The following is a 64,141-nucleotide window of genomic DNA, read 5'->3' on the forward strand; positions in this document are numbered from 1 at the left end:
AAATTCAACAACGGTTGAAAACCGCCAAAAGTCGACAAAAGAGCTACGCTGACATTAAAAGAAAAGATATAGAATTTGAAATTGGAGAGATGGTCATGCTTAAAGTTGCACCTTGGAAAGGCGTTGTTCGATTTGGTAAACGAGAGAAATTAAATCCAAGGTATATTGGACCATTCAAGATTATTGATCGTGTCGGACCAGTAGCTTACCGACTTGAGTTACCTCAACAACTCGCGGCTGTACATAACACTTTCCACGTCTCGAATTTGAAGAAATGTTTTGCTAAAGAAGATCTCACTATTCCGTTAGATGAAATCCAAATCAAAGAAAAACTTCAATTCATCGAAGAACCCGTCAAAATAATGGATCATGAGGTTAAAAGACTTAAGCAAAACAAGATACCAATTGTTAAGGTTCGATGGAATGCTCGTAGAGGACCCGAGTTCACCTGGGAGCGTGAAGATCATATGAAGAAGAAATACCCGCATCTATTTCCAGAAGATTCGTCAACACCTTCAACAGCTTAAAATTTCGGGACGAAATTTATTTAACGGGTAGGTACTGTAGTGACCCGAACTTTTCCATGTTTATATATATTAATTGAGATTGATATTTACATGATTAAATGTTTCCAACATGTTAAGCAATCAAACTTGTTAAGACTTGATTAATTGAAATATGTTTCGTATAGACAATTGACCACCCAAGTTGACCGGTGATTCACGAACGTTAAAACTTGTAAAAACTATATGATGACATATATATGGATATATATATAGTTAACATGATACTATGATAAGTAAACATATCATTAAGTATATTAACAATGAACTACATATGTAAAAACAAGACTACTAACTTAATGATTTTTAAACGAGACATATATGTAACGATTATCGTTGTAAAGACATTTAATGTATATATATCATAATAAGAGATATTCATACATGATAATATCATGATAATATAATAATTTAAAATCTCATTTGATATTATAAACATTGGGTTAACAACATTTAACAAGATCGTTAACCTAAAGGTTTCAAAACAACACTTACATGTAACGACTAACGATGACTTAACGACTCAGTTAAAATGTATATACATGTAGTGTTTTAATATGTATTTATACACTTTTGAAAGACTTCAATACACTTATCAAAATACTTCTACTTAACAAAAATGCTTACAATTACATCCTCGTTCAGTTTCATCAACAATTCTACTCGTATGCACCCGTATTCGTACTCGTACAATACACAGCTTTTAGATGTATGTACTATTGGTATATACACTCCAATGATCAGCTCTTAGCAGCCCATGTGAGTTAACTAACACATGTGGGAACCATCATTTGGCAACTAGCATGAAACATCTCATAAAATTACAAAAATATGAGTAATCATTCATGACTTATTTACATGAAAACAAAATTACATATCCTTTATATCTAATCCATACACCAACGACCAAAAACACCTACAAACACTTTCATTCTTCAATTTTCTTCATCTAATTGATCTCTCTCAAGTTCTATCTTCAAGTTCTAAGTGTTCTTCATAAATTCTACAAGTTCTAGTTACATAAAATCAAGAATACTTTCAAGTTTGCTAGCTCACTTCCAATCTTGTAAGGTGATCATCCAACCTCAAGAAATCTTTGTTTATTACAGTAGGTTATCATTCTAATACAAGGTAATAATCATATTCAAACTTTAGTTCAACTTCTATAACTATAACAATCTTATTTCAAGTGATGATCTTACTTGAACTTGTTTTCGTGTCATGATTCTGCTTCAAGAACTTCGAGCCATCCAAGGATCCGTTGAAGCTAGATCCATTTTTCGCTTTTCCAGTAGGTTTATCCAAGGAACTTAAGGTAGTAATAATGTTCATAACATCATTCAATTCATACATATAAAGCTATCTTATTCGAAGGTTTAAACTTGTAATCACTAGAACATAGTTTAGTTAATTCTAAACTTGTTCGCAAACAAAAGTTAATCCTTCAAAATTGACTTTTAAAATCAACTAAACACATGTTCTATATCTATATGATATGCTAACTTAATGATTTAAAACCTGGAAACACGAAAAACACCGTAAAACTGGATTTACGCCGTCGTAGTAACACCGCGGGCTGTTTTGGGTTAGTTAATTAAAAACTATGATAAACTTTGATTTAAAAGTTTTTATTTTGAGAAAATGATTTTTATTATGAACATGAAACTATATCCAAAAATTATGGTTAAACTCAAAGTGGAAGTATGTTTTCTAAAATGGTCATCTAGACGTCGTTCTTTCGACTGAAATGACTACCTTTATAAAAATGACTTGTAACTTATTTTTCCGACTATAAACCTATACTTTTTCTGTTTAGATTCATAAAATAGAGTTCAATATGAAACCATAGCAATTTGATTCACTCAAAATGGATTTAAAATGAAGAAGTTATGGGTAAAACAAGATTGGATAATTTTTCTCATTTTAGCTACGTGAAAATTGGTAACAAATCTATTCCAACCATAACTTAATCAACTTGTATTGTATATTATGTAATCTTGAGATACCATAGACACGTATACAATGTTTCGACCTATCATTTCGACACATCTATATATATTTCGGAACAACCATAGACACTCTATATGTGAATGTTGGAGTTAGCTATACAGGGTTAAGGTTGATTCCAAAATATATATAGTTTGAGTTGTGATCAATACTGAGATACGTATACACTGGATCATGGATTGATTCAAGATAATATTTATCAATTTATTTTTGTACATCTAACTGTGGACAACTAGTTGTAGGTTACTAACGAGGACAGCTGACTTAATAAACTTAAAACATCAAAATATATTAAAAGTGTTGTAAATATATTTTGAACATACTTTGATATATATGTATATATTGTTATAGGTTCGTGAATCAACCAGTGGCCAAGTCTTACTTCCCGACGAAGTAAAAATCTGTGAAAGTGAGTTATAGTCCCACTTTTAAAATCTAATATTTTTGGGATGAGAATACATGCAGGTTTTATAAATGATTTACAAAATAGACACAAGTACGTGAAACTACATTCTATGGTTGAATTATCGAAATCGAATATGCCCCTTTTTATTAAATCTGGTAATCTAAGGATTAGGGAACAGACACCCTAATTGACGCGAATCCTAAAGATAGATCTATTGGGCCTAACAAACCCCATCCAAAGTACCGGATGCTTTAGTACTTCGAAATTTATATCATATCCGAAGGGTGTCCCGGAATGATGGGGATATTCTTATATATGCATCTTGTTAATGTTGGTTACCAGGTGTTCACCATATGAATGATTTTTATCTCTATGTATGGGATGTGTATTGAAATATGAAATCTTGTGGTCTATTATTATGATTTGATATATATAGGTTAAACCTATAACTCACCAACATTTTTGTTGACGTTTTAAGTATGTTTATTCTCAGGTGATTATTAAGAGCTTCCGCTGTCGCATACTTAAATAAGGACGAGATTTGGAGTCCATGCTTGTATGATATTGTGTAAAAACTGCATTCAAGAAACTTATTTTGTTGTAACATATTTGTATTGTAAACCATTATGTAATGGTCGTGTGTAAACAGGATATTTTAGATTATCATTATTTGATAATCTACGTAAAGCTTTTTAAACCTTTATTGATGAAATAAAGGTTATGGTTTGTTTTAAAATGAATGCAGTTTTTGAAAAACGTCTCATATAGAGGTCAAAACCTCGCAACGAAATCAATTAATATGGAACGTTTTTAATCAATAAGAACGGGACATTTCATGTTAAACCCGGTATCTACCTTTAGGATTCGTGTCAATTAGGCGTGCACTAATTCTCAAAATTAGTGATGTTCCCTAATTCTTAGGTTACCAAGCAATAATAATCTGGAGAAAAATATTCATATCAATTGTGGCAATTATCACGTCCACATAATTTAATGGTGGCAATTATCACGTCCACATAATTCATTCGAGGAATGTTTTGCTTGTGTCTATCTCATCAAACATTTATAAAAGCATTTCATGTATTCGCAGTTCAAAATGTATTTTAAAAGCATTTAATAAAGCAGTTGTAAAAGTAGCGCATGTATTCTCAGTCCCAAAAAATGTAAAGAGTAAAAGGGAATCAGATGAACTCACCATAATGTATTTTGTAGTAAAAATACATATGACATCATTTGTCAAGTGTAGGGTTGGCCTCGGATTCACGAACCTATATCAATTGTATATCTTATTAAAACATATAATGGAAATCACATAATTTCCTTTATTACTTATATTTGATTTATGTGTTTGTAGTTTACATAAATTTTATACTAAATTTTATAAAAAATATACTTCATTTATATTTATTATATCTTAACTTATATATTATATAAATTACTTTAAAATAATTATTATTTACTCATTTAGTTATTTTAAAATATCTATATATATATATATTAAAATATATATATACATACATATATGTTTAGTGTTATATCTAAAAGCAATAGTTTGTTATATGTAAGTATAATGTTAATGATTTTGATATATATAGTTATGTGAAATATTAATATAATTATAGTATATGTAATAAGTATATTTTATGTACTAAATATTTATTTGTTTAAAATGATAATCCTGATAATAATAATTTACTAATAATAATAATAATAGCTTTATTAATAATGATTTTGTTAACGATGATACTTATGTTTAATAATAATAATAATATTACTAATAGTTACAAAATTGATACTAATAATAATAACTTGTATTATTTTCATAATAATAATACTAATAATAATCCTAGTCATAATTATAATCATAATAATAATAAATGATTTTGTAATAATACTTGTATTTGTAATAATAAGTGTTCTAAAAATAACCATAATAATAATAATAACAATACTAATAATAATATCAATTTTAAAAAAAATGAAAACTACCTTCAAAAAGGGTTTCTAAAAAGAAAAGCCTTAGATGAGGTTCGAACTCAAGACCTCTTGCTTAGAAACCACACCCCTAATCACTGCTCCATTGTTTCTTTCCTAATTTATTTGATACTTAATTTCTATTAATTATATTTCAGCCCGTTTAGCACTTGCATTTCAGCCCAATAATGCAAAAAGGAGTTTGGCCCAACAGATCACGAAATCTGGATCTCAGCCCATCAGAAACGTAAACTGATCTCGGCCCAATCATACCATGTAATTAATCTCGGCCCAACAATAACTCCATAAACCCAAATTATTTAAAAAGCCTAGTTATAGTTAATAAGCCTAACAAAAAAAATTTAATTTCGGCTGTATTGTTCTCCCACTAACTCGACAGGAAAAGAACAAAGGTGCATTAGTTAGTATATATATTATTATTCCTCATGACATCATTTATCATTTCTTTTAAATGTACCATCATCAAACTTCGTTATTTTTAACAGAAAAAGAAATAAAAAACAGGAGCAGTTGTGACCGAAGACAGGAGCTGCAGTCCATCGAATAGAAAACAAAATCCACCCGTAACAGTAGCTGTAGCAGATGTAGGAGCTATCGGTTCGAACAGGAACTGTTACAGCTGCTGTAACAGCTCGTAACTAAACATGTTATGGTTCCAGCTGGTTCACGAACAAAATAGCAGGAAGTTGTAGCAGTTTTATGATCAACACGGTGGTGTTTGATCAGCGAAAAAACAAACAGAAGTAGCAGCTGTTAATTTATGGTGGTAGTTGGTTTTGAAAATAATAGGAAATAGATTATAGATGCAGCAGTAGAAACATGGGTTTTGTGGTGGTGATTTTGGTAGTTTCATGAAAAAGAAAAACAAGGAGGGGGAGGAGAAATAGACAGAGAGAGAGGTGATGGTTGTGCTCGGTGGTGGTGTTTCAACAAAGATTGACAGGTTTTTATTAGGGTTGGTGTCATCTAGAGTCAAAACCGAAACTTGAGTTTACAGGTGGGGGTCATGATGGAGATAATTGAGGTGGTGGAAGGGTATTAAACGAAACAGAAAACAAAGTAGTGATTATGTTCGTGGGTGATGACGGTGGCCGGTTGTGGTGGTTGCTAGATGTGATGGTGACCGGGTTATGATGATTCTCCGGTGGTGGCGAATGATGATGAGGTGATCAAGGTGAAATGGGTGGCGTTAATGTGGTGGTGGAGGATGTAGGTGATGGTTTAGGATAGTAGTGTGTGGCGACCGAAAGGTGTTATAGGGTGGTGATTAGGGTATTAAGGTAGTGGCGGCAGTGGTTTGATGGTTGAGATGGGTGACGATGGTGGTTGCTTGTTGGTCATGATGATGGTTGCCATATGAACACTCATGATTGATGTATGGTTAGTGAAATTTGTCAAAGGAAATTTTAGTAGTGTGTCAATATATTCTTGCATATCAAATATATAATATTAATTGTGTACCTCTTTTGAATTACTAAAATTAAAACGTGGTTACAGCTAAAAAGTGTAGACATCAGACTGCCGACACCTTCATTTGGTATATTTCGTAGTCCGTTGATATTCAGTGGCGGATAAAAGTCTTCGGAAAAATCCCAAAATTTTAGATTAACTATATTTATTTATTTTGGTCATTATGGTATAAAATTCGATCATTAATTATTAAATAAATTTTACATTAATTATTCACTCTCAATCCCAAGTAAAATATAATTTTTTTTTAAAATTTAACAAATAACTTTTAATTGTATTATTAATAAGTTTATAATTTATAAAACTCATTTTTGGATCACCGTTTATTTTAAAATCACATAAGTTCCTTTTTAACTCGCTTACTATCAACCGAATGAAAATTGAGCGTTACCTTTGCTTACTAAATAACTTCGAAATTACAAAATATATATTTAATATACTTTTTATGTATATATAGATTTATTTTAATAATAAATTTTATTATCTCCTAAATCATTTTATAATTTAAATCATATATTATATCAAACTATATTTCAAATTATTATATATATGTATATATTTAAATATATATGTATTTATTTATTTATAAGTAATAGTTCGTGAATCGTCGGAAATGGTCAAAGGTCAATTGAATTCATGTAACCAGTTTCAAACATTTAGAGACTCAACATTACAGAATTTGCTTATCGTGTCGAAACCGTATAAGATTAAGTTTAAATTTAGTCGGAAATTTCCGGGTCGTCACATATACCACATAATATTTACATGTTATAATATTTAATTTCCGACCAAAAATGATAAGTAATGGTTTTGAAAAACAAGTTCGGTCAAAGTCTAGACTCACTAATGCATCATAACAAATACCGGTCAGACACACTAATGCAATTTCTGGTTCGCTAAGACCTCTACTCTGATGCCAACTGAAACGACTCGTCCATATTACTATAAATGCGGTACGCTATTCATTGGTCCCATAGCGAGGTATTTGACCTCTATATGATACATTTTAGAAAATATTGCATTCGTTTCATAAAAAGACACACCCTTATTATACATAATGCATATTTTAAACAAGTGAGTGATTATTTAAGAAATAATTCCCATAATACATCGGTTTCCAAATACTACACACGTGACATAACAGTCGAATATAATACATGACAAAGGTTTTATTGAATGCAACACTTCATTTAAACAAAAGCATGAGACTCCATGCACAGCTTGCTCAGATAATGCAATAGCGGAAGACTTTCTTAAGGACCTGAGAATAAACATGCTTAAACAGTCAACACAAAAGTTGGTGAGATACATAGGTTTAAAGCTAGCATTGATATAAATATAGACCACAAGATTTCATAGTTATAAATATTTCAATAAAGATATTCTATAAGTTGTTGAGCGCTTCAGTAACCATACTTAACCATAAATGTAGCATATTCCCTTTATTATGAAATCTCCCTACACTGTACCAAGTGTAGTAAAAACGAAGTACTATGCAACCGTTTACGATACTAGAGCGACTAGCCCGGTTGGGGTTATCAAACCCGATAGATCTATCAATAGGATTCGCGCTTACATGTTCTTACAACATGTAAATATTAGTTACCAAGCTATTAGGGAAGATATGCAATGTGGTACAACTCAACGTAGAATATATTTTAAGTACTTGCGTCCATGGCGTAAAACATAAAATGCATGTATTCTCATCCCAAAATATTTTTAGAGTTTAAAAAATGAGACTATGTACTCACGGTAGTAAAAGTATATTAATAATAAGTTTTCAGCTTATTAAAAATATGACCGTCGTCCTTGGATTCACGAACCTATAACAATAATAATGATTCAGATAATAATACGACATGTGAATAAAATAAAACAAGTTCATAGAATACTTATATATTAATTTTTAACATTTTTATGTTAGTAGTCCTTTGTTAGTAGTCCAAAATAGTCCGAAATGTCCAACAGTCCAATAATCGATATATATATATATATATATATATATATATATATATATATATATATATATATATATATATATATATATATAATCTTAGAATTACCCCACGACGTATTGTATACGTATTGTCTTTGCATCAACCCAGAGACGTATGGTATACGTATTGTCTTAGAATTTATCAAAACGTATTGTATACTTATTGTCTTAGGATTTATCAAAACGTATTGTATACTTATTGTCATGGAACGTACCAAGATTATATATATATATATATATATATATATATATATATATATATATATATATATATATATATATATATATATATACAATCTCGGAATTAACTAAGATTATAATATTTTGTTATACTAATAATAACATGTCCAAATATATATAGGAAAAGTTAGCAAGGATATGGTTAATATAGTTTTTACAATATAAATTTCGTCCATACAACGTTAATTTTAGCAGATTTTGTTTTGCTCGCCAAATATTCATTACAACTCCGTTTAAAGTGAATAAAATTGCTATGGTTTCATAATGAACTGTAGTATTTAGAACTAAACTGAAAAAGTAGTGGTTTATAGTCGAAGTTACAGGTTACAAGTCATATTTGAAAGAGGTAGTCATTTTCGTCGAAAAACGACATTTTGATGACCATTTTGAAAAACATACTTCCACTTTGAGTTTAACCGTGATTTTTGGATATAGTTTCATGTTCATAAGAAATATCATTTTCTCAGAAGAACAACTTTTAAATCAAAGTTTATCATAGTTTTTAATTATCCAACCCAAAACAGCCCCAGGTTTTACTACGACGGCGTATGTCCGGTTTTACGGTGTTCTTCGTGTTTACAGGTTTAAAATCATTAAGTTAGCATATCATATAGATATAGAACATGTGTTTAGTGGATTTTAAAAGTTATGTTAGAAGGATTAACTTTGTTTGCGAACAAGTTTAGAATTAACTAAACTATGTTCTAGTGATTACAAGTTTAAATCTTCGAATAAGATAGTTATATATATATATATATGAATCGAATGATGTTATGAACATCATTACTACCTCAAGTATAGTAGGTAAACCTACTGAAAATGATGAAAAAATAACTTGAGCTTCAAAGGATCTTTGATGGCTTGGAAGTTCTTGAAGCAGAATCATGACACGAAAACAAGTTCAAGTAAGATTACTACTTGATTTAAGGTAGTTATGTTTATAGGAATTAAACCAAAGCTTGGATATGATTATTACCTTGATTAAGAATGAAAAGTTACTGAGATTAGATGGAAGTTCTTGATCTTTGATGAGTTGTTGGATTGGATTAAAAAGATTGGAAGTAATCTTGCAACTTCTTGATTCTAGGTTGTTTTTATGATGATTAAAGCTTGTAATTGAAGCTAAATTGTAACATCCCGCCTTTTTCCGTTAAATTTATTTTTAACACTGTCTTTTTTTTTTTTAAATAATACCTTTCGTTATTTAAATTCGTAGTTTCCATTGACTAACGTTCATAATAATTCCGTCATTTAATTATAACATCTCTCGTTAACTTGCGTTTTAAAAATATTCGATCGGTTAAATCCCGCACCCGCTTCTAAACTCGAGGGACTAAAATTGACACGGGGCAAACTAGTTGACTAGGTCAACTAGTCCACCCCAATCACCACCATTCAATCACCTCCATCTCTCTCTCTTTCTCTCTAGCAAGAACACACACACAAACACCCAATTCAATCATTCATCATCTAAATTCGATCTAGGAGGCTTACAACAAAACAAATTACATATTTGGAATCCTCTCTTCATCCTCTACAATTTGATACCAACTTCATCTCGTTTGGGTAACTTTCTAAAAACTCTAGATTTCTATAAATTCGTGTTTTTGACTTGAAATTGTGTTAGTTAGTGTCTATGGCTCGTGTCTAGCATGAATATATGTTTTGTTTGCTCGATTGTTGATTTGAGTAACTAGTTTGAACTTTTGAAGTGGGTTAGCTTAATCTTTGCTTTTTGGATGATTAAAAGTTGTTTAATTGTTAAAGTTCATGTTTTAATTGTGTTACTAGTATCACTAGCTTCGTTTTGATGCGTAGGTTGATTAAGAAAACTTCAAAAACATGAATATTGATTTTTGTGGATTTTGGTTAGGGTTTGATAGACTTAAAACGAGCTTTTGATGCTTTGAATGTCGTGAAATGTTATTTGTGAGTGTTTAGTTGTAATGTATGTTTCATTACCTTCAAAACGGCATATCATACATGTAAATTGGTTGCCCGAATCATGAAATGCGTTTTACAAACTTGAAACTTTGATTATGAACGTTTAATGCGGTTTTGGGTTGTTGTAAGTGTTGAATTTCTTGATGAAATGTGTCTAGGTGTTTTCCTCGTCAAATTTCCTTTCCGATGATATAAGATACATGTTCAAATTGTTTGCGGATCATAAGATGTGGTTATTTGGTTTTAGCTCGTGCATACTTTGAAAAACAGAAAAGTGTCTGCCCAGATGGTGGCGCGGCGCGCCCCATCCCCGCGCGGCGCGCGGATTGGCCTGGCCAGAATTCTGCTCACTTTGTCACTTTTCACGCGAAATGTTTGACTAGCTATCGACCTCCGATTCACATGAAACTTGTTCTAATATGCTTATATATGAATAACTAGCATAGAAAAATAGTTCAGGACCCGACCCGAACGCGTTGACTTTTTCGTTGACTTTGACCAAGTTTGACTTTTAGTCAAACTTAACCAAACTTTTATACAATCATCCTAACATGTTTTTATACTTGTTTCTTGTATGAAACTTGACAACGTGATTCACATGCTATACTTAATCAAGTCGTAACGAGCCATAGGACTAATTGAACACATTTCACCCGACCTTGTGTCGTAACCGGTTAATTGACACAACTTACTTGTTTAGGTCAAGGCTAAGCAACTTTCATGCATACGTTACTTGTGAAGTACTTTTATACTCGTGCACTCGAGGTGAGATCATAGTCCCACCTTTTCAACAACTTTTTATACTTTTAAATTGTGGGCTGAGAAACATATACTTTGTTACATTTTGTACTACTTACTTTTATACTTTGAACACAAGTACAAGGAAAACAAACATTCCACAGCGAGTTAGAACAAAAATCCTCAATTCGATTATCATTAGTTACACTTACAGGGTGTAAGCGAGAACTTATATTGTGTGGCCATACGGGTTTGACAAACCCTCATTACGGACGGTTCGCTACCGTCTACGGATGAAATATATTTTCGAGAAACAGTGTATGTTCTAACACTATTGTGATGGGGTTCTATGGAAGGAAACGTTAAGTCTTGATAATTGGGTGCTCGCGAACAATACTTTTGGAATGCAAACGATTTTGATAATCAACTATGGGAATACTAAATCTTGTGGTTCAAAAACAACGTTTTCAAATACATCTATGATTTCACCAACGTTTTTGCGTTGACAGTTTTCTATATGTTTCTCAGGTTCATAATTGGCTACTTGATACATGCTTCCGCACTCTTTGATTACTTGATTGGAGTCAACCATGCATGCATACGCTAGGGATAGCACTTTTGGATTCAAACTTTGTCTACTTACTTACGCTATTTATAGCAACTGTGGTTTCAAACTAATTATGTCGCAAGTTATTTCATTCATACTTTATAACTTTGTAAACTTAAACTTATTGTCGATCCGTTTGTTAAACTAAACTTTGTACCTTTCAAATGAACGCGACATAATTTTGGTCAACGAGTCTCATATAGGGACTACGACCACGCAACGGGACCTAAGTTAACGACGCCGTCGATAACGGTTTGGGTCGGGTCGTTACAAGTGGTATCAGAGCGTTGGTTGTAGGGAACTAGGACGTGCATTAGTGTGTCTAACAGAGTCGTTAGGACGCATTAGTGAGTCTAGACTACAACCGGATAGTTAGCCATTGCATTCTGACATACATTTGCTATAGATAGCACTTACTTGACTACTTGTGCATTATACTTGAATCATTCTTAGGCAAACTTTTTAATGGTACCCAACCTTCATCATACGAACTCGTATTCCGCCACTTTTTGGTAACACACGTAAATTCATGATTCATACACGTATGGATGACGACGACTTCATCAGTCACACTCGTACGGGAACTCTGTCTCCCGAATTGTTATTTGCCACCGTTTCCAACTTACTCTCGGTTTCCCACTGGTGTTTCTTACTATCTACTTTTTGGTGTTACTACCATCACTACTCTAGGTGAGTATCGTCATCAACATTTATCACTACGGTTGCGTGCTACTCGTTATCATGACTCGTTACTCTTTTCATACCTGAATACCTTATTGTCTGACTCGAACCACATTGCCGTGAACAATCATTTATACACTTCCCTCGGGGAACGCTTCTTTATAGTTGCACTAATTCTTTCGATTCAATACGAGTCACGTTAGAGACGTTGTTACACTTTGTTTATTTTAAACTTCACGATTACACGAACTTGAATCCATAGAGTGATGTGGGAATGGAGGTATGAGTTAGCGTAATATAACGACACTCGATCAACGTGGTTATATTACGGTAAGACATACCAAAGTTCTAGTGACGCGTGATGGTGGTTAGACTCGATCAACCTAAACACCACCATGAGCCATGTACATGACTTCATCTTTTCATGTTTGGACATCCGAAAACTCCGAGAATATTGATAACAACCATACCGAGGACACACCTTCAATTATTGTCAAATTATATTTATGCTTCCGAATGAATTACCGATTCCATTCGGCTTCAACCGTATGTCACACGGGTATACTAGCTCGTCCTCGCGCAGTCTTATTGACTAACTACAATTTACTCGTTATGCTCACATCGGGGCGGGAACTTCTTTTGCATCACCCTCGTACTTCCGGTTCAGGAGGTCCTTATTCTAAATTCTCAATGGAGAGCGACTCTTCACGTCATACAAGTATTCGCCGCGAGGGTGGATAGTCCTAACAATCGTTTTCAAAACCCGATAAGAACTTGCCCCGACGAACGTTTTGGAAACCGATAAATCTTCCGCGACGCGAATTTTCTTGAGAAACTTGTCCTAGCTAACGTTTTCAATTCCTAGCAAACTTGTTCAATATGCCTTAGGGAAATGTACCCCGTTTCGGATCGAGATCCTCGTTTCACTTCTAGATTTTGGAGTACCTTACAAAAAGCCTCGGGACCACGTTTAGACATGAGTACCGCGTACCATCCGCAACCCGACGGACCGAACAAACATACGATTTAAACCTTGGAATCCATAATACGAGTTGTATTACTAACTTCAAATTTACTTGAGAAAAGTATTTTCCTTTAACCGAATCCTCGTACTACAATGATTTTCACTCGAGTTTTAACGTCACTCCTTTTGAAACCACATGTGACCGGAAACGTCATTCTCCTTTGTCGAACCAAGTAAACGATGATCAATTCACCGGGGCCGAGGTTATTCATGAGCAACCGAGAAAATTTATTCATATTCAGGTAAAACCCTACGCGACTCGTAATCACCAAGAGCTACGCCGATGTTAGACGTAAACATTTCAAATTCTACGTGGGAAACCGCGTCACGTTAAGAGTCGCACCTTGAGAAGGTGCAATCCGTTTCGGGAAAATGTAGGAAGCTAAATCCGCGATATTTTGATCCTTTAAATTCTTGGGGTGTTTTGGACCCGTCGCTAGCCGTTTAGACTTTTCCGACTCATTTTGGGTCTCCGTTTATCCTACATTCGATGTATCAACTCAAAGACGTGTTTTGCGAAACGAGAACTTGTTATCTCCTTTGATGAACTCACTATCGACGATAACCCTCACTTCCTAGGAGGACCGGTTGAAACCATAAATCGTGAAGCCAAACCTTAAAACAACATATGATCCCGACCGTCAAAATTCGTTGAAATACCCTAGGACGTACTTCTCCCTCATTCGTAGAATTGGCAACACAAGATCTCGAGGAAGATTCAACAACTACTACTTCCAACTAAATTTCGGGACGAAATTTCTTTTAAGGTGTAGGTAATGTAACATCCCGCCTTTTTCCGTTAAATTTATTTTTAACACTGTCTTTTTTTTTTTAAAATAATACCTTTCGTTATTTAAATTCGTAGTTTCCGTTGACTAACGTTCATAATAATTCCGTCATTTAATTATAACATCTCTCGTTAACTTGCGTTTTAAAAATATTCGATCGGTTAAATCCCGCACCCGCTTCTAAACTCGAGGGACTAAAATTGACACGGGGCAAACTAGTTGACTAGGTCAACTAGTCCACCCCAATCACCACCATTCAATCACCTCCATCTCTCTCTCTTTCTCTCTAGCAAGAACACACACACAAACACCCAATTCAATCATTCATCATCTAAATTCGATCTAGGAGGCTTACAACAAAACAAATTACATATTTGGAATCCTCTCTTCATCCTCTACAATTTGATACCAACTTCATCTCGTTTGGGTAACTTTCTAAAAACTCTAGATTTCTATAAATTCGTGTTTTTGACTTGAAATTGTGTTAGTTAGTGTCTATGGCTCGTGTCTAGCATGAATATATGTTTTGTTTGCTCGATTGTTGATTTGAGTAACTAGTTTGAACTTTTGAAGTGGGTTAGCTTAATCTTTGATTTTTGGATGATTAAAAGTTGTTTAATTGTTAAAGTTCATGTTTTAATTGTGTTACTAGTATCACTAGCTTCGTTTTGATGCGTAGGTTGATTAAGAAAACTTCAAAAACATGAATATTGATTTTTGTGGATTTTGGTTAGGGTTTGATAGACTTAAAACGAGCTTTTGATGCTTTGAATGTCGTGAAATGTTATTTGTGAGTGTTTAGTTGTAATGTATGTTTCATTACCTTCAAAACGGCATATCATACATGTAAATTGGTTGCCCGAATCATGAAATGCGTTTTACAAACTTGAAACTTTGATTATGAACGTTTAATGCGGTTTTGGGTTGTTGTAAGTGTTGAATTTCTTGATGAAATGTGTCTAGGTGTTTTCCTCGTCAAATTTCCTTTCCGATGATATAAGATACATGTTCAAATTGTTTGCGGATCATAAGATGTGGTTATTTGGTTTTAGCTCGTGCATACTTTGAAAAACAGAAAAGTGTCTGCCCAGATGGTGGCGCGGCGCGCCCCATCCCCGCGCGGCGCGCGGATTGGCCTGGCCAGAATTCTGCTCACTTTGTCACTTTTCACGCGAAATGTTTGACTAGCTATCGACCTCCGATTCACATGAAACTTGTTCTAATATGCTTATATATGAATAACTAGCATAGAAAAATAGTTCGGGACCTGACCCGAACGCGTTGACTTTTTCGTTGACTTTGACCAAGTTTGACTAACCAAACTTTTATACAATCATCCTAACATGTTTTTATACTTGTTTCTTGTATGAAACTTGACAACGTGATTCACATGCTATACTTAATCGAGTCGTAACGAGCCATAGGACTAATTGAACACATTTCACCCGACCTTGTGTCGTAACCGGTTAATTGACACAACTTACTTGTTTAGGTCAAGGCTAAGCAACTTTCATGCATACGTTACTTGTGAAGTACTTTTATACTCGTGCACTCGAGGTGAGATCATAGTCCCACCTTTTCAACAACTTTTTATACTTTTAAATTGTGGGCTGAGAAACATATACTTTGTTACATTTTGTACTACTTACTTTTATACTTTGAACACAAGTACAAGGAAAACAAACATTCCACAGCGAGTTAGAACAAAAATCCTCAATTCGATTATCATTAGTTACACTTGCAGGGTGTAAGCGAGAACTTATATTGTGTGGCCATACGGGTTTGACAAACCCTCATTACGGACGGTTCGCTACCGTCTACGGATGAAATATATTTTCGAGAAACAGTGTATGTTCTAACACTATTGTGATGGGGTTCTATGGAAGGAAACGTTAAGTCTTGATAATTGGGTGCTCGCGAACAATACTTTTGGAATGCAAACGATTTTGATAATCAACTATGGGAATACTAAATCTTGTGGTTCAAAAACAACGTTTTCAAATACATATATGATTTCACCAACGTTTTTGCGTTGACAGTTTTCTATATGTTTCTCAGGTTCATAATTGGCTACTTGATACATGCTTCCGCACTCTTTGATTACTTGATTGGAGTCAACCATGCATGCATACGCTAGGGATAGCACTTTTGGATTCAAACTTTGTCTACTTACTTACGCTATTTATAGCAACTGTGGTTTCAAACTAATTATGTCGCAAGTTATTTCATTCATACTTTATAACTTTGTAAACTTAAACTTATTGTCGATCCGTTTGTTAAACTAAACTTTGTACCTTTCAAATGAACGCGACATAATTTTGGTCAACGAGTCTCATATAGGGACTACGACCACGCAACGGGACCTAAGTTAACGACGCCGTCGATAACGGTTTGGGTCGGGTCGTTACATAAATGATGGGGAAAATACTTGGAGATGATCAAGTATGAAGTTAGGAGTATTTTGAGAGAGAATTGAGAGTGTAAGTATGAGAAAATGGAATGAAGAAATGGTGTGTATGCATAAAAATGTTTTTAGTTTATAAAGAAAGAAAAGATTCCTAATTTTGTTTTCTTGCTAAATAATTCATGCTACTTGACAAATGGTTGGTTCCACATATTCCTTAATCATTTAAGGCTACTAAGGAGCAGATTTTTATTGGTATATACCAATAGTAAATATATCTAGAAGCTGGGTATGATACGAGTGCAAATACCGAGCGAATACGAGTAGAATTCTTGATGAAAACAAATGGGAATACAATTGTGATTATTTTTGTTAAGTAAGAGTGTTTTGATATATGTATTGAAGTCCTTCAAATGTGTATTAATACATCTTAATACACTATATATATATATATATATATATATATATATATATATATATATATATATATATATATATATATATATATATATATATATATATATACATTTTAACTGAGTCGTTAAATCATCGTTAGTCGTTACATGTAAGTGTTGTTTCGAAACCTTTAAGTTAACGACCTTGTTAAATGTAATTAATCCCATTGTTATTATATCTAATGGGATGTTAAATTGTTATATTATCATGATAACATAGTGTGTTAATATATCTTAATACGATATATAAATATTAAGACGTTATTACAAAGATAATCGTTACGTATATATATCGTTTCGAAATCCTTAAGTTAGTAGTCTCATTTTATGTATATAGTTCATTGTTAATATACTTAATGAGATACTTAATTATCATTTCATCATGTTAAATATATATATATATAAGTTCATATATATATTATCATGTTATTTACAAGTTATAACGTTCGTGAATCATCAGACAAGTTGGGTGGTCACACGTTTACATAAAATTCGTTTCAGTTAATCCAGTCTTAAAGAGTTTGATTGCTTAATATGCTGGAAACATTTAATCATGTAAATATTAATATTGTTCAATATATAATCATGAAAAAATCCGGGTCATGACATGTAATGTTGAGTCTCAAAAATTTTGAACTGTTTCATATATTCAATTGACCTTCGACCAGTCTTGACGATTCACGAACCATTATTTGTAAATAAATGTGTATACATATAAAAATAAATATAAATATATGTATAGAGTATATTAAATATAATTATTTAATGATTGCAATACTCTTTTGATGTTCCGATTGATATTAAGCAAGTTAAATTCAAACTTAATTAATTTTAAAATAAACGGTGATACGGAAATGTGTTCTATAAATTTTAGGCTTATTAAATATGTATTTAGGAACTACTTGTTAAGTTTTAATACTTTTATATTTTACCCAGAATTGAGAGGGACAATTGATGTAATTTTCACTTAACAAATTAAGGATCGAATTTTATACCATAATGACCAAAATAAATAAATATAGTTAATTTAAAATTTTGAAATTTTTCTGAATACTTTTACCCACCACTGATTAACAACAAACTACGATATTATATCCCTAATAATATGTCGATAGAATCAAACAAATGTTAATCACAAGTATTTTTTCTTTATTAAAGTTAATATTATTATATGTATATATATTTATATTTCAACTTGATTAGAAAGTTTACTGTTGTTTTTCTTTGGATTCTTTGCAACTTGTTTATTAAGTGTACGTGCATTCTAGATTATATATATACATCATCATTTATTAACTATCATAAACACTTGATAACTTACTACAGAAACCCGATCATTATTACTCAAACCAAGAACCTACATCACCACTTAAAATTGTTGCTTGCTTCTACTATTTTCTGCTTTTCATATTCGACTACAACAAAAACACTAATCATTAGAACACCACCATCAACACCTTAAGCCATAGCTACCATCTATCTTGTTCCTCTATTAGTTTTCTCATAAATCACCATAACAACCGTAATCCACCATCGTTTACCATCTACTGCCCATGTGTTTTGGATTCTGTCATGAATAAACGAACACCACCTTACCATCCACCACCGCCCGTTAACTACTGTTACTATGCTATATTCTGCTTTTGTCTCAACGTTAACCCCATCAAAACCCATTTACTGTTACCTGTTGTTCATTATTTTTATTTCTATTACAACCGTCGCCCAACCACCGTCATTTTCTTCTACACCACTACCCTAACCGTTACCATCACGTAGAACACCACAAATCACCACCAACTTGCACCCCCTCACCATCGTTTTTCTCTCTCTCTCTCCTCCTTCCTTCTTTTCTTCTTCGTGAACTTATCACCGCTACCTTTACTACATTTTCTTCTTTCGATTGCTACACCCAATTATTTGTTTCTCTTCGTTGTTCACATCACCAACATCATCTTGCAACCTCCACTACTACTCTCCTATTCCTGTTACAATAATGAAGTGATGAGAATGAAGAGTTTAAGATATAGATGATGATTCATTGATTTTGAGGATGAAGTCGATACACACAATTCTTGTTTTATCTTTATTCTTTTGTTGGCCGACAAGCAGGGAACAACCCACTAGATTTCTATTAACATAAAAACCTTATCACTTCACTTCTCTATCGGATATATATCGAATGCAATACAACTGTTTCTATATTGAGCCGTAAAAACTGGGCTGGGATTCCTTTTGTGTTTGGGGCCGAAATCTAGATCTTTATTGGGCCACTATGTTTAGTTCTCTAAGTAGGCCGAATTCCTTTTTAGTTTAGGTGTCGGGCTGAATGTTGATCATGTGGACTGGTACCATATTGGATAACAACTTGGGCCATATTCATTTCTTGCTTTTCTGTAAAACTAAAACGTTGACAAGAAGTGATACTTGGTACATAAAATTATGATGGTGATGATATATCATGATATGATATAGAAGATGATAATTATGATCACGTTAATGATGGTGTTAGGGATGATGAGGTTGATATAATTTTATGATGAAACCGTAAATTTTTATATAGAAGACGATAATTATAATTAAATTATGATGATGATTTTGGTGACATAATACACGAGTAACTGATGATGAGGATCCATTAATAAATGGTAACGGTTTATGATGAAAATAATGAACGTGATCGATTGAATTTTGGTGAAGAAGAAGAAGTTGAAACAGACTAAAACGGGTTAAAAGAATTTAAGAGTTAGTTAAATCATAAAGATACAAGGCGGAGTAATGGTTAAGGATGTTATCGGGTTAGCGGGACGTCGCGGGTTCAAACCCGAACTTGGGCAATTTTTTTAGGACTACTCCTTTGAGGTAGTTTACTTATTACTCATTTTTATTATTATTATTATTATTATTATTATTATTATTATTATTATTATTATTATTATTATTATTATCATCATCATTTTTAATGTAAGTGGTATTATTATTGAAACTAATTTTTTTATAAAAATTACCATTTTTATTATTATAACTATCATTATTATTATTATTATTATTATTATTATTATTATTATTATTATTATTATCATTATTTTTATCATTATTATTTTTATTATCATTTTTATTATTTCTAACACTAATATTATTATTTTTATCATTATTAATAGTATTATTAATATATCAAATAAAGATTTTCTATATAAAAATATATTATTTACATAAAACATATCTATATTAATATGTTTGTAATAAATATTAATTATCTATTTAATGTATATAAAAATAAATATAGTTAATTTAATTATTAATGAAACATACAAGTTACTAAAATAACAATTAATAATAATACCTAAATTTGTTCGATTACCATTATATATGTTAATATACATATAAATGATATAGGTTCGTGAATCTAAGGCCAACCTTGCATTGTTCAGTTTCGTCATATGTATTTTTGCTACAAAATACAGTATAGTGAGTTCATTTGCTCCCTTTTACTCTTTACATTTTTGGGACTGAGAATACATGAACTGTTTTTATACAGTTTTATTAAATGCTTTTGAAATATATTTTGAACTGAGAATACATGAAATGCTTTTATAAATGTTTGACGAGATAGACACAAGCAAAACATTCCTCGAATGAATTATTATGCAGACAGAAGTTCTGTGGATTATTATTGAATTAGTTGGACGTTATAATTGCCACTAATTGTTGTGAATATTACCCCTGATTATTATTGATTGGTAACCTAAGAATTAGAATCGGGTATGGCCCTAATTCACGCGAATCCTAAAGGTAGCTACCGGGTTTAACACCCCCACCCAGAATGTTCGCTAGACGGAAGAGCTAGTGGGCGTGATGTTTAGTACTTCGAAGTTTATATATTATACAAACGAGATGTTCTGTTTTGAGGATATTATTGATGCGCATTATATGTTAAGGTCGGTTACCATGTTGAGCAATGAAATCGAAATGAATATTATGTATCGACAGAATGATTTTTATTCACAGGTTATGTGTATTAGTTTTGTGGACGAGATATGTGCACGATTATTTAAAAATCGCGAGGCAACCTACGGAGGAGAAAATGATACGAACCTACTCTGCTAAGCATTATGAAAAATGGTTTTGTACACGAGATAGGTGTACTGTATTTAAATCTTGTGGTCTATCAAAATGATGAATTTTATTGCTTATGATAAACCTATGAACTCACCAACCTTTTGGTTGACACTTGAAAGCATTTTTATTCTCAGGTATGAAAAAAATCTTCCGCTGTGCATTTGCTCATTTAGAGATATTACTTGGAGTCATTCATGACATATTTCAAAAGACGTTGCATTCGAGTCGTTGAGTTCATCAAGATTATTATTAAGTCAATTATAGTTGGATATATTATGAAATGGTATGCATGCCGTCAACTTTCGATGTAAAGAAAGTTTGTCTTTTAAAAATGAATGCAATGTTTGTAAAATGTATCATATAGAGGTCAAGTACCTCGCGATGTAACCAAATGTAATGTATTCGTCCAGATGAATTAGGACGGGCTGTTATATGTTTTAGGTTTTACTTTGATTACATAGATTGTGTAGCTCTCTTAGTGATTTAAGAAGTGAGTCAATTTGTGCTTCAACACCTTAGGTGATCTAGACAACTAGATTGAGGATTTCAAGTGATTGTGTTCTTAGTCTATGTTAGTTTTCAATTGACCTTTAGTCAACATAGTGGTGTTTGATTATTTTAAGTGATTTTGATAGTTGAAGGGTTTTAAGTGATTTCAACCCAAACATAATCTCAATAACCGCTCATGCCTAACTTGATCTTAGAATACAATGCTTACTTGAGCTTGCAAAGTGTAATTTGATTAAGGTTTGATAGTGATGCTAAACAACTAATAGTTTAACAACTAATGTGATGTCAATTTGGATAAAACGGGGCAATTCAAACATAGAGAGGATTAGGTAAGTGAACACTACTTTGTTAATTGGTTTAGATATCAATATTTAGTTACTTGTTACTTGTTGCTAGTTATAATTGCTAAGTTTAGGTTTGTTTTATTTGTGCAAGTTTAGTTGATAATTAAAATCAATCAAAAACCCTCCAATCAAACAAACCCTAGAACAATTAATAGTTTCAATTATTCAACTTACACCGCACTCATGGGACGAACTTGAAACGAATACTTGCATTAAAGTACTATAATAACCGGGTCTTAAGTGCTCGATAGTTGTGTGTGCTTATTTGTAGTGTTTGAATCTTGTATAAAATTTGAGGGTAATTGATGTATTATGCAACACGCATTAGTCCCGCGACTATTTGGGTCATTTGGATGGCTATAAACGATATCGTGTTTAATTGTAAATTTATATGTCGGTCAACTCTAGCTCCGAACATCAAGCTCAAAGTCTTCCTTTGGGTATCGAATCTCAAGTTTGTGCATGGACTTCAATCTTATGTATAGGAGTTTGATCCCTTATTACTTTGTCAATAGGCTTTTGTGTTTATGTAAGCCTCTTATGTAATGTTTGTATGACGGAACTTGTTCCGTCATTGTACTTTTGTGATTATATATTCTCTTTTTTTCGCCAAATGAATTTGAAAAAATAGAAAATAGTGAAATTACCATTAATTCACTTTAAGCTTTGGTGTGTTGTTAAAAATGTTGTAATCTACAGCGAACTTCACCCAAATTTATTTTTCTACTATGATATATTTAATATTTGTGAAAAACTTATTTTTACCATTTCCGTTCAAAGGACGGATTCATAAAACTAGTAGTTGTATAAATATTGTACAAGTATATGGAAGAAAAAACTTTAACGATTAATGATTAATATTAATATTAATATTAATATTAATACTTATATCTAATAGACAAAAATGATGAATAGTAACTAGGGGTAATTTCGTTCTTTCACTTTTTTTTTTCTTCCACCTTTTTTTTCAAAAAAAGCACTTATATCTAATTGACAAAAATGATAAATAGTAACTAGGGGTAATTTCGTTCTTTCACCTTTTTTTTTTCTTCCACCTTCTTTTTTTCAAAAAAAGCGCCCCCCCCCCCCCCCCCCCCCCCCCCCACCCCCAACACACCCACACACCACTTTGTTCATAATTAAAATTGACCCCCAAACCAGGAGGTAAAGTGTCACATAACCATTTTCATAAAAAAAATCTTAAATAAACTCCACCCAAATATTCAACGGGTCATATCTTCTCGCTCGCAACGAGTTAAATTTTTCCGACACCATCGTTAAACTCGAAATAAATTTAGGAACACAATGTCACTAACTATACGCAAAACGAACGCTTTTTAAAAAACGCTAAATATTTGAGGTACTTTTCATAAACGTTGATTTTGCGTTAAATTTTTAAAAGTCGACAATTCCATAGCGAAACGCGGAGATGCGCATATATTGTTAATTTAAAATAAAATTTAAATATTTCACGGATTATACATTTTAGTTCGATTCGAGTTGCACTTCAACGGCGTTAGCCACGAAATAATTTTACAAACTAATCGTAATAAAATATAATGAAAACCGAACCCCGGCGCGAAGCGAGGGTTCAAAAACCAGTTATCTACCAAAATCAAAATAAAAGTAATAGGAGCCTAATTAAAAAAGGTGTCAGTAGAACGCTACAAGAGTAGAGGTTACTGTTGTCGAGTGTGGGTTTTGAGGGTTTTGATTTTGTGAAGAAAATATAAGAAGAAGAAGAAGAGATGCGCATATATTGTTAATTTAAAATAAAATTTAAATATTTCACGGATTATACATTTTAGTTCGATTCGAGTTGCACTTCAACGGCGTTAGCCACGAAATAATTTTACAAACTAAACGTAATAAAATATAATGAAAACCGAACCCCGGCGCGAAGCGAGGGTTCAAAAACCAGTTATCTACCAAAATCAAAATAAAAGTAATAGGAGCCTAATTAAAAAAGGTGTCAGTAGAACGCTACAAGAGTAGAGGTTACTGTTGTCGAGTGTGGGTTTTGAGGGTTTTGATTTTGTGAAGAAAATATAAGAAGAAGAAGAAGAAGATGCCTTGCTTGAATCTGTCAACGAACGTCAACTTGGATGGAGTTGACACGTCATCCATACTTTCTGAAGCCACCTCCACCGTCGCCAAACTCATCGAAAAACTAGAAGCGGTATAAAGATCCTCATCTCTATATATGTATGTATATATACATATACATATACATATACATATACATATACATATACATGTATGCATATATACATATACATATACATGTATGTATATGTTTGTGGATTCGATACTCTGAATTTTATTTCTATTGATTGTGGTACTAACATAGTATTGTGGAATATGTATATATTTTTTATTTTGATTTATATGTTTTACTTGTAAACACAGGGTGCATTTGATTTCCTCTTATATAAATACTATTTAACATTCATTAGCGTTTGTTAGTGAGATGACAAATTATCTGAATTAACAAATGTTGTACAAAGTTTGCTTTACTATTGAGAGTTGAAATACTCCCACCTTTATTTTCTTAATAACACTTATTAAAGAATTATATTCTTTTATTATTTTCTTTAGAACACTTATTATTTTCTTAATAACACTTATTAAAGAATTATATTCTTTTATTATTTTCTTTAGAACACTTATTGAAGTATTATATTCTTTGTTTATTGAAGAGTTGTCGCACTTTATACGTGAAGTAATAATCAATCAGTTAAGATCACTGTATTTCTTACACAAACACATTTAGCACTTCTAATATGCTTTAAATAAATGAAAAATTAAAAACTTGATGACATTTGAACCATCTATATGCTATATATATTTGATTTTAGACCAATTACCAGTTCATAAGCCATTGGGTTAAAGTTACTAATTATATATTTGATTTTAGACCAATTACCAGTTCATAAGCCATTGGGTTTTCAATTGTACAGTATGTGATGATCGTGTTGAAGGGTTCTGTACCCATTGCCTTTGGAGGCACCGAACAGCCTGCAGCCTATGGCGAGATAGTGTCAATCGGTGGGCTTAATGCTGATGTTAACAAAAAACTGAGTGCTGCAGTTGCCAAAATTCTCGAGACGAAGCTATCTGTTCCCAAGTCACGATTCTTTCTCAAATTTTATGATGCGAAGGCAAGCAAATTTCAGCATCTCAATATTTAAAAAAAGTGTCACTGTTTATTCTCATTTCAGTTTTCCTGTGTATTTAGGCCTATCAAATTCAAGAAAATGCACAGTGTCTGCATGCTTTGCACCAGTCTTAGTCATCTAGATCATGTAATTCACCCTTCACTAATCACTAATTCAGAATCAAAGAAAGCAGTCGCAAGCTTTTTATATACTCCCTCTGTCAAATCAAAATAAATGCAAGGATTAATGGGATACATAGTTAAGGATTTCTTAAGTTTAACTATAGGCCGTAAGCTGGGCGGGCGGGTTGGGTGACGAGTCCAGGTTGTAACAGGTGATTTTCTTTAAGGTTTTAAACAGGCCAGATTGGGTTGACTCGCAAACACTTTAGTCAATTTAGGAAGTTGCATTCCATAAAATTAGAGTTCGCTGGATTTTCAAACTGCTTGACCCTTATTTCTGTTAGCTACTGATATGAATAATTTAAGATAACATATAGTAACCCAAATGACTAAATTTTAAATACTTGTATCATTGTACGAAAATCTCCACCCTTGGCCAACTAAGCTACAAGACTCTTTCAGAATGATTGAATGATAAAACAGAGAAAAATTATTGACTGAGATCAATGTTAACAATATTTTGTGTAGCTAAAAATGGGTTAATGGTAACACTGGTATAAAACATAATTTACACTTGTTTATTTAGCTTATGTATAACCAGAGTTGTTTCTACTGGGTTGATGATAAAGTTTTAGACTTGATAAAGTAACATTTGCATATTCTTTTTTAAGGTGAAGGGAGTAAATAAATGTTTTTGAGTTTATTGGAGACATCTTTACTTTTATTTGTATTATCTATTATCTATGGTAGTTTATTGAAGCCAATTTTATCTTTTTTTTGCAGGGTTCTTACTTTGGATGGAATGGCTCCACCTTCTAAGCTTCACAATTGTGTTTTGGAACTGAATCTGGAAACATCAAGTTCCCTTGTTATAAGCAGTGGACTACAGACTCATTTTAATGACACAATGTTGTGTTTCCATCAATGATAATAATTCTACTATTACCTGCAATTTAAGTACTTTCCTCTTTCAATGTTCTGTTTCCATCAATCATATATGATATATGAATGGACAAGCCTGATTAAAAGCATGCTCAATAGTACCAAGACCATCTTTTTTACCCAAGTCTACATGTACCTCTTCCGGTTCAACATCAGGCAACGAAATCGGTAGTGGCTGACGATCATTCTGACTGAAATCGCCGGATACTTCAGGAGGAACACTATGGTTAGAAAGTTGACCGTTTTGTAAACTGATATCCTCATCAGAAACGATCTCTTTTGAAGAAACGATATTAAATTGGATATATTTGCCGATACATACCTAAGAATGGGGCTAGGATCCTCTATCACAGAATCAGTATGCTTTGATTCATAAGAATCTTTGTCCACATATAACTTCACCGAATTGTTTTGCTACAAAATTCATAGTATCATGAGAACAACACTCGAAAGGTACCCCTTCGATTTCCAAATCAGTAATTCTTGAAAACTGACCGCTCCTTTGGGACATATGCTGTATTTTTTTATAAATTCTAATCGGCTCAGAGATGGGCCCAGGTCAATCCTTTAAAAGATCTCTTCGTCTTGACATTGAACGATATAATCAAACATCCCCATGTAGAAACTGAAAAGATATAGATGTTTATGCTTTTTAACCATTTGAATAACTTCTCCAATTTTTGTAGTGTTATAGAAATTTGAAAGTTAAATATGACGAATTAATTTTAAGAATTTATTTTAGTCGTATTTTGACGGGACAAGTTGAAAAATTACTTTGTTTTTCTTTTTCCCTAAAAAATGAAGAAATTCTATATATATTCAACTAGATTTATGAGCCCGTCCGTTGGACGGGTACTCATCCGAAAAATTTATGTAATATTTTTTGGTAATTTTCGTAATAATTGGTGTACGTATAATTCTAAGAGGACAAAGAAAAATATTAATGAATACATTTACACTGCGTTTTCTTGCTTTGCACGGGTACTCCTCAGTTTAATAAATCTAAAATGTCAAATGTTATATATGTTACGGAATGATAATGACAGTATCAAAAGTATATAAGAGCATGTGCGTTGCACGAGGACTCCTAATCAAACAAAATGAAAAGTTAAATTATTATATCAATTAACGGTATGATAAAAGTACAAACTCGTACATATCTCTAAATATTATAATGTTTATTGCAACCAAATTATTAGTAGTATTATTATAAGTACTATGTTAATATAGTAGTTATAATGTTTATTGTAACCAAATTATTCGCCAATACTAAAGATTTAAGAGTCCGTGTGTTACACTATATCTCAATTAAAATAGTATTCGAAAACGTTACAAATTGATACTGATTAGCTTATGATACAACTAAAGAGCCCGTGCGTTGCACGTGGACTCTTAATCAAACTAAATTGAAACGTAAAATGTTACACCAATTAACGATATGATAAAACTGTAAACTCGTACCTATCTCTAAGTATTGTGGTCGGTCGCGCTTCGATGCAGTCGAAATTCGGTTGGTTCTTCAAGTACTCTAGGTCGTAGTATGCGAGTAGTGAATAGCAAGATAGCTTATGTCTAATAAGCCTCATTTATAGCTGCTTTTACTATTGCGATGAAGATGAGCCTAATACAAAACGTTAAGTGCAAAAGAATAATACAAATAGATCACATAAGAAATGAGTTCGTGCGTTGCATGACAGCTCTATAAAATAGTATTCGAAAACGTTTGTATTGGTATCAATTAATTGTTAATATAGTTGTACGGCTGCTCAAAGAAAAAGTATTCGAAAACGTTATTATTAATACTCATTAATGAAGATGTGAATAGGGTTGACACCATTAATAGCCTGCTTTACGATGCAAACAACAATCAACCCCTTGCCATTGTTTCTTCCGTCTTGGTACATTCCCTCTGAATGTTTAATGTTAAGATACCCGTAATTACAACTCAAACAATTATTAGTTAAAAGAATGATGTTGCCGCCACTCACGGCGAGTCTACATAGTGTCCCGTGGGGTCACGAGACACCGCTAGTTTGAAAATTATCAGTACAAAATACTGTGTAAATTGTATAGACACCACTAAATTTAACTGGAGGACCCCATACTTTTCTCGAATATATAATTTTTCCTTTAAAATGTATTGGATACCACTATATTTAACTATACTCGTACCCAATATATTTTCCGAACTTGTAGTTTTTTTAAGGTAAACAATCACTAAAGTATAATTAGTACTGAAAAAAATTTCAAGATACTATTGAATTTGCATTCTGAAATCGCAACTGACTTATGCTGTTTAAGGTAAATTAGAATATATATTTAAGGCAGTAATAAATTGTTTACCCAGACAGCAAATTCACAAATGCAACACCATGAAATCTAATGAATCTTATTTATCAGTATTTATCAGTATAATTTATGGCAAATTATTAAACGGTAATTGTCGTGACCATCTGGACATTGACGATTTGGGGTCAAATTGGGTAAGCGGTCAATAAGGATTTAGTAATAACTACTCCGTATAAAATCTGAGTAAAACAAAAGTTTAAGCATTTGTTGACTACAGTAAGAATATAAACATAAACTTGAATGATAAAATCAGTGATATGCATGTACACAAAATTCACAATTGATTCCAATACCCCTTCATCTTACAAGTCTGATAATGACAGATGCAGACCACCCATTAACTTTAACTTTCAAATACAAAACCAAAAAGTGTCAAATTTATCTACCCAAAACCACAACTTAATTCAATTCAAACTAACATTCATATTCATATATTCATATAAACAAAAAACAAAAAAAGAAAACACCAATATCAATCTCTGTTAATTCAATCAGCTTACCAACACCAATATCAACACGATCTCAGGCATCGTTACCTTCCATTCCACGAAATTCTGTCATTGACTGTTGCCATCTGTCTTTTAAGTATTCAGCTCCCAACCAACGGTCATCCCAAAATAGCGGTTCCTTGCCACTTCCTATTTCTTTAGTAAAAGTAGACATGAAATACGGTCCCAAACATGTGAGATTAAAATCAATATTGGCAATGGATTGCCAAACCGACAATGATGATCTAATTCTAGAAACAGTCCCCAACCCGCCTTCTTTCCCATGTATACTCTTGATAATTTTGATTTAAAGTGACTCTTTTTCTACCCAAAACCTCCACCACCATTTTCCCAATAACACAAGTTTGTTTGATTTGAACGAACCCACCTTTAACCCCCCACCCGCATAAAAGTAAAAGAATATTATCCCGTTTTAACCAACCTAATTTCGAGTAGTCATCCAAACCGCCCTTAAAAAACTTACGCCTCAACGACTCGAGAAAGTTGATCACACTTGAAGGAGCGTGGAAAACTTACGTCTTAACATTTGTATATGTGGCTACTTTCAGTAACACAAACTATTAATGCTTTTCATTACTTTGTTTTATTCAAACATACTAAGTTCATTCAGACAATAAGTTCAGTAACTATACAATTCAACAGATAAATCGAACATCAAAATGAAAACTCTCTTTTATCTATTAAAATAAAACTTTAATAACATCACTCTTATTTGAAACATGCTACATGTAAAAGCCTCCTCCCTTGAATAATCAAACATGACGTCATTACAAGTTAGTAACCATGTTTGTGAATAAATACTACGGAGTAATATCTAAAGAGTTGGTAACCATGATTTTGCATAAATACTTTATACTTATATTCAGTAAAAGACAACAACTTTTGTAAATTAATATATTTTGATACACAGTACAACTTTAAATCCTTTTTAGCCCTGAACCATCCTTTTAAACAACGCAGCCTAAGTCAATGTGGTAAGTTTAACCCATTTACTTATCAGTAGGCTTACTCATCTTCTTGTATATATTTCTAACATGTTTGGTAAAACTTGAAAAATTTTGAACAGGCTATTTATGAAATCATTTATCACTAACAAAAAAAGTTTTTTGCAACCTACAAAAGAATATTTTTCGAAATGAAGTTACCTCTAATTAGGTCTGCAGGTAGTGCTTCTTGATCGAAATGCCACAGTTGATCATAGGCGATTGAACTTAAGTCTATACCGTACTTCCCAGCCGAAAAGCATGATTTAATGACTCCTCCACAATTGATGAGAATTTCTATAGCAAAAATGAGGATGCAATAGTCTATAAATGGGATGCAATGGGGACTAAGTTGACGACTTCTTGCATTTATATAAGGCTCAGTGCATCAAGAAGTTTTCAACGTGCAAATTTGATGGTTATGCCCAACGGAAAATAGCCTGCAAAATTGGAGATGTACAAATCACAATTTGTGTAACAGTTCTGTTACGACTTTAAAATAGATGCAATTTGATGTACAAGTGTTGGAGTATAAATACCCACACTTAGCTTAGTTTAGACTGAAGCCTTCATTTGTACACCTCACCCTCACACCTACACTTTCACACACACTTACACCAATTCTATCTATCCCTAACACATGAATTGTAACACACATTGATCTAATAGAAGTTGATATTCAGATTCATATCAGTTATATACATACAACCTATACATACAAACACAAGATGGAAACACGAATTAATCAATTACAAGTGTTTTCAAGTTCAATCAAGTTATCGGGTTGGAATGAGTCGACATGAACACTTTTTGTCTAACAAATTACTACCGGAATATAGATGATCAAGAAAAAAATAATACCCGTCTTTAATAAAATCACCATATTAAAGAAAATAGCAAGAGACAATTCATGAGAAATTTTCTAACCCATTTTGACTTGATTTCTTAAATTTGAGTTTGTTCTTTTACTTAGTAGCCTTAGACATATATAGCATAACATGAATCAATCCTTATATAAGTAAATGGGTAAAAGTCACCTTATAACACCATATCCGCATCCTAAATACCGTTTAAGGTAAAATACTTTTATTTTGAATGATAAAATAAAGGATAGAATCACCATAAAATTAGGAGTGAAATTGATCAAATATGAACAATAAAGTGTGTGAACACAATTTCAACTTTACTTACCGGACAACACAAATAACATATATCAACCAACTTTTTTTGAAAATCAATACCTTTGTATCACATCTCGATACGATTCTCCAAAGAGGATACCGATACCTGAGTTTATCTTTCTTAGGCGACCATTAAAAGATAAAAAAAAATGTTCAACAAAAGCTTATGGAAATTGGTAGTTGAAGTAAAAACACATAACTTGAGGTTTTTATATAAAAACATGCGTGTATTCATCAAGCATATTCTTCTGTATTTCTTCATATGTCATACCAATTTAGCAGCTAAATTCCAAATGCAGTTGCTCAAACACAATGTTATTGTTGCAAGTATCAACTATATGCAAAAGATTGGAGCTGAATACAAATCACGAAAACCATATGTTATTGTTGCAAGTATCAACTAACAGAGTAATTAGTTAAGTCTGCTTTTCTTAAAGAATGCAAAATATTATTCTCCAGTTAGTCAACTTCAATCCAAAGGCTAACGATGTATCCAACATTTTTCAAAGATTAAAAAAGATATTAATACTACAAAATTTGAAAATTAGTAATTAGTACACTATCAATTTCATTCTATGTGACATAACCTCGAACACGTTATGTGCGAAATTTGAAAAACACATGACCTAAGAGATAAAACATACCTATATTCACCCATTTGAAACTCCTTTGTTCACCCATTTGAAGCAGGTGTATACGATCTACCCTAGTAATCACCCTTAATGCCAAAAACTGTATTAGAAGTAAATAACCATAAATGAAGACAACTTACCAAACGTTACAAATAATCTTCTTCCATTTAAATCAATTTGATATAATACAAACATCCCCAACTTAAACCAAAAACGAATCCTGAGATGCAAATTGACTTTATATATCGAAGCTTAAGTTGTACAAATAAATGTATTTTAATACTAATTATAGGTTGTCATACCATATAGTAAATCAAGTCTTCCTAATGTAACCAACTGATCAATTAGCTGCTGATAATGATTAATACTCGTCATATATTGGTCAACGACATTAAGAATTGATATGAAGAGTACCATTAGCAATAAAAAATTTTAAACACGGTAATCAACACAACTTGCAAAAATATAGGGTTCAATTGAAGTAAAATATAGATGAAAGAAAACGTTTGGCAAAAATATACCTGGTTGATGATCGTCATTCAATATAACCCCAATTTAAACACATCAAAGATGAATCCGTGTTGAAGATTGTAAAAATTAATGAAATCGGAAACATAGATGAAATAATACGGTTGGCACACGTACAAATTAACGATTGGATCCTTACCGAATTCGTTTTGTTTGCGTGATTGAAAAATTCAGAACCTTAATCTAATTGCAGAGGATGAACGTCGGTAAAGAAACAGAAAGAGAAAGAGATCTGGAATTCAATTGTAGAAGGATAAAGAAAATGGGTTTAACCTAATCGAGATTTTGAAATTAAGAGAGGACACGCGTCAGTTGGAGAAAATTAGTGAGTTTTTTTAATTCAAAAATCTGACAAAATTCAGAAAGGTGAGGTGCAATATCATGCTGCCACGTGTTTGATTTAGTTATGGGATTTATTAAGATAAAATAAATGACTGGAAAATCACAATTGCTACTGTTGAATTAGGATATATCCGTAATAAAAAACAAATCCAGGGGTAGAATTGAGTGATAACACAAAAGGAGCTACATCACCAACTACAAAGTTTTTTTTAAAAATCGAGCTTTTATGGTATAATATAAATATAAATATATTCATGTGTATTTGATAAATAAAAAGCCTTTTGGTTGGGTGGTTTACATGTGTCTTTATCACCCAAACATCCCAGGTCCGAATTTTAATTTTTTTCCCTTTTTCATTTCAACCATCCTGTTTTCTTAAAACAATTTCATTATGCCCCTTCTAACTTTTTTTCTTCAATTCTGATCTTAAACTTTCTCATCCCATTTTAATTTCACTATCGTTTTTACAATCTTTTATTAACATTCCTTTTTTACAACTTTTTTACCTTTACATTTTTTTTTTCTTTTTACACATTTTACTATCAATTAACAAAAGTATATAAAAATGTGGATTATAATTAGTTTAATTATAATTATTGAAGTTTAAATTAGGTTTGGTTGGTCAGGTGTAACGAAATTTTGTATTTTTTTTTTTGTGTTAGGTTTTTAACGATAAAATATTTTAATTTGAAACATATAGTTATGTACAACAAAAATATTCACACACGCAGCAACTCGCGGTGACCTCAAAACTTGTTATATAATTAAGAAATATTTCAAGAAAGCTAATTACAACTCAATGGCACCACACCTAATACAGAACAATACTAAAGTAGCTTATAACGAACATATAACAACCTTGAGATAAAAACAAATCCACCGACACGACTAAACGAACAAACCAAATCAACTAACACCAAAAGAAACAAACCAAACCAACAACCTAATCACTCGTTGGTTGGATCATAAACCTCATCCTTGAGCCCTTTCATATTAGAAGTAGCAATCTTTGAAAGCCAGAAACCACCGAACCAACATCGAGACAAGAAGAGCCCACCAAATTATTGCAAGTACGTTTTATGTAGATGTGTTTATGCAACAATATATATCGATAACTTGAATTGTCATGCAAACGTATTGCGTTGATGTTCAAACAACATGCAAATTATTTGTTTGTTTTATAAACGTAGTGTCAATTCAGTATTTGAAAATTTATTGGTAGCAAGTTTGTCATTTGGTCTTTTGGATTTTGTTATTTTAGATGTAATTTAATCATAATAAATTGAGCAAACTAATGTAGCTATCTTCATTGAACTGTTGGGTGCAAACCCAATCCCACATTGGTTGGGGATAAATGTCAAGATCAACATATAAGCTCATGAGTGTCTCTCTCTATTACCAATTGGTTTTAGAGTAATTTGAGAGCTCATGGCTTATATGTTTGGTGCTTGTTGGGCTATAACCGGTCCTTTCAGTGGTATCAGAGCGGGTTAGCCCAAAATTATGATGTGGATTAATCGCCCTAGTTCGCCAACGATAATGGATCATTGTGTGTGCCTTATATCAAAAGATCTCCCTGATTTGGCCTTGGTCAAGTTGAGAGTTGCGGGTAATGGCCGGCGATATAAGATGAATGGATCCTGTGCGGAATATCGTTGAAGGGGAGGCCTGGTGATGTGGTCTTCGGTTTGAGGGGAGGATTGTTGGGTGCAAACCCAATCCCACATTGGTTGGGGATAAATGTCAAGATCAATATATAAGCTCATGAGTGTCTCTCTCTACTACCAATTGGTTTTAGAGTAATTTGAGAGCTCATGGCTTATATGTTTGGTGCTTGTTGGGCTATAACCGGTCATTTCACACAAGTCAAATCAAATAACCTAGCTCTGATACCAATTTGATGGGAAAATAATCACAACGGGCAATCTACAAAGCGGAAACAAACCCGTTTGACAAGCATTTCCCGACCCGTATGAACCCGTGAGGAAACTAACAAACAAGCTATATCAAAACCAACCCAAATCAGTCCCCAAATCTGTTCCAAATCAGTAGCAACACAATAATCAAGCACACACTAAAACACGAGACTTTTTACGTGGAAAACCTCTCAAAATCGAGAGTAAAAACCACGGGACTCGTAAGCCACTTAAATTTCACTATCATCAACAAAGAGAGCAATACAATAATCCTTCTCTAGATCAACTAGAGGTATACAATATCATCATACTCTTGAACAACAATAATCAACAAGTATATGAAACAATTAAAGACAAAAGAAGAATTTCATCACCCAAAATTCTGCTACTGTTCGACCTGCTGTAACTCGAGCTACAGACCACTTGAGACGAATTCAACGGTTGAAAATGTTGGCACTGATGTCAGGAAGACACAGCCCAAAAATGAAGAAGATTCAACGGTCGGATCTCCGGGGATCGAAGATTTTCTGGCCTGCTGTCACTGTAGACGGGAATTGGGGTTTCACACAATTTCTTGATCTATCTCTCTGCACTCTTTTGTGAATACAGCTGCACAAGTTCAAATTAAAGATGCCCCTTGATGGTTGACCAAGTCAAACAATCAATTGGGCTTAATTTGTTGGGCTTGGGCTAACCACATAATTGGAAACCAAATAAAAAACTCAACATGAACTTCACTCGAATATGTACTTTTGCTATTATATATTTGACATTTGTTAAGATGTATTTTTACAATTCTCGTTCAATGGAAAAACTCATAAAATTAGTATTTGTATAAAACATAACTATAACTGCACAAATATATAGAAGAAAAAACCTTAACAATTAAAGTTTAGTGGCCAAAATCAATTTAAAAAAAGTAATAGGAGCCTAATTAAAAAGGTACAGTGAGAGTCGGTAGAACGCTACAAAAGTAGAGGTAATGCGTTTTTAGGGTTTTGATTTTGTGTAGAAAATACAAGAAGAAGAAGATGCCGTGCTTGAATCTGTCAACGAGCGTCAACTTGGATGGAGTTGACACGTCATCCATACTCTCTGACGACACCTCCACCGTCTCCAAACTCATCGGAAGACCAGAAGCGGTATAAAGTTTCTTTGTGGATCCGATACTCTGTAAGCTATTGAAGTTGGGAATTATCAGTGAATATATGATATTGTTGCTGGATTTTATTTCTATTGATTGTGGTAGTAGTGAATATGTATGTGTATTTGACTTTGATCTATAGGTTTTACTTATAAACTCAGGGTGCGTTTGATTTTCTCTTAATTAAATACCGTTAAACCTTCAATATCTCATCAATAAGCACTATAGTGCTTTAAGTGTTGTGTACCGATTCCATCACTGTTATCCAAACATTTTCTCTTTTTTGTCTGCAACACAATACATACTATTCCATATTACAACAGTTTTAGAGTTGGTACAATTGATTAATTGATATGGGTATTAAAAACAATCATAGAATTAATTTATTACTCTGTTGCATTCGCAGTTTTAGAGTTGGTACATGGTCAGGGTTAATGGGAGTGTACTGGTGCCGCCTAGACTAAAGTTTGGTAATACAACATGTGGCATAGCACCGTAACGGTTGACTACTATAAAAATATGTATAAACTTAAGGGGAAGACGTTAATTAATGTTATAGTGGCCCAAAGGTAGTCATTTGTTAATTTCACCTCAGTGCGGATAAATGACCGCGGGCGGTGAAATGACGGCATGTTCATCTAAAAATAAATGAAACGATGCCAATGTTTAGGTTTACAGATTAACCAACCTCTGCCGATGAAGAAGAATATGGATGAGTTCGATAATATGGATAAACATCTATAGGATTACGGGTTTTGGAAGCTTGTGAAAAGAAATCTAATGGTGGTAAACGTCAAATAATTTTTTTTTGCGTGATGGATTCAAGACACAAAGTCTACAAGTATCTCAAATGGATTACCGAGACCAAATTTGGTTTGTTAACCCTATTTTGCTTGCCTAAAAATGTTATTAAAGTGATTGAATAATTTCTAACTAATTTGGCTTTGAAGATCAATGCAAAATTGGGGGAGAGAGCATTGTGTAGCTCATGGATGGATATCCAAAATTTATGACTGAATATAGATTCATGTTCATTGGAGCCAACGTTAATCATCTCGGTGAAGAAAACAAGTCATCCCCATCGATGGCAACGGTTGTGGGCTTAGTCAATTGGCATTATGTGAATAGATATGTTGAACATTTGTCTCCTCTAAGCCATTGGCAACACATTTCTATGTTTGGAGATCTACGTTTAGACATTTGAAGTCTTGTATGCTAAAGTTAATAGAGGGTTTAAGACCTTAACACATAATCTTTTGTTGTCATGGAGTGGCGAATTGTAGTTCAACACGATTATGGATTATGAGTATATAAATATGAAATACATTTTTGAAGAAATTAAGTGCAAGCCACATGTTCGTATTATGTTAGTATTGTCGTTGCTCAAAAGAGTCATAAGACTCGTCTTTAATAAACAAACATGTCTTGTGACGTTTTGAGCAACAACAATACAATACTTACATGCGGCTTGTACTTATTTTCTTCAAAAACGTATTTCATTTTTATATATACTCATTATCCATAATCGTATTGCAGTGCGAGTCGCTTCCTCCATCACGAAAAACGGTTATGTGTTGAGTTCTGACCCCCTATCACTTTAGTATACGTACGTGTCTACAAGGTCTAAACATAGATCTCCAAAATTAGAGATGTGTTCTTTCCAGTGACTTCGGGGGACTAACGTGCACACATCTATTCGCAGAATGCCAATTGACCAAGTCTATAACTACTGCTATCACTCGGGATGACTTGTTTTTCTTCACTCGGACGATTAACATCGGCTCCAATGAACATAAATCTATCTTCACTCATAAACTTAGGATATCCATCGATGAGCTCCACATTGTTCTCTCCTAGTTTCGCGTTGATTCTAAAAAGCCAAATTAGTAAGAAATTCTTTTCTCGCTTTAATAGCTTTTTTAGACAAGTAAAATTGGGTTACTAAACCAAATTTGATCTCGGTAATCCATTTGAGATACTTTGTGTCTTGTATCCATCACCCAAAAAATCATTTGAAGTTTACTACCATTAGATTTTTCTTTCTTAATCTTCTACAATCCGCTGTAGAAGCGTATAGATACCATTCATGTTATTGAACTCATCCATATGCTTCTTCATCACCAGCTTAGGTTGGTTAATCTGTAACCTAAACTTTGGGATCATTTCATTAATATTTGGAGGAACGTGACGTCATCTCCACTCGCAGTCATTTACGATGAATCTAACAAATGCTCACCTTTGGGCCACTGTACCTTTAACTAATGTCTTCCCCTTAAGTTTATACAGATTTTTGTAGTCGTCAACTGTTACGGTGCGCCCACTTGTTGTATTACCAAGCTTTAGTCTAGAAGAAGAAGATGTCGTGCTCGAATCTGTTGATGAATGTCAACTTGGATGGAGTTTACACGTCATCCATACTTTCTGAAGCCACTTCCACCGTCGCCAAACTCATCGGAAAACCAGAAGCGGTATAAAGTTTCTCATCTCTATATATGTATGTATATATACATTTACATGTTTGTGGATTCGATACTTCGTAAGCTATTGAAGTTGGGGATTATTAGTGAATATATGAGATTGCTGCTGAACTTTATTTCTATTGATTGTGGTATTAGTGACTTTGGAGAATAACATAGTACTGTTGAATTTTGTATGTGTATTTGATTTTGATCTATAGGTTTTACTTGTAAACTCAGGGTGCGTTTGATTGCCTCTTAATTAAATACCGTTAAACATTCAGCCCGTTTGTTAGTGACATCTAAATGACAAATGTTGTTGAACAGTTCAACAAATCATTTACAGTTGAAATACTCAGCACCATTATTTTCTTTAGAACACTTGCTAAATAATTGTATTCTTTTATATATTCATTCAAAAGGCTATACATTAAGGTTACATTTTTATAGAGTTCATTTTGTATGATTTATTGATTTTTCGTATATTGAAGGCTTTTTGTTTTAGTAAGAATTGTATTAGGTTACTTTTTTTAAACCGAAGTTTCTTATAGTTATCTATTATTATTTTTTAATTTTTTTGTTCGTCAAAATGAAGAGTTATCGCTCTCTATACTTGAAGTAATCAATCAGTTAAGATCACTATACCTGTTATAATCTATAAACTGCATTGTTTATGTCCAACTTCATACACAATTACATGAGAAAAATTGTCGATGAGTACTTGATGTTCGAATAGTTCTCTCATCTTACTGATTCTCCAGACAACTGTTCATTTTCTCTTTTTCATGTCCCTGATTAACAACCATTCACATTTGCTATATGACTTAACTATTATGATGTCTCTACTCATTTTTATGATATTCAGATTTTGAAAGTTTAAGTATGTGATTGATAACTAGGTTTGTTCGATTATGCAATCAAAACATATCTTATATCTTATATATGTATAAAACACTAGCATGGGTGTCTCTTAAGTTGTGAATGGTTATGGAACATGAAGACAAGCAGGGTAGTACGTGACCCATTAGCTTATGTTTACATGAGTTTGGAACTTATTTTCACGTTTAAGTTAAAAGAAAATGTAGTGGAAGCACTAATTGCCCAATTTTTTGTTTATATTTGGTTACAATCCTACTTCTTAGATAAAGGAATTTAGCACTTTCAGTATGCTTGGATGAAAATATATAAAACTGGGTGACATTTGAACCATCTATACATATAGATTTATCTTTTTGACCTGTTACCAGTTCATAAGCCGTTGTGTTGAGCTTACAATATCTATATTGAATTCAAGAATGACCCATATACATTTACTTCAAAGTGCTGCAGTTGTCGAAATTCTTGAGACTAAGCTATCTATTCCCAAGTCAAGATTCTTCCTCAAATTTTTTGATGCCAAGGTAAGCTAATTTTAGCATATCGATATTAAAAAAGTGTCACCGATTTCTTATTTCAGTTTTCCTGTTTATTTAGGCCTATCAAATTCAAGAAAATGCAGTTGCCGAAATTCTTGAGTCCGGGTTGTAACTGGTGATTTTAAGGTAAGGGTCTAAATGGGCCAGATTGGGTTGATTCGCAAACACTTTTGTTTGTCATTTACACATAATAGTCTTAATGGTTATTCTAAATTATAGTTGTTACACTAGTGGACTTTAGAGTTAGCTAAATTTTCAAACTGCTCGACTCTTATTTATGTTACCTAATGATATGAATGAATAATTTAAGATGACATACAAGCCAAATGACCCATTTTGAATACATGTATGAAAATTTCTACCCTTAGTCAACTACGCTACAAAACTCCTTTATAATGATAAAACAGAGAAACATTATCGATAGAAATCAATATTAACAATATTTCGTGTAGCTAGAAACACTTGTATAAAACATAATTTACACTTGTTTATTTACCTTTTATCTGTTTTTGCAGGGTTCTTTCTTTGGATGGAATGGCTCAACCTTCTAAGCTGCACAATTGTGTTTTAGAACTGAAGTTGCGCTGGCAGAAATATTATTTGGGCTAGTAATTTGAAACTTCAAGTTCTATCTTCATATGCAGTGGATTGCCAGACTCGTGTTGTTGACACAATGTTGTGTTTCAATCAATGATAATAAATAATAATTCCACTATTACCTGCAATTTAAGTACTTATGTCGACATTTTGAATAACTGTAACTAGCCGAATCAACTCAATACGCATTGAGGCTCACCAAGTGAACTCAGTACTAACATCTGTCAAAATATCATATTGTAGATCAGGTGGAATTAGGGAAGCTGTTAGTGGTATTGGACTATCATATTAAAAATTTTAAAAACAGTGGAACTGTGTATCAAGTTATATGCTTTCTTCTTAAAAAAGTTCGAAATTAGCTTATCGTATAACGTTGAGCTATTAATAATAACTATGAAACATTGATATTCTAAAGCATATCAGTTGACTCGTGTTATCGTTTATGTAAAACTAGATTATGAGCCCGTGCGATGCACGGCTACTCAAAAAACCGTTATAGATCGATTTGTTGTTTTCGATAACTACATATTGATAACAAAACTATATTGATCACAACTTAAAGCATATTTAGACTAAGATAGATCGTTGATGTTTACATAATTATAGTAAAAGTGAGATAAGTTTTTGTTTGACAAACTCTTCGGTATACACGTTCAATTTTTAATCTATATATTCAATATTTGTGTTTATTTTTTTTATTCGATTTATTTTATTAAACCTCTTTTCAGTTAATGTTTTTTTATTTATTTATTTGTTAATTATGGATTAATTGTAATTAGCAAATTTGAGGATTGACATGTGTAAAATCTACTTGTCATCATTCCCTATAATTAATCTCATGTACAATTATTTTAACACACTCTTTTTTATATAAGTATATATAGACTTATAAATAGTCAGAAACCTTCAAATAAGGGTAATGATACTTCCACCATCAAATTTTATCCTTCCACCATCATTTGATGCTTTTATTCCAACAATATCCCTTAATAAACTATAACAACAATTTTGTACAAGCCATCATTAAGGGTAAATTAGTATATCTGAGTAGATATAGTTAAATTCATGGTGAAAATATCAATCCCCAATAAATAAAGGTTCACAAACTCACACACCTCTATCACAAATTTTTTTCTTATACAATATATTTATTTCTAGACTTAACCTACAATCTCATGATTGTAGGATCGCTCCTAACGAGTTTGGTATGTAGTCGTGCACAAGACACACATAACCATGTAGAGTAACAAATAACCAAATTTTAATATGAGGGCAACTTAGTAAACTAGATCAAACCTAGGGGTTGTGTGAGAAATGGGTTTCATAGTGAGAAATAATTAACCGCACGAAAACTTAACCAGTCGAGATCAAGTAATCATATGGCATACTATATTCATACATACTAGTGTACATAAGTACATTAGATCCGACGTCGTATTATGTGGGTAATTTTACAAAGGTCTCGTGATCATGACCAATAAAAGATTAATTAAAATTATGGTCTTCATCATTTTTAATTACACCTAGGATCAAGATCAAGGTTGCAAAATTCGCTATTCGGAGATTAATCGAACAGGACTTTGAAAAGATTAATTGGAAATTGGGAGATTAATCGGACCGTACTGTATAAATTGAAATATTAAAATTTAAAAATTATATGTGTAAATATAGAAAAAAATCATAAATATAAAAATAAACATTAAAATAATTGTCTAAAATTGTTCATTTTGCTTTCCGAGTTTAAATTCATGTTAAAATTATAACCATTTTTTACTTTGACCGATTTTGGTTACTAAATTCGATTTTGACCCATAAATTGAAGTTGACCCTTTAATTAAACGGATTTTTGGAAATCGGAACGGATTGCTCTTAAAAATGATTAATCGGAGATTAATCGGCAAGTAATCGGGTTTTTTACAACACTGCCTACGATGACATAATGTTATATAATTTTTCCTTATGATCAACTTAAAAAATAAAAATAAAAAATAATTGTTAATGACAACCCTTAGACCATATTTAACGCTGCCGTGTTAGGCTTCAAGTGCTCCCAACACGCCTCCAACACATGGATAATGGGGCGTGTTGGGGTGTGTGTTAGAGGAGTGCTTCAACTTGGCACGGAGAAACAATGAAGCGTGCAACCATTTTTTTCCCTTTTTAATTAGTTTTTATCCTCTTTTCCACTCAACTTCCAATCAGATTTTAACACATCAAGGAACACGCCACTTAACACTCCACCCCATTACACAGCAGTCTGGCAGCACGCTCATCAAGCACCCCACCCCCACCCAGCAACACGTCAAAACGCCCTTCATGAAAGGACCCGTTCATATACATTATAAACGATTCACAATAGTTGATTTCATCGCGAGGTATTTGACCTCTATATGATACATTTTACAAACATTGCATTCGTTTCTAAAAGACAAACTTTCTTTACAACGAAAGTTGACGGCATGCATACCATTTCATAATACATCCAACTATAATTGACTTAATAATAATCTTGATGAATTTCAACGACTCTAATGCAACGTCTTTCAAAATATGCCATGAATGACTCCAAGTAATATCTCTAAAATGAGCAAATGCACAACGGAAGATTTCTTTAACACCTGAGAATAAACATGCTTTAAAGTGTCAACCAAAAGGTTGGTGAGTTCATTAGTTTATCATAATCATTCATTTCCATTATTTTAATAGACCACAAGAATTTCATTTCCAGTTCTCATAAATATACGTGCCATGCATAGAGACAAAAATATCATTCATATGGATTGAACACCTGGTAACCGACATTAACAAGATGCATATAAGAATATCCCCTATCATTCCGGGAAATCCTTCGGACATGATAAAAACAACATCGAAGTACTAAAGCATCCGGTACTTTGGATGGGGTTCGTTAGGCCCAATAGATCTATCTTTAGGATTCGCGTCAATTAGTAGATCGGTTTACTAATTCTTAGGTTACCAAGCAAAAGGGGCATATTCGGCTTCGATCATTCACCCATATAATGTAGTTTCAATTACTTGTGTCTATTTCGTAAAACATTTATAAAAATTGCGCATGTATTCTCAGCCCAAAAATATAAAGGGTAAAAAGGCAAATGAAACTCACCATACTGTATTTCGTAGTAAAAATACATATAACGTCATTGAACAAGTGCAAGGTTGGCATCGGATTCACGAACCTAAATTAATTATATATATTTATGTGTTGGTCAATATTTGTCTAACAAATTAGGTCAAGTCATAGTGTCTCACAATCTTAAGGCTCGAGAATAATATGTAAAGGTCAACAAAAGTCAATTTGACTCAAAATAATTTCCAAAATCTATACATGATTAATATATAGTTTAAATATCGTCGTTTTATATTTTTAAATATTTTTAAAAGATTTATTAGAGTAAATAATATAATTCATTTATTAATAAATAAAATTTTATATTAAAATTTATATAATAAAATATACTTTTATATATATTAAGTAATAAAATTTATAGAGTTCATTTAATATCATAAAGATAATATGATATGTATTATTAAAGTAATTTTATTACACATAGTAAAATATGTTTGTATCACATATTTATTTGATAAAATAATATCTATAATAATAGTAAGTAAAAGTTATATTATTTTGTAATAATAATTATTATTATTCTATTAATAAAAATATCAATATTTATAATTACTAAAAATGACATTATGATAAAATGATAATTCTAATTATGATAACTTTAATATTTACGATACTTTTTAATATTAACAGTAATGATAAAAATAATAAGAACGATAATTTTATCTAAATCAATATCTTATAATATTTTAATTTCATCATGATACTCATACTCATTATTTCCTAATCGTTTCGTTTAATTGCTTTTAATCGTCTTTTATATCGTGTTCATAATAATGATAATAATAGTAATCAAAATAATTAGGTGTTACTAATATTAGTTTTAATTACAATAATACTAATAATGATAATTACTATGATATTATTAACGATAATACTAATAACTATTTTAATGATAATAATTAATAATAATAATAATAATAATAATAATAATAATAATAATAATAATAATAATAACAACAATAACAATAACCATTTTTAAATAATGATATATATATATTAATAATATATATTAATAATGATAATAATAATAATAATAATAATAATAATAATAATAATAATAATAATAATAATTAGATAATAATAATAATAATAATAATACTAATTATAACTTTAACGATAATAACGATAGTAATAATAATAAAAATAACAATTTTTAATGATAATTCCTTTTATTGATAATGATAATAGTAATAATAATATAAAACTAGAACGACGATAATAACGACGATAATAATAATCATTTTTAATAATAATACAAAAATTCAATTGACTATAACTTCAAATCCGTTCATCGAAACCATTCGATATCTAAATGAAAAGTTCTTAATTTTTCACTAGCTTTCCAACGACATGCATATCTTATACCTTATCTCAACCGCATACGTAACTAATTCATGATTCAACATATCCTATCTAATGGCAATATCAAAAGTACAAGCATGCATAATCCTATATTCTCGAGCACTAGTCAGGGATACACTATTAATATATAAAAATTAAATTATGAGTACTCACGTATCAATATTGAGATTCAATATTGCAGGAAAAGTACGTAGACGCAACGGAGATGATAAACACTAGTTTGACTTACGAGCAATACTCCCGAACCATTCCCATAACCTCCATAGCTATAACCCATAATTTCCTTAGCTCTATCCCGCTCGAAAAATAATTTCGAAATCACTCGGACAGCACTCCGTCGTAATATTTTATGTATACTAATAATATCTTGAAATAATACGGAGTAAATATATATATGTAAATCGATTGAGAGAGTTTAGAGAAAATATTTTCAAGTTTCTATGAAATAATAAAAACTATTGAATTCTATTTATAATATATTTTTGAATTATTAAAGTGAATTATTAAAGTATGAATTATTAAAGTGAATTATTAAAGTATGAATTATTAAAGTGAATTATTAAAGTATGAATTATTAAAGTGAATTATTAAAGTTAAGGTAAAGTAAAAATAAAGTAAATGTAAAGTTTAAGTATAGTAAAAGTATAAAACTATGTACGTATAATACGTGTATAAATATATATAATATTAATTTAAATCGTTATATATACTTAATAAAATAAAATATAAATATCGTTATCTTTATCATACTGGTTAAGTAATGAGTTGTCAAAAGTGGTTCTAGATATTTATAAAAGTTATATACGTTTTAATAATAAAGTTCTTTTTAAACTGAAAACGTTTTTGTACGTTTGAAACTAAATCAAATAAATATGATAATTTTGTTTTCCAAAACTAAATATATTTAAGAATTATTTTGTTTAAAGGTTAAAATAATGGAAATCGTTATATCATAAAACGTTTTAGAAAAGTAGAATCATATATATTCATAATAGGTTTCAAGTTTTTAAATTACAGTCTGTTGGTGAAGCATGGGATAAAGTCCAAAGGTTAAATAAACGTATGAAATCATCTTAATGAAAAATGTCGAGTTACTTAACTTGTCGATATCTAACATCTAAGTTATTTATACTCCACGTTCTTACTTATAAATCACTTTACCATTTTCCGAATGTTGTCAAAAAGAATAGATTTCTTAAATCACAGTGGACCTCATAACATAGACCCGTAATCATATCACAATATATCTGATAAATCAGTCATTTGATATTATCTTCTAATTCCGTTGATAACTATTAGAATATATTTTGAAACAAATACGTTTATATAAAGTATTATACGCCTAATACTTTGTTAATGTTTTCAAGTTATAATATATACACATATACATATATAATCATGTTCGTTCAATTTAATGGTTCGTGAATCGTTGGAACTTGGTCGAGGTTTAAATGAATGTATGGACGCAGTTTAAAATTCTTGAGATTCAACTTAACAAACTTTGCTTATCGTGTCAGAATAATATAAAGATAAAGTTTAAATTTGGTTGGAAATTTTCGGGTTGTCACACTTCAGGGATAAAGATAGTCTTAAGGTTGTAATTAAAAGAAAGGTTGAAAAAGACGCGAGACGGGGCCGGAACGGTAGCGACCTCAAAACGTCGCAACGGAAAAAGCGGGGCCGAGACGGGGTCGAAACGGATGTTGACTTATATATATATAAATATATATTTACACATATTTTGGAGATAAAAAACCCATTCGTTGACAAGTTTGTACCTATAATTGCTATTAGCGTTAATATAATACAAAATGGAATATTAAAATAAGTCAATTTTGATTAATTTGGTCGATTTATGACCGATTTTAACAGAATTTCTGACTTTTAACCGGCGTTGACCCAATTTTTCCTACATTTGACCTGACTTTTGACAATTGACCGGCTATAAGAAAACGGGACGGGGTCAAAACAGTTTATTCACCAAACAGTGATTAAAAGTAAATTTATGCATAAAAAAGTGGTAAAATTTGATGGTTGGTGGTAGTTATTTTTAGGAGTTGAGTGGTTAAATTTGATGTACAAATAAATTAAGCTATGTCATAATTTTTTAAAGACAACCCTTAGAGTTTTCATTAGAAATTTTATTATTATTATTATTATTAATTAATTATTATAATTATTAATATTTATTAAATTATTATTTTTTTTTTAACGTCAAATTTTATTAAAAGCTACCACCTCGCAAACGAGACACTAGGGAGGGAAACAAACAACCGACTACAACGACCAACGAATTACAATGACTTTAAAAGCCAATTGTTCCAACTTATATTTTATTTTCCTCTACCCGTAATCCAATTAAACGAAAACAATCTAACACTATCGTATAGCTCTTGTCTCTTCATCTTTGGTAAAGCAAAAAGAAACGAGTTACGGAACTTTCACAGGGTCCAAATTTTCTCTTATTTACTAAAATATCCCTGGTATTCTGTCTATGACAAGCAAACGCTTCTTCCTACTTGTTGCCGAGCTCCATCCTCGATACCACAGAAACCAACCAATCCACTCGTATAATATGGAAACTAGAAAGTTAAATATGATTAATTAAATTTAAAAATTAATTTTGTAGTTATATTATGAAGGGACAAAAGGTAAGTGGAATGAATAAAAATTTGTCCATAAAGTTTTTAAATAAGAAAAACTGAATTTATATTTGTTTTTCCTTCAAAAAACGAATAAGAAATCTTTCAACAATTAATGAAAATAACTAAAAGTACAACTCAATGGCACCACAAATAACACAATAAAACTATACTAAACAAGCTTATAACGAACACGTAACACCCTTGAGAGTTGAGACGAGATAAAAACAAATCCCCCACAATGCAAACTAACTAAACAAAATCCCAAGTATTTAAAAATTGTCAAAGTGTTACATTTATTTTTATTTTTTTTCTATTTTTAATATCATCAATAATCGACAAAATTATTTATAAAAAATTAACTAGCTCATGCCCTAAAGATTTAAGTAAAAGCTCATTAAATATACTAAAACTATCTAAATTTTTTACAGTAACACATTTTTATTATTACGGTATTATAATTATTTTTTAAATTATTTATAAAAAATTACTAATACTCCCGTGTGTAATATTAACATCGTCAAGTAACTTTAAGTTCGGTCAAAAGTAATTTTATCTTAATAGGTAAGGTAGAAAATGTCTTATTAAATTTGACAATTTAGAAGTAAAGCATTATGCCTTACGTTACCACTTGGAACTATTGAGAAATGATTTCTCTCCCACTTTTATCTAGGGGTGTTCATGATATCTGAATTGCAATTCGAAGAATTTGATCCCGTACAAAATTATCGTGTACGAATCATCAACAACAGGATCATTACAAGGTTAAATACTATATGCTGTAATTAAAGAAGTTGCATTCACGATAAAAAGGTGATGTCACAACCGACATCAAATGTTTTACATTTCAAAAGCATGCTTCACTAAGTAGAAGCAAATAATAAGTGTATGTGACCACAATGGTCGTTACAAGTCATAGTTCAAAAGTACGAATGTTTGAATGCAAAATAAAGTAGTTCATGCGATGACAACTCTAAGCAGCGGGTGTCTACAACACGACTAGTACACAGCGGAAGCTAACCTCAAGCACCTGAGAAAAACATGCTTAAAAACGTCAACACAAAGGTTGGTGAGCTATAGTTTAAGTATAACAGTATGTAAGGTAGGCCACGAGATTTCAGTGCTACAAAGAGCGTTTCAAAACAGTATGATAAAGTATATGTTAACCGTGGGCACTTGGTAACTAACTTAACGTTTATACCCCCTGAAAGTACACTTGGCAAGTGCGTATGTATACGAAGTATTAAACACTCGTTAAATGCTAGCGCTACTAGCCCGAGTGGGGATGTCAAACCCTATGGATCCATATCTAAGATTCGCGTTCACCGGTTCAAAAATCAATGACTAAACGTTACCGAGCTAAAGGGAATGTTTCTGCCGTTATATAACCCACACATATATAAGTTTAAGTACTCGTGCCTAGTATGTAAAACATAAAATCCGCATGTATTCTCAGTTCCCAAAATAAGTTAAAGTAAAAAGGGAATGATATAACTCACAATGATATGTAGCGGTAAAGTAGTAGTCGGGAAAGGTGTGCAAGTAAACGGTCTGAAGTCCTTAACCTAAGTCAAATAGTACTAAGTCAGTAAATCGTCTTAATAGGTTTAAAAGTATGTAATTAAGGTCTTAAGGGTCATCATCATTCATCATTAAACAAAAGGCGTAAAGTAGGTTTCGTTTATGAAAGTAGTTTAAAACAAAGTCTGACTTCAGTCAGTCACCACGGCCTCTACCCTTACTGAATTAAGGTGAGACCAGTGGCCATGGCTCCGTCTATGAGTCCCTTAAGTGTGGTAAAATTTACAGAAGCAAACTTGTCTTGGTTTGACCGTGGCGACGGTCTAAGTGCGAGTAGGTCAGAAATTTCTGCACAACGTTAAAGGACATAGTGACGATCGGAGGGCCATAAATCCTAAACCGTAACTCGGATTAAGACGAGTCCTATATGAAAAGTTATCTACTCGAAAATTTCTATCTAAAAATCAAGGTTATAACAGCCCAGGTCTACTGGTATGTTACAGAAACATCAGATCAGTAGCTTTTGGACAGAACAGTGAGTTTAAAAGGGTTCCGGTGGTCTTGGTGCTTGATGTTCATCATGGTTCTCATCCTTGATGCATATAGCTTCAAGTGTACAACTCATTGATGTATCTACATCATCTTAACCAAGTCTTGACCATCATAACCCATGTGCAAGTCTAAGACATGAAGCACAACTCACTTAAGAGTTGTATGAAGTTTGATGAACCAAAGTTGCATCAAGGTCTTAGATCTAACACATACATGGACTTTAAAGCTAATAACAAGTTACAAACTTGAAAGTAAACTAACTAATCAAGATCATAAGTAGTAGAACATAGTTCTTAGTTTGATCTTGAAGATCCAAGACTCAAAAGTCTAGATCCAAAGTTATATTTAAAGAAAACTTATTTGTGTGTTCTTGAACTTTCAAAGTTAACTTAATTTGTTCAAGAGATATGAGATCAAGACTAACTTGTAGTACTTGACCATATAAACTAACTACATGAAATTAAAGTGCATAAATTGAAGAAGTAAACTTAAATAAACAAGAAAAGGTTCATGGTTGTTCATACTTTGAAGATTTAAACCAAAGTTTGATCTTTAGAAAGTAAACTTTAGAGTTTACTTCATGAGCTTCAAGTATGTCTTTAATCAACACATGGAACTTGCAACTTTTGAAACAATTGAAGTAGAATCATAAACTAGTGAGTTTATGTTCTTGTGTTCTTGAAAATACAAGATAATAGAAGAATCAAAACTAGAAAGTTTGATCTTGTAACTAGTAAAGAATAACTAACAATTACATGTAACAAACTAACAACAAGTAATCAAACTACAAATAACAAAAGATGATGATGATTAAGGGTGTATGGTATTCGGTTTTGTTTAAGAAAAAGGAGAGAAGAATGCTTCAAGTTACTTACAAAAGTTAGAGAGAAAGGAGAGAAAATTGGAAACTAGTAAGTGTGTGTTTTGAATGAGAGATTACAAAATGAAGAAGTGAATGAAAAGTGAAACAAAACTCCCCATATGCTTGAGGGAAACTGACGGTTTGCTTAGTGGGGGAGGGAGGATGGCTTTGTTCTTTGGTCACTTGCAAGTAAAGCTTCAAAAGTGTGGTTAAAATGGGTGATTACATGGGGATTACATGCAACTAGATTCCTAGTCTTTCAAACTAACTAGTTAAACATGAAACTAATACTTACAAGTCTAAGTGGACTAGTTAATCCATTTAAATGGGTAGGGTGGGCTTGTAAGCCCAAAGTCATAAGTCTATTAACTTAAAACAAGCCCAAGTTCCAATAATTAACAATTTAATCCATTTAAAGCCCAAGTAATTAACCAACAACCTTAGTTAATTAAAATGATTAATAAAACTAATCATGAATGTAAATAATACTTGAAAATATTATTCGTGCAAGTTCCGGGTGTCACAAAGACGTTTCGGGCAATTAAAGTCAAGTTCGGGCAATCATGGCAACATGTAAATGTAATAACGTACATTCGTTTAATCACACGTATTAATAATAGTAATTATTAATAAATAAATGTTGGAAATTCCAGGGTCGTTACATTACCCACCTGTTAAAGAAATTTCGTCCCCAAATTTAAGCTGAGGTAGATGGAGGAGTCGGGAAAAGGTGAGGATACTTCCGCATCATTTGATCCTCTCGCTTCCAAGTAAACTCGGGTCCTCGTTTGGCATTCCATCGTACTCGAACGATCGGAATCTTGTTGCGTTTCAAAGTTTTGATCTCACGATCCATAATTTCAACAGGTTCTTCCTCAAAGTGGAGTTGGTCATCAATTGTAAGTTCTTCCAGTGGTATGATAAGTTCAGGTGCAGCAAGACACTTTTTCAAGTTTGACACATGGAAGGTAGGATGAACTGAGCTCAATTGCGCTGGTAGATCCAAACGGTATGCAACTGGTCCAACACATTCCAAGATCTCGAAAGGACCAATGTATCGTGGGTTCAACTTTCCACGTTTTCCAAAACGGATCACACCTTTCCAAGGTGCAACCTTCAACATTACACGATCACCAACATTAAATTCAAAGTCCTTACGTTTAAGATCGGCATAACTCTTTTGGCGGTCACGGGCAGTCTTAAGTCTAGCTTGAATCTGAGCAATCTTCTCCGTCGTTTCGTGGACTATCTCGGGTCCGGTGATTTGCTTTTCGCCTACTTCGGCCCAACAAATAGGAGATCGACACTTACGGCCATACAATGCTTCAAAAGGTGCAGCATTAATGCTAGAGTGATAACTGTTGTTGTACGAGAATTCGGCGAGTGGCAAATGTCTTTCCCAGGCCTTTCCAAAATCAATGACACATGCACGCAACATGTCCTCCAACGTCTGAATCGTTCGTTCACTTTGCCCATCAGTCTGAGGATGATAAGCAGTACTCATGTCAAGACGAGTTCCCATGGCTTCTTGCAAAGAACGCCAAAATCTAGAGGTAAAACGGGGATCGCGATCTGAGATGATCGATAAAGGTACACCATGACGAGATACAACCTCTTTGATGTATAACTGAGCAAGTCTCTCCATTGTATCAGTTTCCTTCATCGCTAGAAAGTGTGCAGATTTGGTAAGGCGGTCAACAATAACCCAAATAGTATCGTATCCGCCCACCGTCTTCGGCAGCTTAGTAATGAAATCCTTTGTGATCCTTTCCCACTTCCATTGTGGGATCTCCAGCTGTTGGAGTAAACCAGAAGGTCTCTGATGCTCGGCTTTAACCTTTAAGCAAGTCAAACACTTACCAACATAAGTCGCAACGTCCTTCTTAAGATTCGGCCACCAATACTGTTCTTTAAGGTCGTGGTACATCTTGCCCGCACCGGGGTGAATCGAATATCTCGATTTGTGTGCTTCATCAAGTATCAGGTTTCGTAGATCTCCATAATAAGGTACCCAAATTCTTCCGGCATAACATCGGAGTCCAGACTCCCTAACCTCGAATCGAGAGACAAGTATGTTCAAATGTTCATGAGATATATTCTTCTCCTTGAGAGCCTCAACTTGGGATACTCTGATCTGGCTGTTGAGGTTCGAATGGATGGTGATGTTCAGAGCCCTAACACGAAGAGGTGCCGTCCTCTCCTTTTGGCTTAAAGCGTCAGCTACAACATTGGCCTTGCCAGGGTGAGAACGGAGTTCACAATCGTAGTCGTTGAGCGTCTCAATCCATCGACGCTGTCTCATATTCAGTTGCTTCTGATCAAAGATGTGCTGGAGACTCTTGTGATCAGTAAAAATAGTGCTCTTAGTTCCATACAAATAATGTCTCCACAATTTGAGCGCAAAGACAACGGCTCCAAGTTCAAGATCATGCGTAGTGTAGTTCCGCTCATGAATCTTCAATTGGCGGGAGGCATAGGCAATAACCTTTGATCGTTGCAACAGTACACAACCAAAACCACTCTTCGATGCATTACAATAAACAACAAAGTCGTCACTGCCTTCAGGAAGTGATAGGATAGGTGCGGAGGTTAACTTCTTCTTCAAAGTTTGAAATGCTGATTCGTGTGCGGGTTCCCAAATGAACTTCTTGCCCTTGTGAGTCAGCGCGGTCAAAGGACGCGCAATCAGAGAAAATCCTTTGATGAATCTTCGGTAGTAACCGGCGAGGCCTAGGAATTGGCGAATATGCGTTGGAGTAGTGGGGGTCTCCCACTTGCTGATGGCTTCAATCTTGGCGGGATCAACTTTGATACCCTGGTCACTTACAACATGACCCAAAAATTGTACTTCCTTCAACCAAAATTCACACTTGGAGAATTTAGCGTAAAGTTGCTCTTGTCTTAAGAGTTCAAGCACTAATCGGAGGTGTTGCTCATGTTCTTCTTCGCTCTTAGAGTAGATGAGGATATCATCTATGAAGACGATAACAAACTTGTCCAAGTAAGGCTTGCAGACACGATTCATGAGGTCCATGAACACGACAGGTGCATTTGTCAAACCGAATGGCATCACGAGAAACTCATAATGACCATAACGGGTCCTGAATGCAGTTTTCATCACGTCACTTTTCTTCACCCTCAGTTGGTGATATCCGGATCGCAAATCGATCTTTGAATAAACCCTCGATCCTTGTAGTTGATCAAAAAGATCGTCAATTCGTGGAAGAGGATACCAATTCTTGATAGTCAATTTGTTGAGTTTACGGTAGTCGATACACATACGGAAGGATCCATCCTTCTTCTTCACAAACAACACAGGTGCGCCCCAAGGCGAGAAGCTTGGTTGAATAAATCCTCGGTCTAACAGCTCTTGTAGTTGACTTTGTAATTCTTGCATCTCGGAAGGTGCGAGTCTATAAGGTGCGCGAGCTACAGGTGCAGCTCCTGGCACTAAATCAATCTGAAACTCTACAGCTCTCTGCGGCGGCAATCCAAGCAATTCCTCTGGGAAGACATCGGAAAATTCGTTCACAATTCGAACGTCGTTCACGCTCTTTACCTCAGTTTCTACCGCTTTCACATGTGCTAGGACAGCAAAACGTCCCTTCTTCATAATCTTTTGCGCTTTTACGCAACTAATGAGGTTCATCTTCGAGGTACATCTCTCTCCATAGATAACCAGTGGTTCGCCATCTCCTTGTGGTATGCGAAGTGCTTTATCTCCACAGATAATATCGGCCTTTATCTTGCTCAACTAATCCATACCGACGATCACGTCAAAACTTCCCAGTTTGATAGGTATCAAATCAATTTCGAAATCTGCACCAGCTATGTTGATAATAGCTCCACGACTAATATGGTCAACCTTTTCAAGTTTTCCATTTGCGACCTCGACAAGCATACTTTCTTTTAACGGGACTAATGACCAATTAATATTATCGCAAAAATGTCTACATACATAACTTCTATCCGCACCAGTATCAAACAAGACAGAAGCTAAAAGATTGTTGATTGTGAATATACCTGTCACCAAGTCGGGGTTATCGCGTGCATCCCTTGCATTAACATTGAAGGCTCTACCTCGGGGTGGTCCTCCATCTTTTCGCTTGTTTGGGCACGCGTTTCTGAAATGGCCCGTCTGCCCACATTCGTAGCATTTCTTCGGTCCATTGGTGTTCGGTTTCCCATTCAAAGTGGTGACCTTGCAGTCCTTTCCGATATGCCCAGCTCGTTGGCACTTCTCACAGACAACATTGCAATATCCAGTATGGTGCTTGTAGCACCGATTGCATTGTGGTAAGGTTCCTTTGTAGTTCGGGTTGGTGTTGGTGTTGTTGTTGGGATTAGGGTTTCCACCGTTTTTGTGCCTCTTGGCGGGGGTTTGATCGTAGTTTCTCCCCCCTGTTGTTGTTGTTGTTGTTGTTGTGGTTGTTGTGGTTGTTGTGATTGTTGTGGTTGTTGTCCCATTTCCTCTTTTCACTACTACCGGCTTCAAACTTAGCCTTCACCTGCTCGTCAAGGATGATTTGATTCAGGAGAGTATGCGCCATGTGCTTTGCTTTGGGAACATTCGGTGGTTTGGATGAGGTGACATTTCTTTTGATGGACTTAGGGAGTCCCGAGAAGTATTTCTCCATGCGCTTGAATTCGGGGGTGACCATGGTCGGACACATTAATGCTAACTCCAAAAACCTACGATTGTAATTGTTAAGATCGTTTCCCACGGCTTTCAACTGCATAAATTCGATCTCCATCTTTTGTATTTCGGTCCTTGGATAGTATTCCTCAATCATAGCACACTTAAACTCTTCCCAAGGCGTAGCATACGCCTCATCGATTCCTTGCGCTTGGGCCATGGTATTCCACCATGTAAGCGCGCCATCAAAAAGCGTGCAAGAAGCAAACTTGGTTTTATTATCCTCCGAACAGTTGCTAACCCGGAATACTGATTCAAGTTTCTCGAACCATCTGGTGAGACCAACTGGTCCCTCGGTGTCGCTGAAGTTATGCGGTTTGCAGCTTTGGAATTCCTTGTATGTACACCCATTTCGAACGGGTGGAATAACCGGTGGTGGTGGTGGTGGAGCTTCGAGATTTCTTTCTGCTAGGGCTGCAGCGACCCGTTCGTTGATCATGTCCTTAATCTGGGCGGCGGTAGGTGTGGATCTTCCGTTAGCCATGGTATTCTAAACAAAAATTTTGACTCAAGTCAAAATCCAGTATGCAAGTAGTAATAATACAGTATATAGCAACCAACATGGAATCAATACATCTCATGTTATTAAATAACGCATCTAGGTACAAATACCACAGAATCATCGTACAGCAATGTAAATAGAACATCGTGCAAGAATTAAATAACGCAAAGTTCCATTCATTAATAATAATAAGTTTCATACATCTGAATAAGTTCATACAATACATAAATAATACAAGAATCTACAACTAGATTACATCATGAAATCTAAATACAAGGTCCTACGGTGAAGGCGGGTGAACTGCTCCTCGAGCTCAGTGACTCGAGCTCAGAGAGTCTCAATCTCCCTCATCAGTTCCTCGTTAGAGGGAGCTGGTGGGGCAGGCAGTGCAGGTGGGGCGGGTGGTGTGGGTGGTGCCGGTGGTGCTGATGTAGATGGTCCGGCTCCGGATGTAGACGGTACGTCCCTAGATGTAAGTGGTCCGTATCTAAATCTAGGTGGTACGGTTCCAGGAATAGTCAATACGTAACGGGGAACCTTACGTATCTGTGGGTCGGCAGGGTATGGCACAACTCGTTTACGAGCAGTAACCCTACGACGATGGCCAAATGCGTCAGTAAAAGCACGACCTCCATTCACCCCTGGAATGACGGTGCCGTCGAAATGGTACCGCTTCTTCGGCGGGGTGGAGGGTGCCTGAATAGGTCTATCAGCAGGATCCTCATCATCGTTGGAGTCGTCTGATGATGAAGAATCGGCGGATGATGAGTCATCCGAATCGTGTGGTGGTGACACTGGTGGCTGAGCTGGTAATCCGAAGCGTCCGAAGGCGGCCAACATCTGTCTGTGTCTGCCTGGCGGAATCACGACTAAATGGCCGTCGGGAGTGCGTCGGCAAGGCGTGCGCATGTGGTTACGAAACGGCCCTTCCCCGAACTCCGCGGGGATCTCAATACCACCAATGCAGGGCTGTGACCTAGAGGGTCCGGGAGCAGACACTGGGGCAGGTGCACTAGTACCAGCTCCGGAAGTAGAAGCGCCGGGATCACTAGTGGGTGTCGGGGCTGGTGTATCGGCAGTAGTAGCAGGTGGTGTGGTGGAGTCTGAGTCTGAACTGTCCAAAATGCTAGCAGGTGGTACATCCGACATCTGAACAAGGAAAAATAAATTTTCCATGTCAGTAAGTCATAAGCAAGCACGTATTAGGCCAACAGTTTAAATCATGTATAACAATAAGTAGCATGACAATAATAACGAATCGTACAGAAGTAGCATGCAATCGAAAGCAAGTAATATCATGCAGTAGTGAAATCATGTAGTAGCATACGGCATATAGCAGTAAAAGTAAGCAGCAGCATGCAGTAAGTTCAGCAGAAACACGTAAACTAGCAAGTTGTAGATTAGTCATATTAGTGAATCCTACTCGGGTCGGTCTTAGACTCACTAATGCAACCTAATTCCCTACAACCAAGGCTCTGAACCAAATGTGATGCCCCGTACAAAACCATCGTGTATGAATCATCAACAACAGGATCATTACAAGGTTAAGTACTATATGCTGTAATTAAAGAAGTTGCATTCACGATAAAAAGGTGATGTCACAACCGACATCAAATGTTTTACATTTCAAAAGCATGCTTCACTAAGTAGAAGCAAATAATAAGTGTATGTGACCACAATGGTTGTTACAAGTCATAGTTCAAAAGTACGAATGTTTGAATGCAAAATAAAGTAGTTCATGCGATGACAACTCTAAGCAGCGGGTGTCTACAGCACGACTAGTACACAGCGGAAGCTAACCTCAAGCACCTGAGAAAAACATGCTTAAAAACGTCAACACAAAGGTTGGTGAGCTATAGTTTAAGTATAACAGTATGTAAGGTAGGCCACGAGATTTCAGTGCTACAAAGAGCGTTTCAAAACAGTATGATAAAGTATATGTTAACCGTGGGCACTTGGTAACTAACTTAACGTTTATACCCCCTGAAAGTACACTTGGCAAGTGCGTATGTATACGAAGTATTAAACACTCGTTAAATGCTAGCGCTACTAGCCCGAGTGGGGATGTCAAACCCTATGGATCCATATCTAAGATTCGCGTTCACCGGTTCAAAAACCAATGACTAAACGTTACCGAGCTAAAGGGAATGTTTCTGCCGTTATATAACCCACACATATATAAGTTTAAGTACTCGTGCCTAGTATGTAAAACATAAAATCCGCATGTATTCTCAGTTCCCAAAATAAGTTAAAGTAAAAAGGGAATGCTATAACTCACAATGATATGTAGCGGTAAAGTAGTAGTCGGGAAAGGTGTGCAAGTAAACGGTCTGAAGTCCTCAACCTAAGTCAAATAGTACTAAGTCAGTAAATCGTCTTAATAGGTTTAAAAGTATGTAATTAAGGTCTTAAGGGTCATCATCATTCATCATTAAACAAAAGGCGTAAAGTAGGTTTCGTTTATGAAAGTAGTTTAAAACAAAGTCTGACTTCAGTCAGTCACCACGGCCTCTACCCTTACTGAATTAAGGTGAGACCAGTGGCCATGGCTCCGTCTATGAGTCCCTTAAGTGTGGTAAAATTTAAAGAAGCAAACTTATCTTGGTTTGACCGTGGCGACAGTCTAAGTGCGAGTAGGTCAGAAATTTCTGCACAACGTTAAAGGACATAGTGACGATCGGAGGGCCATAAATCCTAAACCGTAACTCGGATTAAGACGAGTCCTATATGAAAAGTTATCTACTCGAAAAGTTCTATCTAAAAATCAAGGTTAGAACAGCCCAGGTCTACTGTTCTGTTACAGAAACATCAGATCAGTAGCTTTTGGACAGAACAGTGAGTTTAAAAGGGTTCCGGTGGTATTGGTGCTTGATGTTCATCATGGTTCTCATCCTTGATGCATATAGCTTCAAGTGTACAACTCATTGATGTATCTACATCATCTTAACCAAGTCTTGACCATCATAACCCATGTGCAAGTCTAAGACATGAAGCACAACTCACTTAAGAGTTGTATGAAGTTTGATGAACGAAAGTTGCATCAAGGTCTTAGATCTAACACATACATGGACTTTAAAGCTAATAACAAGTTACAAACTTGAAAGTAAACTAACTAATCAAGATCATAAGTAGTAGAACATAGTTCTTAGTTTGATCTTGAAGATCCAAGACTCAAAAGTCTAGATCCAAAGTTATATTTAAAGAAAACTTATTTGTGTGTTCTTGAACTTTCAAAGTTAACTTAATTTGTTCAAGAGATATGAGATCAAGACTAACTTGTAGTACTTGACCATATAAACTAACTACATGAAATTAAAGTGCATAAATTGAAGAAGTAAACTTAAATAAACATGAAAAGGTTCATGGTTGTTCATACTTTAAAGATTCAAACCAAAGTTTGATCTTTAGAAAGTAAACTTTAGAGTTTACTTCATGAGCTTCAAGTATGTCTTTAATCAACACATGGAACTTGCAACTTTTGAAACAATTGAAGTAGAATCATAAACTAGTGAGTTTATGTTCTTGTGTTCTTGAAAATACAAGATAATAGAAGAATCAAAACTAGAAAGTTTGATCTTGTAACTAGTAAAGAATAACTAACAATTACATGTAACAAACTAACAACAAGTAATCAAACTACAAATAACAAAAGATGATGATGATTAAGGGTGTATGGTATTCGGTTTTGTTTAAGAAAAAGGAGAGAAGAATGCTTCAAGTTACTTACAAAAGTTAGAGAGAAAGGAGAGAAAATTGGAAACTAGTAAGTGTGTGTTTTGAATGAGAGATTACAAAATGAAGAAGTGAATGAAAAGTGAAACAAAACTCCCCATATGCTTGAGGGAAACTGACGGTTTTCTTAGTGGGGGAGGGAGGATGGCTTTGTTCTTTGGTCACTTGCAAGTAAAGCTTCAAAAGTGTGGTTAAAATGGGTGATTACATGGGGATTACATGCAACTAGATTCCTAGTCTTTCAAACTAACTAGTTAAACATGAAACTAATACTTACAAGTCTAAGTGGACTAGTTAATCCATTTAAATGGGTAGGGTGGGCTTGTAAGCCCAAAGTCATAAGTCTATTAACTTAAAACAAGCCCAAGTTCCAATAATTAACAATTTAATCCATTTAAAGCCCAAGTAATTAACCAACAACCTTAGTTAATTAAAATGATTAATAAAACTAATCATGAATGTAAATAATACTTGAAAATATTATTCGTGCAAGTTCCGGGTGTCACAAAGACGTTTCGGGCAATTAAAGTCAAGTTCGGGCAATCATGGCAACATGTAAATGTAATAACGTACATTCGTTTAATCACACGTATTAATAATAGTAATTATTAATAAATAAATGTTGGAAATTCCAGGGTCGTTACATTACCCACCTGTTAAAGAAAATTTCGTCCCCAAATTTAAGCTGAGGTAGATGGAGGAGTCGGGAAAAGGTGAGGATACTTCCGCATCATTTGATCCTCTCGCTCCCAAGTAAACTCGGGTCCTCGTTTGGCATTCCATCGTACTCGAACGATCGGAATCTTGTTGCGTTTCAAAGTTTTGATCTCACGATCCATAATTTCAACAGGTTCTTCCTCAAAGTGGAGTTGGTCATCAATTGTAAGTTCTTCCAGTGGTATGATAAGTTCAGGTGTAGCAAGACACTTCTTCAAGTTTGACACATGGAAGGTAGGATGAACTGAGCTCAATTGCGCTGGTAGATCCAAACGGTGTGCAACTGGTCCAACACATTCCAAGATCTCGAAAGGACCAATGTATCGTGGGTTCAACTTTCCACGTTTTCCAAAACGGATCACACCTTTCCAAGGTGAAACCTTCAACATTACACGATCACTAACATTAAATTCAAAGTCCTTACATTTAAGATCGGCATAACTCTTTTGGCGGTCACGGGCAGTCTTAAGTCTAGCTTGAATCTGAGCAATCTTCTCCGTCGTTTCGTGGACTATCTCGGGTCCGGTGATTTGCTTTTCGCCTACTTCGGCCCAACAAATAGGAGATCGACACTTACGGCCATACAATGCTTCAAAAGGTGCAGCATTAATGCTAGAGTGATAACTGTTGTTGTACGAGAATTCGGCGAGTGGCAAATGTCTTTCCCAGGCCTTTCCAAAATCAATGACACATGCACGCAACATGTCCTCTAACGTCTGAATCGTTCGTTCACTTTGCCCGTCAGTCTGAGGATGATAAGCAGTACTCATGTCAAGACGAGTTCCCATGGCTTCTTGCAAAGAACGCCAAAATCTAGAGGCAAAACGGGGATCGCGATCTGAGATGATCGATAAAGGTACACCATGACGAGATACAACCTCTTTGATGTATAACTGAGCAAGTCTCTCCATTGTATCAGTTTCCTTCATCGCTAGAAAGTGTGCAGATTTGGTAAGGCGGTCAACAATAACCCAAATAGTATCGTATCCGCCCACCGTCTTCGGCAGCTTAGTAATGAAATCCATTGTGATCCTTTCCCACTTCCATTGTGGGATCTCCGGCTGTTGGAGTAAACCAGAAGGTCTCTGATGCTCGGCTTTAACCTTTGAGCAAGTCAAACACTTACCAACATAAGTCGCAACGTCCTTCTTAAGATTCGGCCACCAATACTGTTCTTTAAGGTCGTGGTACATCTTGCCCGCACCGGGGTGAATCGAATATCTCGATTTGTGTGCTTTATCAAGTATCAGGTTTCGTAGATCTCCATAATAAGGTACCCAAATTCTTCCGGCATAACATCGGAGTCCAGACTCCCTAACCTCGAATCGAGAGACAAGTATGTTCAAATGTTCATGAGATATATTCTCCTCCTTGAGAGCCTCAACTTGGGATACTCTGATCTGGCTGTTAAGGTTCGAATGGATGGTGATGTTCAGAGCCCTAACACGAAGAGGTGCCGTCCTCTCCTTTCGGCTTAAAGCGTCAGCTACAACATTGGCCTTGCCAGGGTGATAACGGAGTTCACAATCGTAGTCGTTGAGCGTCTCAATCCATCGACGCTGTCTCATATTCAGTTGCTTCTGATCAAAGATGTGCTGGAGACTCTTGTGATCGGTAAAAATAGTGCTCTTAGTTCCATACAAATAATGTCTCCACAATTTGAGCGCAAAGACAACGGCTCCAAGTTCAAGATCATGCGTAGTGTAGTTCCGCTCATGAATCTTCAATTGGCGGGAGGCATAGGCAATAACCTTTGATCGTTGCATCAGTACACAACCAAAACCACTTTTCGATGCATTACAATAAACAACAAAGTCGTCACTGCCTTCAGGAAGTGATAGGATAGGTGCGGAGGTTAACTTCTTCTTCAAAGTTTGAAATGCTGATTCGTGTGCGGGTTCCCAAATGAACTTCTTGCCCTTGTGAGTCAGCGCGGTCAATGTAACATCCTGCCTTTTTCCGTTTACTTTTCCGTTTAACTATTTAAATCCCGTTATATTTTTATAACATCTCCCGTTAATACGTGTTTTAAAAATATCTCGTCTAGGTAATTAACGCACCCGACTACAACTTGAGGGACTTGTTTTGCCAAAACCCCAAAATGGTGACTAGCACTTGACTAGTCAACCATCTTCCACCTCCATTTTTCATTTTCTTTTCTCTTTTCATTCTCTACTTTCATATTTTCTTTAAATTCATCAAAAAGCAAATCATCATCCATACTAAATCGATCAAGCTTCGAGCCAAACAAATTACATATTTGAACTCCTCGTGATCTCCTCTTCGATTCCATACCAATCTCATTGCATTTGGGTAACTTTCTAAAATCACTAATTTTTGTGTTCTTGAGATTTTTTGAGTTACAAGGTTGTTAGTTAGTGTCTATGGCTCTAGTCTAACAAGATTATGTGTTTGAATTGCTTGATTTGTTGTTTGGGAGTAACTTGCATGAACTAGCAAAATGGGTGTGTTTAATCTTGAGTTTTAGATGATTAAATGTTGTTAAATGTTATAAATGCATGTATTAAATGTGTTCCTAGTGTTACTAGCTTCATTTTGATGTATAGGTTGCATGAGAAAACTCTAAGAACTTGTTTAGTGATTTTTGGTGGAATTGAGCTAGGGTTTAATGAACTTGAAATGATTATTTGATGCATTGATTGCCATGATTTGTTGTTAGTAAGTTGTTAGTTGTATTGTATGCTCAATTACCTACAAAATGGCATGTCATATGTATGCATTGAATGCCTAAATCATTAAATGTGCATTGGTGAGTTTGAAGCATTAATGTGTGCATTGAATGATCACTTGGTTTGAAAACTCGGTTGTTACAAATGAGGTTTTTGATTGATGAATTGTGTTTAGTTGCATTCTACGTCAAAAGAGCTTTCCAACGATATAAGGTGCGAGTCCTAAGTGTTAGCGATTTGTGTTTTATGCACAAAAAGGTTTTGGATTGAGACTTGAACATTTGGGACTGGCCAGGCACCAGCACCCGGCCTTTGCCGCGGCGCGGCCCTTTCCTGTCGCGGCGCGACATATAAGGGGGCCAGGTTCTAACCTCCTTGTCCCAAATGTGAAAAATGTTTGGCCCGTTCTAGACCTTCAATTCACATGCAACTTGTTCTAACATGCTTATATATGAATAATTAGCATAGAAAATTTGTTCGGGACCCGACCCGAACATGTTGACTTTTTCGTTGACTTTGACCGACCAAAGTTTGACTTTTTGTCAAACTTAACCAATTGATTATGCAATCTTTCTAACTTGTTTCTATACATGTATCTTGCATGAAACTTGACTATTTGCTTCACATGCTTCATAATCGAGTCGTGTTGAGCCATAGGACTAATTAAACATCTTTGACCTATCGTGTTTACCGTTATTGATACGACCTATTGGTTTAGGTCAAGACTAGCACTATCCTTCGTACACGTTACTTTGTGAAGTACTTTTCATACGTGCACTCAAGGTGAGATCATAGTCCCATCCTTCAAACAACTTTTATGCTTTAAACTATGGGATGAGAAACATATACGTATCATACTTTTACACTTTGAACACAAGTACGAAAACGAACATTCCACGTACGGGTTTGAACAAAAAGCCTCAATTCAATTATCATTAGTTACACTTGCAGGGTGTAAACGTGAACTTATATTATGTGATCACATGGGCTTGACGAGCCTCATTCGGACGGTTCGCTATCGTTAGCGGATGAAATATATTTTCGGGTCTAGTGTATGTTCTAACACTACGCGAAGGGTGCAAAACAGTTAAGTTTGATAATTGGGTGCCCGCGAAACAAATAACAACTTTGGAATGCAAATGATTTAGATAATCA

The 64,141-nt window shown here is 34.0% G+C and overlaps 1 protein-coding gene and 2 long non-coding RNA genes across 5 annotated transcripts; 2 read left to right on the forward strand and 1 right to left on the reverse strand.

Annotated features, from left to right (window-relative positions):
• The first annotated feature begins 24,349 nt into the window (after window positions 1-24,349).
• Window positions 24,350-26,513, forward strand: LOC139881905 (uncharacterized). Of its 2 annotated transcripts, none has more exons than XM_071866310.1 (3): window positions 24,350-24,467; window positions 25,249-25,449; window positions 26,352-26,513. In XM_071866310.1, exons 1-3 carry the CDS (start codon window positions 24,357-24,359, stop codon window positions 26,385-26,387), a joined length of 348 nt encoding a protein of 115 aa, XP_071722411.1. In that variant the 5' UTR covers window positions 24,350-24,356; the 3' UTR covers window positions 26,388-26,513. The 2 variants fall into 2 exon arrangements, with proteins under 2 accessions (XP_071722411.1, XP_071722404.1); XM_071866303.1 differs by lacking the exon at window positions 26,352-26,513 and adding an exon at window positions 25,527-25,580.
• A 2,783-nt stretch (window positions 26,514-29,296) lies between these two features.
• LOC139881915 (uncharacterized) lies at window positions 29,297-32,988 on the reverse strand. Of its 2 annotated transcripts, XR_011771763.1 has the most exons (4): window positions 32,686-32,988; window positions 32,177-32,264; window positions 30,514-30,791; window positions 29,297-29,503 (listed from the first exon to the last, which is right to left on the reverse strand). It is a non-coding gene; the product is annotated as an uncharacterized lncRNA (long non-coding RNA). The 2 variants fall into 2 exon arrangements; XR_011771762.1 differs by lacking the exon at window positions 32,177-32,264.
• A 2,871-nt stretch (window positions 32,989-35,859) lies between these two features.
• On the forward strand, window positions 35,860-40,861 carry LOC139881924 (uncharacterized). The gene is made up of 5 exons (XR_011771764.1): window positions 35,860-36,123; window positions 36,501-38,562; window positions 39,872-39,950; window positions 40,024-40,091; window positions 40,481-40,861. It is a non-coding gene; the product is annotated as an uncharacterized lncRNA (long non-coding RNA).
• The last annotated feature ends 23,280 nt before the right edge of the window (window positions 40,862-64,141 follow it).

Source organism: Rutidosis leptorrhynchoides, chromosome 1 (genome assembly GCF_046630445.1).
Source record: "Rutidosis leptorrhynchoides isolate AG116_Rl617_1_P2 chromosome 1, CSIRO_AGI_Rlap_v1, whole genome shotgun sequence".
NCBI lineage: Eukaryota > Viridiplantae > Streptophyta > Magnoliopsida > Asterales > Asteraceae > Rutidosis > Rutidosis leptorrhynchoides.

What these genes read in the sequence shown, in the direction of transcription:
- LOC139881905 (XM_071866303.1), top strand. Translation starts at nt 24,357, where the DNA reads ATGCCTTGCTTGAATCTGTCAACGAACGTCAACTTGGATGGAGTTGAC. An exon ending in TCATCGAAAAACTAGAAGCG is followed by an intron (nt 24,468 to 25,248) that starts GTATAAAGATCC and finishes TCAATTGTACAG; the next exon opens with TATGTGATGATCGTGTTGAA. An exon ending in TCAAATTTTATGATGCGAAG is followed by an intron (nt 25,450 to 25,526) that starts GCAAGCAAATTT and finishes CTGTGTATTTAG; the next exon opens with GCCTATCAAATTCAAGAAAA.